The 62,640-nt window shown below is 36.2% G+C and overlaps 4 protein-coding genes and 1 non-coding gene across 9 annotated transcripts; 1 reads left to right on the forward strand and 4 right to left on the reverse strand.

Annotated features, from left to right (window-relative positions):
* Positions 1-7,181: 7,181 nt before the first annotated feature.
* LOC145568519 (protein FAR1-RELATED SEQUENCE 5-like) lies at positions 7,182-9,583 on the reverse strand. The gene is made up of 3 exons (XM_081627944.1): positions 9,102-9,583; positions 8,792-8,874; positions 7,182-7,360 (listed from the first exon to the last, which is right to left on the reverse strand). The coding sequence occupies exons 1-3, from the start codon at positions 9,581-9,583 to the stop codon at positions 7,182-7,184; spliced, it is 744 nt and encodes a 247-aa protein (XP_081484070.1).
* A 2,460-nt stretch (positions 9,584-12,043) lies between these two features.
* Positions 12,044-29,741, forward strand: LOC145596046 (arabinosyltransferase XEG113-like). Of its 4 annotated transcripts, none has more exons than XM_081652481.1 (13): positions 12,044-12,725; positions 14,099-14,386; positions 16,819-17,024; positions 17,982-18,087; positions 19,539-19,795; positions 22,516-22,651; positions 23,355-23,449; positions 23,529-23,582; positions 25,108-25,221; positions 26,164-26,262; positions 26,346-26,465; positions 28,857-28,943; positions 29,038-29,741. In XM_081652481.1, exons 1-13 carry the CDS (start codon positions 12,557-12,559, stop codon positions 29,203-29,205), a joined length of 1,899 nt encoding a protein of 632 aa, XP_081508607.1. In that variant the 5' UTR covers positions 12,044-12,556; the 3' UTR covers positions 29,206-29,741. The 4 variants fall into 4 exon arrangements, with proteins under 4 accessions (XP_081508607.1, XP_081508613.1, XP_081508618.1 ...); XM_081652487.1 differs by having other exon boundaries at positions 19,560-19,795; XM_081652492.1 differs by having other exon boundaries at positions 14,144-14,386.
* A 433-nt stretch (positions 29,742-30,174) lies between these two features.
* LOC145596074 (uncharacterized) lies at positions 30,175-32,319 on the reverse strand. Its single transcript, XM_081652508.1, has 3 exons — positions 32,166-32,319; positions 30,806-31,147; positions 30,175-30,706 (listed from the first exon to the last, which is right to left on the reverse strand). The coding sequence occupies exons 2-3, from the start codon at positions 31,131-31,133 to the stop codon at positions 30,399-30,401; spliced, it is 636 nt and encodes a 211-aa protein (XP_081508634.1). The 5' UTR covers positions 31,134-31,147; positions 32,166-32,319; the 3' UTR covers positions 30,175-30,398.
* A 4,838-nt stretch (positions 32,320-37,157) lies between these two features.
* On the reverse strand, positions 37,158-37,264 carry LOC145607612 (small nucleolar RNA R71). The gene has a single exon (XR_014105592.1). It is a non-coding gene; the product is annotated as a small nucleolar RNA R71 (small nucleolar RNA).
* Positions 37,265-46,619: 9,355 nt separating this feature from the next.
* On the reverse strand, positions 46,620-52,561 carry LOC145596085 (F-box protein SKIP31-like). Of its 2 annotated transcripts, none has more exons than XM_081652524.1 (9): positions 52,281-52,561; positions 51,530-51,763; positions 51,365-51,438; positions 49,011-49,086; positions 48,772-48,882; positions 48,035-48,148; positions 47,772-47,890; positions 47,082-47,148; positions 46,620-46,996 (listed from the first exon to the last, which is right to left on the reverse strand). In XM_081652524.1, exons 1-8 carry the CDS (start codon positions 52,356-52,358, stop codon positions 47,121-47,123), a joined length of 834 nt encoding a protein of 277 aa, XP_081508650.1. In that variant the 5' UTR covers positions 52,359-52,561; the 3' UTR covers positions 46,620-46,996; positions 47,082-47,120. The 2 variants fall into 2 exon arrangements, with proteins under 2 accessions (XP_081508650.1, XP_081508645.1); XM_081652519.1 differs by having other exon boundaries at positions 47,974-48,148; positions 52,281-52,531.
* Between the last annotated feature and the right edge of the window lie 10,079 nt (positions 52,562-62,640).

A 62,640-nucleotide genomic window follows, 5' to 3' on the forward strand; every position in this document is an offset into this window, starting at 1 on the left:
AAAGGGACCACCGGCGCAGGGGGGAGGGGTGGGATCTGGCGGTGGTGGCTGGTGGTCGGGCGTTGGTGGGTGGGGTGGGTCTTGGGTGGTTGGGGTATTTTTTTTAATTTTTTAAAGTTTTTTTTAATAATTAATTAACTAATATTACAACAACCAATTAGAGGCTGCCACGTGGCATATTAGTCATTAATGACTAACGGTGTTAACCGCCGTTAGTCAATAAGAGCATTTGGTGATATTTTTCTTAAACTCGGGAGTATAAGGTGAATTTGAAAGTTTTGATGGGTATTTGGGGAATAAAAAAAATAATTGAGGGGCATTTGGTGAAATTTCCGTAAATAAAGTGGGTTAATTTCCTTGAGATTTCATTCTTTTAAACAAGAATTGTCGAAGATTGGGTTCTTTTCCCTTTACCTTAGAATTGTTTGAATTAGGTGAATTGTTTGACATGTCCTATTTAAATCAATAAAAATAAAAACAATGAATCAATAAAAATTCAATCACCATCATATCATATAATCAATATTACCAAACAATTTAACACAAATAACAAGTTATAGTTTCATAAAGTGAACAATTTGAGAATTGAGAACCCTAGCCTAACATTGGAATACAAACAACCAACCTCAACCATTAAAAAAAAGAATTTATAGAATTAAAAAATCACACTTAAATAAAAAATTAGCTCTTAAACAATTTAATTAAAATAAGATTTAGGGTTTGGAGGGTTAATTTAAAATTATAAGCTACTTACAATGAATTGGGGAAAAATCCAAAGAAAATTGACTTTTGCAATTTGCAGTATATGGAATACCGGTTGTGCGGTGGAGGCGTCTGATACCACTTTATAACACCCTAGAAATTCCTGTCTTTTAAAATACATGTTTTGTCCTGTTTAAAACTTTAAATAGGAACATCTAAGATATTACCGCCACCATGAAAACGGCTAAGGCAACTATCAAAGACACACAACGAAAGACTGTCCTTTAAAATATTTTAAAACGACTCTACTTAAAAAGTCAACTTACGAAAGTAAAGTCAAACCAAAGTAAAACAAATTCAAACATACAACTTGGAACCATTGTAGGCCCATAACAAAACAATCCAACTTAAAAGCCTTCATGTTAGTCTCGCAATAGAAATATTATAGAATATATAAAAGCAATAACACATCATGTACTTATGGAAACTAGCATGATTCACTCTTCACTCATGCCCATCATGAATATGCCTCACCACCTGAAAAGTTTCTCTCTACTTGTTTCTACTACTCTCCATTAAAAATGGGTCATCATTGAGCCAAGGTAAAGACAAGGCCAACAAACACAGAAACACACAATCAGCAAAGCTGAGTACATAATCGTATTTAAACACACTAACATGCATTTACCTATCAACACAGAACTTACCTCACTGAACCTGTTTTTTCAAGCATACAATATTAAAAAAAACTTCTCAACTAAGTAACTAACTAATTTATTTAGTTTTGATTACGCATCGAACAGGTTTCCCCCCTAACCTGCCCCAATAAAGAGGTACTAACACGAAAACTAACCGTGCCAGTATAAAAGAACCACTCGTAAGTGGCAGAATTCCTGCGCATAATAATAAAAGGAATGTACAGCGTCATGTACTCCATTAGAAGTTATGGTAAAAAATAAAGTCGCATAACTCCCCCTATATGTTCATATTCAAGGTATATACGTTCCAAGAGTTTTGGTGCGTAATCTTTTTCACTTTACGTTTTTTACAATTTATTAAACTTAGCTTGGTGATGACTCTCAAATCATAACAACATCAAACATCATGATTATTCAAACAATTAAACACTTTAATTTAATTCTTAAATAATTAGTGATCACATAATATTTAATGTTGAACCCTTTTTAAATCTACCTCAGTGTCAAAGACACCTTAAACGCTTAATGCGCCAAAAATCATATCCCTCGGTGTTAAAAACACCTTAAGTGAGCTAAGGCACCAACATCTAGACACTTACATAGCTCCTTTCTCATGGTTAAAGCATCAATGAAAATTATATGAACTATAATGAAATTCCCTTTTCATATTCCAATCCAAATTAAACATTTAGTTTAATTAAACATGCTTTCTATCATGCCATAAATAAAAGTGTGGTTCATATTCAACATTCCAAACTATTATTTACCAACCATTAATCCATCACAAATAAATTATGCTTCATAATTCAATCACCAATAACAACCAAATCACAATTTCCATTCCAAATCTAGCATGATACTACTTGTAATCAATTAAACACATTTAGCATGCTACTACATCATAAAAATTATGCTAAGTACGCGAACGTACCTTGAATATGATCTTAATATCTCCACGACTAATAGAAATCAGTCCCTTTAATTTGAAGTCTCCTACAATTTAAAATAATAGAAGAATATTAAAATCCTCTTTACACAAATTTCCAACAATATATACTATTATTAAATCCCTCATAATTTAATTAAACTAAGCTGAAATTATATTTAAAAAATCATTGCATAACACATAAAGAACATATAAATGTACCTTTGAAGCGTGATTCAACATACAATCGAGCAAGAACAATGGGAGATAAAGAACCCTAAGCGTGATTCCTCTACTTAGTCCACGGGCACAGATTAAACCTCCAATAATAATGTTATTTAGTTGTGATTAAACGTTTCAATCAACCTTCAATGGAGAAGAGAGGAACGAATGAGCCACGAACCACCATCATCACCACCGTGAGAAACCACCTTGCTTGGGTGGTCCGTACCGTACGGAAAAAAGGGAGGAAGAGAGAGGTGTGTGAGAGAGAGGGGTTAGGGTGTTTGGTTGCTTGCTTCACAATTTACTGTGTGAGTAAATTATGACTTATGTCAACCCTAGGCATGACCTCTGTTTATATATCACATATGTAATTAAAGTCCACGTGAAGCCCAAACTCCTAACCTACTTCTAACTACACTAGCCCTACTCCTTACATGGCTTGTCATATCCTCATGAGGCCCATTAATGGGACTCTTACTTGTTCGACCCAATACCTTTGTTGTGTGACCTTATAGGATCCATTCTATAGGGCTTTGGACTATTTAATTAGCCCAAAGATCATTTGTCACATATAGCACCAGACAATGACGACCCTATAAAATCAACTAATTATCTCCATAATAGTGATCCTTCATATATCTAGTAATTGCACTTATCGAAAACATAATTCCTTCACTACAATCAACACAACTCTCACCATCTGCACGTATTCCTTACCAGCCTCCTTATGTTTTATATTTAAAGCCCCTATGTAGTTGTGAGGTCGAGTTGAATATAAACCATACCTTCTATTACGCAAGTTATCATGATACAGACACGAGGAATGCGATAGCTGTATACGGGTTATGTTGGCATTCCGAGTACCCTTACTTGGCACTACTTGAACTTGGCCCACAAACGGAGTTCAAAAAGGATGTTTATTGCTTAATTTTTTTATCTCTTGGACGTGTTCAAGAGGCCTTTCATTTTTTACATGGTGAAGTTGAAGAAAACACTTGTAAAATGCATGATACACAAGCGTTGGTACAAATGGATTACAAAATTCTTTATCACGTTTAAGTCATTAGAGGCTTGGTGGGAGGATGTTGATGACCATCTTGAGAAGATTGTCCCCCAATCAGGGAGATAGGGTATTATTATTTTGGGGCGCAAGTTCTCCAGAGAAAATGGAATAGGTCTTCTTATTGCTGAGAAGGTCAACATTACATATGAGTGCGTCAATTTATCTCATGAGAATTTGAGACATGAGTTCTAGTGGAAGATTAATGACGACAAATTCCTCGAGTTTAAAAACATGATGATTGAGGCTAACGGGTTAGATGTTATGCACAACATGGAAATCCTTCTCACAAACTTGTACTTGTTTAATCTACACCCCAAAGACTACTGGTTTCGTGTGGATTATGCGGTGAAGAAACTCCATGACCGGTACTTTTGGGATATGGATTTTAGCACTGACTCGAGCTACACCACTAGAGATATAGATGGGAGTGAAGAAATCTAATCAAACGGCTGTATTGGTTTGCCTCTTGTTGGTATCCCCATTATACCATTGTAGTACACGTTGATATCTATGCCTTTCTCATTGGTATAATAGCTTAAATTATGGTCTTTGCTTTGTTTTAAATTATATTTTGGGCTCTATTGGCTGGCTTGCAAATTTATTCAGCCATAGTTTTCTACTTTATTTCAGGGCCTGGCTTATTTATGTTTAATGAGAAGTTTGTTATTATGATGTTATCTTTTAAGTAATTTTAGCGTAGTTATGTACTAAGGTAATCTCCTTTAAGGTATTTATGTTACAATGTTTTTGTGTAGTAAGGTTGTTATGTTACGATGTTCGTATGGTGTGTGAGATTTTTTAATTTTAGAAATGCGCCACTGAATAATCTAGCTTCATTAGTATATTAGAGATGGCTTATCCCATTACATAGTTCATCCCATTAACAACTACATTAGTATATTACATAGCTTCTGAATACCAACTAGTACGACGACGTTGGTATGTACTGTTCTACACATGCAATATAGAATAACATAATAAGACGACGAACGACCTTCAATTTGCCAAACTCGCGTTTGTGATACGAAATGAACAACGTCGCCCTTGCATTGAGATGTTTGTGCTCTTCACCACCAACTAATCTCGATACCATGCTTCAGTATTATTGTCGTATTGGTTCGAAATGAACATCTTGTTCGAAATCAAACTGTCCCAAGCAGTGCCTAGTGACGCCTTCACTTCTCGGGCCGAACTATATGTGCTTCCGGTCGCTTTGATTGCGTTGTAAAAAACATTTGTAACCTCATTAACCACAATGAACGTAAAATTATACTTACTTGCTATGTCTTTTATTTTTATTGTTACAGCCACTAACATTCGTTTATGCCCAAAAAAAATCTTTTGAAGTGTTTTCGTGCTCACGTCTAAACCAATAAGCAATCGAATAAAAAACAACAACCCTCGTGTGGATGCATCCTTCGTGGGAGTTTACCACCATTAACTCAACTTGGTTCAAAACCAAGAAAATCTGATGCACATTATCAATTTTTTTTACATGTACAAAGCTAAGTGAGTTTTCATCTACTAATTGAGAGGTAGGACACAAATGTACACTTAGCTAGTTTAGTTGCTGAACCGGGAAAACTAGACATCCTTGTATGTATATGGATGATCCATAAAGTCCACCATTCTGCAGTTTCAACAAGCACATCAACAACAACTACAGACATATTTGGGCTTTGCCCACCCCATATTCGATCAACGTATATTTCAGTCACTTCACCCGTACGAATGCCGACATCCAGCATGAAATATATTCTTCCACATTTGGTGTGACATTTTTTATTCATTTTATAAAAACATAATATGTGTTTGAATCAAGTACATAATGTATATATATACATAACATATCTTAGTGGATATGTGAAGAGAATTTTTATGGATTACATTATCCATAGTACATTTTTTTTGGATTGCAGATGTACATTAATAATATGTTGCAAATTGCTACTTTTACGTGTACTCTACAATGATACCATTCGATTTCTTACAAGTATGTTAATGAAGATGCCTTTTATACAATGGTACCATTCTAGCTCTAACTGGTATGCTAATAGGAAACCATTATATCTCTTATTAGTATGCTAATAGGATACCATTCTGACCAAATTGGTATTAAATGAAATACCATCCCAAACCCAAGTTGGTATTGGGAAATTTACAGCAACTCCATATCAGAACAAATTATACTACAACACCTCACTGTTTTTATACAAATCAGTTAATTATTAAATGATTTGAATCTTGTTGCAAATGATGTACGGACGGGTTTGTCGAAAAGCTGTTGTTAAATTCATGGCCTGGTTGAGCGAAATGTAGTTGATCTTGGTACGCGTTGTTGGTGAAGTACCTAACTGCTTCACTATGCTCATTCATGTGAATTCCACCAGCTAAAATCCTTCCGTTAAACGCTGAGGGGCCACTCCCATTGCTTGCTACGTGGTTCAACATATGTATTTATTAGTACCTTAAACACTATCGTAAGGCTTTTTGTTAAAAAAAAAAATACTATGCTGCATATATTAGTACCTTCTGGTACCATTGCTAAAAATATGAGGTCATTTGTTGAGCATCCAACATATTAGAAAAAGGAAACTGCAAATATTCAGTTAGCTTTTATAATTAAGAAACACCCCTGACAGTATACATTCAACACACTTAAAACGCTACACTTACCTTGTTTTGCAAGCTGAAGGGGTGTACAGTCCCATAGTCATTATCCACATTAGTCTCAAGCCCCGTAACCTGTTTCTCCTTACCTCCTGTCTTGGCAATCTCAACCTGTTTATCCGAACCCCTTTTTTCTGCCGGGGATATGAACCGAGATCCTCTAGGTCTGCCTTTTTTATTATCCCGGGGTTTAGGGTCTTTCACACATGAATTGGGAGTGTCTTCTGGTTGTGCAATGCTACCTTTGTTACCTGTGCTAGGGGTTTTTAGAGTTGGAGGATTAGCCTATTTCACCACCTTAAGATCACAACTAGGCCTTTTATCACCGCTAGAACCTTGGCCCGAACCTTGTAGTTCATCAACTTTGATGCTCATTAACTAAATCATGTCCATCAAGACTTCAACAACTTCTTCTTCTGATGAAGCACGCATAACAACAGGTTCAAGAGCTAGCATCAAATTATCATATCTCATCACCTTTTCTGTTTTGGAGGCATCATGATAAGCAACTTTGGTAAGGGTATGTTTCCTACTAATATCCTTTCTCCACCTATCTAGAATGTACATGGAAGGGATCTCAGTAACACCATTCATGTCCAAGACCTTTATTATGTGTCTACAAACGATCCCATGACATTCAAAGTGGCGACAATCACAATACGCCTCTTTTTTCTCCGTGTTATACAAAACTCTATACTCCATCAACCTATTTTGTAGCGGTACTTAGCTTCTCTCCGTGTTATACACGATCTGAGAAGACATGCTTTTCCTCATTATATGCCACCATCTTCTTTGGCCTGACAAGGGTCACATATGCCACACGGTTGCACTGATTTTGTACTTCGATAAATTTGCATCCGTATATATATACTTTTTGAAATTTACATTCTTACTGAAATTATGATAATAAAGGCCTTACATAACGCGCCGATTTTGCATCCGCATCCTTCTCATAATTTGCACGACTTCCCATCGCCTTGCAATAATTAGGAGCAAACTCGGATAAGCGAGTGTGCTTGTTAATATACCCATCAAAAAAGTTGTTGATGCTCTCGACCCTTTGAGTTGTTTGCATTCCTACCCAAAAGACATTTTTAACGTACGTGAGAGTCCACATCTCTCTTTCCTCGAACAACCCTACTACCAAACACAAACATCATACATCCAATCAACATCTAGCATTCCTAATAGAGCATTGTCCAGCCGGTAATGGACACATCAGAGACACCAACAAATAGGGATGGAAACGGGTCGGATCTGGACCGGATCCTAATGGATCCAGATCTAGATTCGTTTTTCTGCCTAAGATCCATATCCGACCCGGATCCGTCGGGTATAAAAAATGAGGATCCATATCCAGATCCGTCGGGTCCTATGGATCCGGGTCCAAAACGGGTCCAAAATAATTCTAGCAATAAATTAAATAAGTAAAAAAAATTAAACCAAAAATGACTTTATTTTTCAATTTTCACTATGCTTAGCTATACGAGTATATTTCAATGATTAAACAATTCTATCAACAATATAATCTAATTCACATTTATCAAACATCCAACTTATAATCATAAAATATAAAACTCAAAGGAACAGTTGTACTGCACAATTTAGCATATGTAGTTCCTTGAAATAGTAATCACAAACTCATATCTAATAACAAATTCATGACTATCAAAAAGGAAGGAGCAGTCATGACAGCCATCATCGGCAAACCGGCATATCAAAACGAAGAGTCAGCATCCGAGTGAATAGTCACCACTTGGAGTGCTTAATACGGAGAGCTACAATCGCTGCTTGTTGCGGTCAATATATATCCGAGTGAAGAGTCACCACTTGGAGTGCTTGCTGGTGTCAAATCGTTCTATTCAATCGTCGCTGGGTTAGGGTTTAGGGGTAGAGAGGGTAAATTAGAGGTAGAGAAACAGTGTGCTAGATTTAGTTTGGTTTTTGAGAGATGTAATTAGTGTTAAGGGGAGTCAGTGAGTGTAGTCCGTGAGGTTTGTGGGCTTGTAGGCTAGGCCTTAGGGTATGGTTTGGATCAGAATTATTTCTTATTTTTAAGAACAAAACGGGTAAACGGATCTGGATCCGGGTCCAATATTTGGATCCAGATTTGACCCGGATCCGACGGGTCCAAAATATTAAGATCCACATCCGTAAAAACGAATATGGATCCACGGATCCGGGTCGGATACGGATCTATTGCCATCCCTACCCACAAACAACAGTGATTGACAAGGAACAAAACACACATCATCACGGATGAATTTTAATAATTTAATTAACTTCTGACAATAAAATACCAATACACAAGGATGAATTACAAAGTCAAATGCAGTGTCAACATAAGTTCAAAATCATAATGAATATGGCATGGAAGCATGTGTCCACTACAAGTTAGATTTTGTCTATAAGATAACATCTAAGAATTTCAACCAAGATTATGTCCATAAGATACCATCTAAGAACTTCAACACCATTTCAACTACACATCAGTATTAAACGAAGTACCATCCAATCTCACGTTGGTACAACCAAATATATAGTAGAACAAAACAGTATTAAACGAAGTACCATCCAAGCTCATGTTGGTACTGCCAAATATAGCAGAACAAAACAAAACCCACTAATCGAAACCAAACAGACACAATAAATCAACAAAGCATGTAAACAAAAGCAAAAATATAGAACCAAATAATCAGACCCAATAACTCAAAATACCATGGACAATAACATTAATTAAAGCAATTCAAATCACTGACCTTCCAGCCTATCATAACACTCAAATTCTTTTAGCTTGAACTTTTTCACAAATTCTCACCAATACTCAACAAAATCCTCCAAGGTAATGCTATTATAGATCATATGGTGCAACTCCTCTTTGACATCCTGATAGTTAGACAAAGCACCAAGTTTCTGCCCAAACTTCTTCATAATATGCCACATACATGACCGATGCCATGTTTGAGGCATGGGAAAAACAGCTCTAATTGCCTTCTTCATAGCCGCATCCTGATATGTCATGATCGCTGCCGGGGCCTTGCCTCTCATACATGACATCCAAATCCTGAATAACCACTCAAAGGTCTCTACATTCTCATGAGAAACCAACGCACACCCAACAAAGATAGTCTGACCATAGTGATTGACCCCTACAAAGTTCGAAAACGAAAGTTCGTACTGATTTGTTAGGTACGTGGAATCAAAACATACGACATCCCCAAAATACTTATATGCCTTCCTACTCTGAGCATCAGCCCACACATTGTCTTTCAACCTCCCCTTCTCATCAAGGAGATGCATGTGAAAAAAAATTGATTATCGACACTCATCCTATTAAAATAGTCCAACATAGCCGAGGCATCACCAATTTTTAACTTCAACCTCCTCTTTCTATTCACCAAATTGTGCATATCTTTTTTAGTGAATTCCATATTGACAACACAATTTCTTTGGCTTTATTGTTGTAATTCTGCCCTATCAGAGCACCAGATCCATGGTCATTTTCAATCTTATGCTCCAAATGCTTTGTAATATTCTCCTTCATGTACATAGCTATGCGTTTGGACAATTTAGGACTCACTACATGATTGTGCTCATTGACATCCTTCTTTATCATCCAAACACCTTCAACATTACCTTGCCCGTAAATAAAAACTGGACAATTGCATTTTTTTAGTCTTCTTCACTACTGGTACTTCCTTAACCACAACTTTTACCATTAACCCTCATTCTGTATGTTGTCTTCCCGTAGCACTCATACTTCCAAACATAAGTGTGATATGAATTTGACTTTCCCGCATTTTTGGAGGTTTACTTTCCACCACCTATACACACAACACCAAATCCTTCTTACCTCCCATAATCACGATAAAACTTATTCATTTCATTCCAAGTGCCTAACACCATTCACACTTTTAATTGAGGTAATGAAGTACCTGTCCAAATGTCTGACTCCCTCTTTGAAGCTCCAATATGACAACCCACACTACAATATTCATTCAATTCAATTAATGTCCCTAGTAATGTCACCCTACATGATAACTTTGTGAAAACCATCAGTTAGTGGCTCCTTATTCAAGTCAAAACCCTCCTACCCATCATCATTCAAAACTCTTTGTGAACTTTCATCACTGTCTGAGCTATCTGAGCTACAACCTATTGAGTCTCCCTCTATGACCTGGTACTCACAAGCATTCTGCTTATGGGAACATAACAACATCAATTAGGGAGACAAAATTCTCACAACAACAACTAACAGCAACCACAGGAGCACTAATCAAGCTAATTTCCAGTGGAATCATTCAATTAAATCCAACGAACCTTGAAAAACACAACAGGAGCAACATTCAATCGAATTCCCAGTACAATCATTCAATTACAATCAGCAAATTTAGAGAACAATTTCATAACACCACAACATGAACATAAGCAAATGTAGAAGACAAATTTCATAATACCACAACATGAGCATCAACACAATTTAGACAACAAGCATTTAATTAGATGACACAAATTCAATTGTCCAAAAATCAAACCAATTAAGAAAAAAAAAATCCACAAATTAAAAATAGATCGACAAATCCAAAACAATTGCATGTTGTTCCTCCCTTTTCCAATTTCAGCAATGACCAAGTTCTGAACAAATAATAACTAACCTCAATAATTTCACTTTCTCTATTCACACAAGCGCCATAATCCATTTTTGCAAACTACTCAGTTCTCAGCCAAACTCGTCTCTTTCAGCTGCGGTAATCAATTTCTGGGTCTTCATCAATAATTCAGCTTCACAACTCCACTCAGCTCGGCCAAACTCGTCTCTAAATTTTGGGATTACTTCGTTTTGCTTTGTCAAGCTTCGATAATCAATAATTGGGTTCTCTTCGATTAATTTTTTTGGAAAGCTTTAGGGAATAACTTACTAATTTCATTATTTTTTGGTGCAAAAATTGGGAGGGAAAAAATTGGTGAGAATTGGCTCTTTCTCTAGTCAATAATTTTGAGTTGAAAGGGGGGTTTGTTACTGACAACGAGGTTCCCCCACTCCATATCATTTTTCGATTTTTTGGAGGATTTTATTTTGGTCCCCACCACTCCATTTACTTTATTGATTTTTTTTTTTTAGGATTTTTTTTCCTTTTTTTTCCCTATATAAGTTGAGTCCAATTGGCCTCAAGTTAGTTGAGGATGAGAAATTCTCATTATTGACCGCCTGATCTGATTAAATTACCATTTATTGCCTTTTATAGATGTACCTTTCACTTTATTGTGGATATGTAATCATTTTAACCCTTGATAATAAATCAAAGTGAGAAATTAGGTGCTACTCGTAATCAAAGACATCGCTAAGTTACTACGTTTTATAATATCTACTTGCATTTTTTTTAAAAGTAGAGATCTGATCACCTCGTTGTTAAAGGATGGGTCTAAAATGAATTAATTACTCAAATTTTAATTAGTTGACAAAAAATAATAATGCTTTATGTATTACTCTACATGTTTTTAATTGAGTCTAATTTCATATTGTTATCTTAATTCCTAAAGCCATCACCGCATAAAAGATAGTTTTGATGAAGTTTTCTTAATAAAATTGATCTTTATTCAATCTCAAATCTGGCATAATTTCCCAAATTAACAAGTACCAAGACGACCATATGACATTGATTTCGTAGTCTTTGTACTTAGTTGATGAGATTGTAATTTCTTTATTACTCCACCTTGTTGAACATTGATTTCCTAGTCTTTGTAGTCAGTTGATGAGATTGTAATTTCTTTATTACTCCACCTTGTTGAACATTGATTTCCTAGTCTTTGTAGTCAGTTGATGAGATTGTTATTTCTTTATTACTCCACCTTGTTGAACATTGATTTGGTAGTTTTGGGCAGGATCTAATTTAATGTTATTCTAAATTAATCAACCAACCTAACCACACTATATTTAATTTATCACACATTTTCCCTTTTTTTTTTTTTTAATTTTTACGTTTCAACAAAACACACTCACTCTTCTTTCAAAAAAAAAAAAAAAAACTCACTCCACTAATTAATCTCAGACACCTTTTCCGACCAATCTTTCTTCGTCTTCTTCTTCACAAATCAACCAAAATTCAGCAAACCCTAATTTCCGATGATCTTCCCCAATTTCTTCACGATGATCACCACAAACTCATTTCTAATCTACTTCAAAAACTAATTGAATCAATACTAGTAATTATCTGGACAGAAACACCTATCTTTGATCATTTTGATTTGTTGATTGAAGAAGAAAGTTTAAAAATGGCGTGGGAAATTCCATGTCAAGAAGCTACTAAATCGAAGCCATTATTTGTTACTATGTATGCTACTGTGATCATCGGAATCATCTTCTCTTCATTCTATGTATTCTCTGCTATTTACTCGACTGATTCTCCTGATGCTCGAATTTCTCTCTCCTCTTCAACTTCAAGTAATTTTCTTTCTCTTGATTTTTTTTGGGTATCTTTTATCAGCTCATTGTAGTTTTTGAATTACTTTGGTGTATATTAAGATTAAGAATTTAATGCATTCCAATTTTGTTATGTTTGTGCTTTGATGAGGTTAGAGTGTAATATGTGTTAGATTAATGTATTCATATGATGTGATTATTAATATGCTGTTAATGTGTTATTCGTGATCTTTTGAATTAGAGATTGATATTAGGGAGTTTTAATTGATATGCTTTTAAGGAATGTATTTTGATTGATTTGGGATAAGTGAATTGAGTGATGAGGGGGTGCATTTTGGTATTTGAGGTGTAGGAATGCATCGATAATAAGATTTCGATGATGTGTTTGCTTTGGGTTTTGGTTGTCGTACTTGTCGAACATCCCTTTGATTGTAAAATTAGACTATGCTTTGTTTGTGGCTGCCTCGTATGAGCTTGTATCGAAGAAGACTTGTTAGAAGAAGTTTATTGGTTGGGGTTTAGTCCCTTGTATAGTTACTTTGTTTTAGAAGAGGGATTCACTTGACCTTCTGTTTACGTATAATTCATGTGTATTAAGCGTGTTTTGAGTGATGGTAATTTTTACAGTGGCGAATTTATCATCATGCAGATGTATTGTTTTGGACTATGCTTTATTGAGAGATGAACGTAAAAAAGGGTGGTAATTGGAGTAAAGGAGAGATATTCGAACTTTAGTGGTTCTATTGTCGGTCAATAATGTGGAAAAAGTTACTAGAATTTGAAATATTCCCGGTGTATGTTTTAGAAACCTAGGCTTTCATGTTGTACATTAGACAGATAATTGGATAGGCATGTTGAACTGAAACCGAATGGTGTAGTGGCACTATGTTCTAAATTTGTTTTTGTTCATGATACACAGATTGTAAAAGTGAGTGATAGAATAGATGAATGACCTTGCTTTTAGAAAGGGCCAGGTTGAGAGTAACTGTGTACATAGAAATGACACAGGTTTGCTTTAGTCAAGAGAAATAAGTAACATGCATAACTTCGTTGAATGTCTAAGGTGAAGGCTTTATTCTCTATCTTTGGGCAGGTGCGAGGTGTCAGAAATTTCAATATAAAGAAAACTGTTTTTAGGGTGAAGGAGATGGGGGTGGGTGGTAGCCGGTTGGGGAAGACCTTCTATGGAGATTTGAGCCAAAAACATTTTATTCTCATCTAATGGAGTCTATTTGTGTGACAATGGGTGGACTACCTTGGTTTGGGTGCCTTTAAAAAATCTTTTCTATCTAACCCATATTTTGTGTGCTCTATGTTTTCATGAAAAAGTAAATAATTGTATGAAAGGTGAATTAATAACTTAATTAGATATATCTGTGTTATGAATATTTCAGGAGGAGATTCTTCTCTAGAAGCACCAAACTCTTCTCTGCCGACAGGTTTAAGCACGGGTTCAGTTTTTCCAGTCAATCCTCAGAGCACATCTTTGAAGCCTATATGGGAGTCTCCTAAATCTAAGAAAATGCCACCTTTGGATTCCTTCCGGTTGACGAAAGATTTGGTGGGTGAGAGAGTGAAGGATAATGTTATTATAGTCACATTTGGAAACTATGCATTCATGGATTTTATTTTGACTTGGGTTAAACACTTGACTGATTTGGGTTTGTCAAATCTCCTAGTTGGTGAGTTCTTTCAACCTCAAGTTCTTGCTCGAACAACATGTTTCTGGATCAAAATCATTTTGAATACTTTTGTTGAAACCTGGAATTACTTATAGAGAATCTTCCAGTGTTTTTTTTTTTTTGCTATGTAATATACATCCATCCTTATTTAATAAGTGGGCTGCTACGCTGCTATTGATTTGGCCTCACTATTAAGCATTCTTAAAGGATTTCATGATTTCTTTTTGACTAATCTTAAATACCCCGGTGCTATATGTAAAGCTTTCACTGGTCAAATGTACAACGTGTTGCTTGATCCTTATAATCTTAGAGTTCTTTTTAGATACCCTTTTGACTAATCTGCTATTTATTAAAATAAGACTAAGTACTAGTAAGTGAACCATTTTCTAGTCTTTCTTGACCCAAAGCAAAAAATAAACTGATGTAATGATGATGTATTTTTAGTTCTATTGATGCAAAAAATATATGCTTAAGTGAATTTATGTTACTTTAAGTGAAGACCATTCTAAATAAATAAAATTTCACATATTTATGGAAACTCTTCTTTTCTTTTCATTTTTTTTTTTTTTTGGCTTTAATAGGATTTAAATATCTACTTCCTCCGTTTCTATTTAGTTGATGCGTTTGATTTAGGCACATATATTAAGGAGAGGAGAGAGAGAGAGAGAATGAAAAAGCAAGTGGGGTGGCTTGTAAATGCAAGGTAAAAAAGTTACCCCAAAAGGAAACGTGACAACTAAAAAAAAACTTCCTAAAAAGGAATACGTGTCAACTAAAAAGAAGCGGAGGTAGTACTAGGTACCTATATGCTGGAGCTTGTGTAGCCCTATCCCCAAACAACACATGCAAGTTTCCCACATTGATTAAAGTGTAGAGTGTTTTTCGCTTTGTAAGGCCGAGAGGCTACTCTCTTTATTTCCATATGATATTAAGGTAGAACTTCTTTCAGTTTCGTAAAGGGGACTCTCTCTTGATGGTGGGTATTCTTGTGGCTTATATCTAACAACCCTAGATGTGAACCTTCTTATACCCTCTGGTCTAGTTGAGGTCAAATTAAATGGATATTACATGTGAGGTTGTGAGTTAAAAGCATGCTTCAGCCCTATGAAACATCACATGTGAGCTCTGTGAAAAAAGGGACTTCAAATGTGAGGGTTAGTGTTGAAGATTTTATAGCTCTATCCCGAATGTCACATGTGAGTGTCTAATATTAATAAAATAAGAGATAGTTTATCACTTTACAAGGCTAAGGAGCTACTCCCTTATTGCTATTTGGTTTTATGGTGAACCTCCTTTGGCTTTGTAAAGTAGAATCTATCTCTTGATCATGGGTGCGGCCATACTTAACAACACATATGCTATAATGCTAAAACCATATCCTAAACTTGGCTTCCCATGTTTATGCTAGGTGTCTTTATCTTTAACTAAATTAATCACTTTAGGAAGTTACAAAGCATTGTAAAATATAAAATATACAATCTATCTACTAGTATTAGTCAATCACTCATTATTGAAGTATAAAAGAGTGTGCTATGATTAAAAAGAGTATGGTATGATTAATCACTTTATTGAAGTATTTTCATGCCAGGTGTCTTTTTCTTTAACTAAAACTAAATTAATCACTTTAGGAAGTTACAAAGCATTGTAATATATAAAAGATACAATCTATCTACTAGTGTTGGTCAATCACTCATTATTAAAGTATAAAAGATTATGCTATGATTAAAAACTACAATACGGAGTAGTTAATTTCATTTATCTATGTACTCCCTTCGTCCACAAATAATCTTCCATTTAAGTTTGTACACACATAATAAGAACTATAGTAGGGTGGATTTAGAATGTTAGAGAAATAAAGCTAGGAAGATTTTTTGTGTACATCTTAAATTGAATTCAGGAAGATTATTTGTGGACGGAGGGAGTACATTGCTAATTGAATTAGCTAATAAAGTCCACATATTTGTGGAATTGGAAACTTACAATTTTTTATATAATGCAAAGGTATATCAACACACACATTTTCCTATTTTAACCTGTGCATGAAACAGGTCATAAATTAAGTTTTTCATGAATCTAGTGAAGGATTCAGACATTCAATCATAAGCAGTTAGGAATATTGGAACAGGAATAACTTTTATGAATATTTAGGCTGGTTTGAATATATACTGATGTTTGGAAATGGTTTATTCATCTATGTTAACTATGTGTGTTGGCCTGTTGGGGTGGGGAGAGGGGGGGGGGGTGTGCGGATGGAACACGTCACAGAAGACATTTTTTACCTCGTCACAAATCACTGTCAGGATACTATGAAGAAGATCAATATTTTTAATTCTTGATCATAGATTCAATTAATAAACTAAAACTAAAACAGAAATAGGTACATGTATGGAGGTATATAGAGGTCTTATGTAACTTGGATATTGTTAATATAGGTGCAATGGATACTAAACTGTTGGAAGCGTTGTATTGGAAGGGTATTCCAGTTTTTGATATGGGAAGCCACATGAGCACTGTAGATGTGGGATGGGGATCACCAACTTTTCATAAAATGGGAAGAGAAAAGGTTATTTTAATCGATTCTATTCTACCGTTTGGCTATGAATTACTTATGTGTGACACGGACATGGTTTGGTTGAAGGTACTCTTCTTCACTTATTCTAATGTCCTTTTTTATGTTTGGGTTGAATTGTTTTTGTATATTTTTGCCCCATTCATTAGATTGATGCTCTAGATTCATATGTGGGCTACAGTACTAAAATTAATTGTTCTGCACTTCAGCTACTGGAAAAGAAGAATTAAGGTTTATTTTATTCAGAGTTGTATGTGAACCATTTTTAGGATTTGATCGGTTGTGTCTAAGTAATAGATGTTGATATCGTTCAATAGACAGAGTACGAGTGCCTTGCTTCCCCCCTTCTCCCTCCTCCCATTACCACCACTAGTCCACTACAACGATGGGGCTTGGATTGTCTTGCTTTTGCAATAGTCAAAGAAGTCAAACTTTTGATAAGGATGTGTTGTTGTCTATAGTTTTCAAGGATAGCTTATTATCTCTAAGTTATGGACTATACTATTTTTTGAACATGGTCTACAACAAGAGCCAATTCAAGTGGCATGGTAAGATTCAACTTAATATGCTAAACTTGACCTTGACTTCTACTTGGTAGTTATTTATTTATTTATATGACACAACTCAAATGTGACCATCATGAAACATTATAAATTCAAGCTCCCCAAACTATTTTCTAGGTTGCTTCATTAAACGCATAATTTTAGATTTTGGTGACAAACCATTAAATTATTACATGGTGTTTGTTGTGATCATGCTCCTAATTGGGTTCTTCGTTTTTATTCCAGCATTTTTCATCAGTTCACGTGAATGTAAAGACGTGAATATCTACAATTAACCATTTTATTTCTTGTTAGAATGTATAGAATTAAATTTTATGAATATTATTTGAGACTGCAATGTCACATTTATGCTTATTACTTTGCTTGTTTATCAACAAATCTATGATGTTTTATCGGTTGGGTTTGCCATTCTTTATAATATGTATTATCTTCCCCTTGGTAACATTCAATGTTTATGTAACAGAACCCCCTTCCATATTTTGCTCGTTTTCCTGAAGCAGATGTTTTGACTTCAACTGATCAAGTTGTGCCAACAGTGGTTGATGATAGGTTGGATGCTTGGCAGCAAGGTGAGCTTGTTAGTATCTGTTTTAGTGTCAACTGAATAATGTCTTACTTTCTCCATTTCAATAATATTGCAATACTATTTGCTGTGCGCACTTTTTAGAAGTACTAAGTTTGACCACATATTCTTATTCATTTACTAAAAGCAAATATTATTAATTAAATTGTTGTTATATAGCATGTTTTCATGATATCAACCTTTTATATTCTTTACTACTTAATAGATAACTAACATCTATGATCAAGGATGTGTATTGGCAAGTGTGCTAGTCAAGGTGTTGCAATTTTTGCGAAACAGAGCAAGCAATAATTATCATGCCCAAAATATTCTAAATTCTTAATAGCAAAAATCAGGTACATTTTGCAGTTTCTAATTACAATAATATATCCACTAATCTCATATGTATATATGTGGCAGCAGGAACAGCTTTTCTTGAATTCTGGACCTTGTATTTCTTTTTCTCAATAATTCCAATGTGTTTTCCTATTTACCTCTGAGCTTTATCATTTTCTGGCACCTCTGTTACTAAGAATCATCAGTTGGATCAACCAGCCTCCTATCAACCTAAATTCCTTGGCTGTTGTATGTTTTTTTAAGTTATGATGGTACTACTGTGATCTAAGCTGTCCTCTAAAGGACTAAAACAAAAAATCTTGGCACCTTATACTGGGATGATCATATAATATGTAACTGCAAATACATGTGCTTTAATTATGATTCACAAGGTATTTTGGACTCTTTGGTCCTTAACTCGTATGCAATTCTCATAACTTGTTTTAGTTTTAGTTGTGTGAGCACTTATTTTTAACTTTTTGGCCTATGTTTGAACTTATTGAGGTGAAAAGTACCAAGCCTTTTTATTTTTTTTATTTTCTTAAAGTCCTCTAACAGTGCCATTTCTTGTCTTAGAGAGGTGTATTATGATTTCTATACTTAAGGTATAATTCACAATATGAGCTCTTGAAGCGGCATGCAATTAACTCTATAGTCTATAGACTACCCAGCTGGCTCCTAGCCTAATAAAGTAATAACCCATGTACTTATGCTGGTATATGTGAATAGATAAATAAGATGAAAAGTGAATGAAGATATAGTTGAAGGTGAAATGGGACTTTTGTTTGGGGACGAAGGAAGTATTTTTCTGTTAAGTCCTAGTGATCTTGTAAAGGCAGGTTCTGATTCAATTGATTGCAAAAGTCAACCTGATCTAAGGGTGCTTTAACTATAAACATAACTATGCTAGTATGCATCTTGCCTTAATAAATGACCTCTTAGTTAAATGGGTTTTTACGGTTTTTAATGACCAATGAGCCAGTTCCTCAATGTTAGTGGGTTACCCAGTTGCCCTATTTCTAAAAATGACAATACATGTACCATTGTTTACAACTACAGATTCATATAGATACATTCTTTGTCTGATATGTATGGTACTCATCGTTTATATATGTCAAACAGTTAGTGGTGCATACAATATAGGGATCTTTCACTGGAGACCGACAGAATCTTCAAAGAAGTTGGCTAAACATTGGAAAGAGTTGCTTCTTGCTGATGAAAAGATATGGGATCAGAATGGGTTTAATGATATTGTACGAAGGCAGCTTGGGCCCTCTGTTGATGATGAAAGTGGTTTAGTTTATGCTTATGATGGGAATCTTAAGCTCGGGCTCCTTCCTGCCAGTATATTCTGTAGTGGACATACTTATTTTATTCAGGTACGCTTTTTTTTTTTCTTCAGTTTTTTGTTTGCAGATTGTGACATTGCCCATTCGTAATATAGAGACAGGTAATTCAGGTAAATTAAGAGATGATCCTTGAAGGAAGAGTTTAATAGCTTCTTAGATACAAGTTGGGTGATTTTAATAATGAATGAGTGTGGGAGTGGTTGGGATCATGCCTTACATTCCTATCTGTGTGAATAACCTACGTGGATTTGGAATTTTAACAGGACTAACAATAGAGGTTCGTGCACAGTGTTAAGGGTTCATAGAACGTATAAAACCTGTAGTTGCTGAACAATATTTTACGTATATGGGCTCCTTTGACTACCAACACAAGTTCATCAATAGACCTTCTATGAGCAAGCTATTGGTAAGCTTGGTGACCTGGTGCCAGTGTAGTTGCAGAAGGCATTCACATCTTGTAACACCTTTCAACCCATAACTTGCTACTAAAAAGCAACTGGATGTACTAAGATAGACCTACATGCTATTAGCCACAAATGCAGGAGGGCTGAGATTGTTCTCATAAATTTGTCAGAAAGCCTGGACCAACAAATGTTTTGTGGCTAATACGATAGTTATCAAAATTTTGTTATTTGTTTTCATTGCATAAGGAAGCACCATACATATTAATGCTAGAAACACTATCTGTTTCGAGTCTTTCACCCTTTCCACAAAAGGAAGAAATGACCTACATGCCCCTGCTGGCCATAAAAGAGACTGCTTTTTAAGGAGACTCCCTCGATACTGCTGAGATTCCTTACAAAAGCTTATTCTTTCGTGGTCAGTTTTTTCTCTGGCGTGAAAGGTTTCAATTGAGCAGGGGATCAAGATTGTAATGCTTTCATTCTTTCAGCTTCTGCTAGGTGAATAAATGGGGTCATTAACTTTTATAAAATCACTCCTCGCTTTTGTTCAAGTAAGCAATTTGATGGAGATTTGTACTCCAGAAGACCAGGTAAAACTTATTATTGAGTGCAGAGTGCCTCATGGACATGGTACACAAATGCATACTTGAACCAGGAGTTATGAATTTGCTACTTTGCTGTCACTCTAAAAACAAAAGATGTCAAGTCTTGATTTTCTTTCTGGATCGTCTGTCGCTTTGATGCAGAACTAGCCTATTGATGAAGTACTTGAAAGTTCTCCCATGTGCCTTACCCTTTTTAATCTTTACTCTTTTGTTAGGAGAATAGTTTGAAATTAGATCTCAATTAGTAATTTAGCATATATAGAAGAATGAGTTTGGTTAGAATGTTGAAGGACACCATTTTTTATCCATTTTCAGTTTCTATTGGAATTATCACAATTTTAGGAACCTTGACACGAAGGAATAAGAGGGTACTTGAAAGTATGTGATGGGCCCTTTTGCTTGGGGTATGCTTCTGTTATAGGAAGAATTTTTTAGAAAAAGATTAAGATAGAAGTATCTTTATGAATTGAGGAAAAACTCGTGGACTAGATAGACTTACTCTGTGAAGACATGGGGAAGATTGCCTGAACAGGCTTCATATGTTAATGTGTTTGGTGTAGAATTAACTATTAAAAAGGAACAATCAAAAGGGATAAGTATATACTTACAATGAGAGTCTGGTTATTTCTTTTGGATTTATATGTTAGATATGATGCATCAATGATGATTTATTAATGGGTGATGCATGAGGTTTAAGGGCTTATTGAAGGACATTGGACCCTGATTATTATAGAGGCATAATATTTGTACCTTTGGGCGGTGTTATGATGATTATTTTGGTGGCTTTAATACTTTAGACGAGAGGCTTTTGGGTTTGGAGGTCTATGGTGATTGGTGGATTGATGATTAGGGTGTATGTTTATAAGGGAGGGAGTAAAATCACAAAAAATCCCTACTTGCTACACAAGTCTTCTATTATATTCCTAAAACTAATCTCATGGATAAATGTAAACTATATAAATTAAATTTTAGGAGTCCCTCGGAGAATGAGCCTTCCCACTAATAAAACTATTTGAGTTTGGGTTATGGAATGATAAGAGCAACTCATTAATGTAGCCCTTGAGACCTATAAATTAATAGTACTCTAATAAAAAAATAAATTAATTTATACTCTAAGAAATACTAATTTTTGTTGGATGCCTCTTGTTAGACTTTAATTGTACGTTATTTGATCCTTTGGTGTAGGCTTGTGATATAGCATCATTGGGTACTATGCGGGGATGAGGGGACGGGACATTTTGAAAGTCAACACTGTACCCTTTTTAAAGATATAACTCAACAGTTGCTTCTTGCTTGCTTCAGGTGCACTGAGTAGTACACTTTTATGAACCTTGTACCTAAGTAGCTCTCCTGAAGGTCAAAGATTACATGGAGATTTGGTTTCATTTAGCGTTTATAAAATCTTTACCAGGATCTATTCCAATACATAGAATGCTGGCTAGGAGTATGTATCTGGAGCATATTTATTGAATGTAGATAGAAGTAGATGTAGAAGTAATTTTTTTACTTGCTAATGAGTATTTAGTAATAAGTTGTTTGGTGATTTTGGAAGAGATTACTGAAGTGGGCTGTTATTGACGCCGGACTCCAAGATGGAATATGATAGGCTCTTAACCCTTTGGATAAGATTGCTTCTGATTTGCGGACTATTAACCTTGGTCCACGACTTCGAATTAAACTTCTGAGCTGAATCATGTAAGGATAATTTTGAGTGATTTATATTGTGATGTCTGATTGACAGGCCATGTATCAACAATTTAAACTGGAGCCTTATGCAGTGCACACCACATTCCAATATGCTGGTACTGAAGGAAAGCGTCATCGATTACGAGAAGCCATGGTATTTTATGATCCACCGGAGTACTATAACTCTCCAGGTACTTGACTTTCCATTATGTGTGCTTCATTTCATTTAGCAAAACCACTTCATGTACCTCCTCTTTTTCTTCTCATATATGGTTAGCAATAATCCTGTATTATTTAAGGTAGCAAAACTGTATGCATTTCTCGCCTGCTTATATGTGTTCCCTCCAATTTATAGTGATTGACCTTATTACGTTTTATGTTTACTTTCCTTGTGGCCCTTTGATCTGTGGACCTTTAAATGGCAGTGAAGTGCATTAATTCAAATTACAATTGAATTATATGAAATATCCCGTCAAAAAAAATATACAAAAATGAAACTTCTCAAAAAATTAACAAGCTTTCTTTAGGATCTATACCCCTATAGGTTTCCTGCATTCTTAGTTAAAACTCTAAGGTTGTAACATACTCTATTGGAGTAATCGGTTTCTCCGATAGAATTCCTGTATTGCTCTTCGTGATTGTAAATTGAATAATATAGAATCTAGAAATGTTTGAAGAATAATAACATGAATGATTAGTGACTTTTTAATCAACTAAAAGAGATGGTAATTCCTCTGTCATGGGGAAATAAATAAATTACACTAAAGAAAAATTAACAATACTTGGGATTTAGCAATTTTTCATGTTCATTTATCAGGCTTTGCATAAGTTCTATGCTTTTTATTTGAATTTTGGAACATAGATGATCTGCCACCTCTGTTGAATCCAATGCAGGAGGTTTCTTGTCATTTAAGCCGACCATTCCGAGAAGCTTATTATTAGATGGAGAGCATAATGTTGAGTCACACTTTGCTCTTGTTAATTATCAGGTATGATATAAATTGCTGATGTCTGTAGTCGCTATTATATATGACATCTACTCAATGATATTTATATGCTTCCTCTCAGATGAAGCAGATACGAACTGCACTTGCTATTGCATCATTGCTAAATCGGACCCTGGTGAGAACAAAGCATTTGACTGTTTGTGAATGTAATTCTTTTGTGGTTGTTAAATGTTAATATGCATCTCTATTCAAAATAAATCTTTGATTCCGTTCCTTTATAGTTTATAAACTGTTACAATTGCCCCACCCACGACCCTGAAACACCAAATCCCAACCATGCCCACCCCAACCATCACCACCCCCAAAACACCAAAGCCCTGCCACCCCCATCCCCGAAACACCCTACCATTCTGAAACGCTTCATTTCAGCCCTCCCATACACCGAGACGCCCGGCCCAAACCTTCCCTAACCCTTGAAAAACGCCACCCCAAAATGCCCCACAGTCACTAACAAAAGTGCATATTGGGTGTTTAAATTGGAGCAACAATGGAAGTTGTTGGTGTCAAATTACTGGATTAGAGGTAGAAATTATGATTGTATGTGGTCGAATCGCTGACTGCGAGTGATTTGGAGGTCGAATTGTTGCCGCTTGGTGGCGGATTGGAGTGTAAGGACTGCGAGGTGGCTGAATTGCGCTGGCATAGTTGCTGATGTGTTGTGGTGATTGTTGGTTGCTTCTGCGTTGTTGAGTGACGGACTGACGGTAGCCGGTGAAAAAGAGCTGGATGATGGTGTTGTGACTTGTGACTGTTGGTGAGTGAGCAAGGAGCAACGAGGGAAAAGGGATTGCATCATTGCGTGGTGTGTAGGGGCTGAATTGGATCTATTGTTGGTGGTGTCTGGTGATTATTGGAAGAAGGGGGAACAAGTGGTTAGGGAAGGGGGGCTGGTGCGTGGCCAAGGAAATTTCTTTTTTAAAAAAAAATCCTTAATTTACCCAAAGAATAGGTTACCGGTCATAAGGGATCATTAGAAGAGAATGCCCGCCAAAGGTGGGATTATTAGCAGTGAACCGGCCAAAGGTGGGATTATTTGAATTAATTTTTCCTATATATTAGGAGTATATAAAGTAAAAGGGAAGTTAAGGGACAGAAATGCATAAATAAATACTTTTTTGCCGAGGAATTTTCACTCAAGTAATTGCCAGCCATTTGACTTATCAGTCCCTTTTCACCTGCTTACCTTCCTTTCTCTTTGTGTACCCTCTTGGCCTCTTCCCCGGAAGAATTGAATTTTACTCAAAAAGTACCTCAAGTTCTACATATTCTTTTGCAAAGCCTTCTGTTTTATTGATGACCACTATACCTCTTAATCTCTAATTACTGATATTAACTGTGAACAAGAACAATCCCCATCTTTTGAGGGTAGAATGGTGTTCAAATTGCATATTGTGCATTCCTAGAGTACATAAAGTTGTCTAAACTCTAATAATTAAGAAGGTTTGCAGCATATTGTTGCCTAGTTTAGTAATTCCTCTAGTCTTACATGGAGTTACATCTTTAAGATCTGAAAAAGTTGAATATAAGAATTTGCAAATCCTCTTGTATGCATGTAAGACATCATTTGAAATTGGAAAAGCAAGATTTGGGATTGCCTTGTGAATGTATGTGTTGATATCTTATTTACTTGTGATTTATAGGTCATGCCTCCAATATGGTGCAGGTTGGATAGGCTTTGGTTTGGTCATCCTGGTATCCTGGAGGGTACCATGACAAGGCAACCTTTTATATGCCCTCTGGATCATGTTTTTGAGGTAAACCATAGGGTGAAAATTCATTCAGCTTTTTCTCATCTGCTTCAATGATTGTGCTCTCTGAGGCTTTAAAGTTTTGTTATTGAACCTTAGAGTTCATATTATAGTAAAAGGATTCTGGAAAATAAATATTGGTATATTTGAAAGGGAGTTCCTTTACTTTTATCTTCAACAGAAAACCTGTAAATGCTTGTTCAGCTATTTGCAATTCTCTTTTACATTACATCTGAGAATCGCTTACTCACTAGTGGTAGTTGAAGTTTTTTATAAGAAAGTAGATGGAGGGTTCAATAGACATTAAGGTTTTTTTTAATTTTTAATTATAAAAAGAGATTGAACAATGACGACCAATAGAAGAGAGAATAAATTTCCATTCTTTTTCTCTTGCCTTCTCTCCAGTGGAAAGAGACTAAGAAGGTTGTGAATCTGACAATCAATATTGCAGAAAGACTTGCATCAGTATATACTGTTTCAATGTGAATTAGTTCTGTCTCTCTAGGTCTTTAATTGTAAAGGTTATTTTGTTAGCTGCAAGATGATCTGTTAAATTGCATGGCAATTTCAGATATTACATACAGAACTTGAAACTTAGTGCACTTACCATCAGAATTAGTTAGGTTTCTGATTCTTGTGAAGGTTAGAAAAAAGTCAAGTAGGGTGTTTCTTTTTGAGGTTAAAATTTTCCCACTTCACAGAACTTCTCTTGAACTGTAATATTAAAAGGTTCTTCTGGGAGACTTTGTAAACCCATTCTTCTCTTTTTGTGTTCCATTTTTTATACAGGTGAAACTTGAACTGTAAATGATGTTGTATCGGCTGTGTATGTTACAGCCTTTAAAACTTAATTGTTGAAACTGGTTGCAGATATATTGCATGTGTTTTTTTGTATGTTATACGAAGTATTTGACAATTGACATTGTTATTTGAATAATTTATTTGCAGGTGAACGTGATGCTGCAAGACTTGTCACAGCAAGAATTTGGTCCACATATTGATATCAGGGAATACTCCTTCCTTGACAATCCAGCACTGTCACTAGAAGTACGTCAGCACAGGACATGAGTGATTTATCATACAGGTATTGCATTTGTGAAAGGATCATTTACCGGGAATATTTTGTGCAGGTGAAAAAATCGTGGCTTGATGTGCATCTCTGTCAAGTGGGATCAAAAGACTGCCATGTTACCAAAAATGTTAGTGCTGCCGGACTGCTCAGATTTCCCAAACATGGCAGCGAAGAAATGGTACTCATTTATGATAGTTCGGTTTTTTTTATAAACCATCTTTAATATGTCTGAAGTAATTATGGCCTTGTCAATGTGCCTTTACGTATTTCATATTACAGTATTTAGTCACTGTAAATGTTCATATCAGCTGCACCTTTTTCTGATAACTTAAAGACATCATTTCAAACAGCAACCCGTCTGGTGAATTTATTTTCTAAAAGTTTCTCCACCTCCAGTAGTAATAGCCCAACACAAGAAGCCCTATAAATGAAGGGCTATATGGTATTGTATTAGAAGAAGAAAACGACAAGAACAGATGAGTGGTGTTTCTACACCTAAGAAGCTGAAAAAGGGCCAAACAAGGGTAAATAGAGACTTAGTTTCTGTTTCTCAAAAAGCGCAAATGAGCTACCTGCCCCCCTAGAAGCAGAAGCTCCAATTTGGAGCTTCTCAATACTGTTTCTCGCGGAGCTATTTTGCTCATTTAATTAGATATTTTCGCTGACAATAATGCCCTCATGAAAGTAGAAAATGACACCTTTTAATTAAAAAGACAAACCCAATATAATTAGCTCTGCCTTCTCTCTTCAAACCATCAGACATCTCCCCCCTTCTTTCACCTCTGCAAGTCTGCATCACACCTCTAATGTCTCAATTAAAATTGAGGTACATGTAGTCATTGTCCCTTCAATTTTTGTTTGTCCCACTCGAATTTTTAGATCCAAAGGCTAAAGCTCTGTGTAAATGGCAGTGTTGACGTAAATAAATACGCTGCTCTTGGATGTGGGTTGTCGGAAAATATGGTGGGCTAACAGGGAGGAGATATTTGCATATATGAAATTGTTTAATTGAAATCTACTTTATTCTTTACTCAATAATAATAAATAAATCCCTTTAAAAAATAAATAAACATATTTTAAAAAATATTAATAAAGACATAAAACTCTTGCAAATTATAGGCCAAACATAAAAAATTGTTTCTGTTTCTTAGAAATACTTTTACAACTCTATAGCCAAACACTTCTTTTTTTGTAAAGTGTTTCTTTAGAAACAGCTTCTAGAAAACTACTTTTAGGAAACATAAGTTTTTTTTTCTAAAAGCTTGGCCAAACAGACCCTAAAAAGCAGTAGCAGAAGCTAGTGTGTACGTGAAATCAGTGTGGGTATTGTGGTGCTTTAAAAAACCTATAATCGTCTGATTTTAATTTTTATCAGATGTTACTCTTCATCGTCAAATTGTGTTGCATACCTTAATTGGCCACGATGTAGACAGACAGACAGACAGAAAATTCCACCCTCGACAAAGACAATCAAATTGTGATGCATGGTCATCTAATTTGTGCCTCCTTCCCCACTAGCCTTGTTTACAGCCATAGTGGTCCTTCTCCTAACATCTCTCTGTCCCGAACCATTTCTAAAATGCCATTCTGTCAATGTTGTAACCTCAGAGAACTAGTTTTATCTTAGCTACCCTGTTTTGTATTATTCTTAAGTTGGAATTTATCCCTTGATAATATGCATAACATACTCTTTCTTCCAGTTGTCTTGAGACCTTCTGTTTATATATCTTGATTGCTATTTCCAATTTCATGCATAGCCTCAAATAAGAGGACTTTTTTTCACAATTCATCCTTAATGTAATAGAGGCGTAACTAATGGTTGTTCACTAACATATACCTCCTCTGGCTACCTGTCATTAGCTAAGGCTTGTTACATACAAAGCAAGAAGCATAAAAAATAATGATTGTTGTTAGTTTGCAAAATAAATAATGAGATTGAGTGTTAACGTGCTTGAAAGTTTTGATTGTCTGTCTTCTTGGTGCTTTTTATGTTCGGTATCTTCTTGTTTTTAGTGTTCTCAAAGTACAGGAAGGATATTCACAAATGGTGTTAATTTGCATGATGAATTATGAGAGTTAAGGTGCCAACATGCTTAAAAATTGAGGTGATCTGTCTGCTTGGTGCTTTTTTTATTTGATATCTTTTTGTGAATATAATCAAAGTACAGGAAGGTTATTCTAAAAGTATTGTTCCATTATTCTTGATTAGTGGCACTACTGTTGTGTGCCTTATGTCCACCACACTACATTAGAGCTAGGCAGTGTTTGAGGCAAATGTTGAAGAAAATAGGGAAATTGCAGATAATGCGTATTGTTCATTTTAAGCCTCAGTCTTGTGGCCTTATCACTCCCAATACATGCACTCCTCCCCCAAGGCACAATCTTACTCAAGAAAAAAAAAAAAAAGAGGGGAGGGGGGGGGGGGGGGGGGGGGTTAAAGGACTTTTTAAGTAGTTGTTTGCTTGCTTGTTTAGTTCACTGGTGCGTGTGCTGTTTTTAGTAGCATTTTGTTTATACTATAGCTCTTCGGCAATGTAATTGATCAGCTTATGTTTAACCTGTTTGATAGTTCAAGACAGTGTTCTCCTCATTCAAGAATATCAAGGTTATAAACTTCTTATCAATCCAAAATGCCTTCCTTGGGTTTGCTGACAAGGCAAGTTTTCGTCCCAAAATATTTTATAGGTCTGTATGCTTGCTACAACTTACATTAGTTCCTATAATGCTGACTTGTTAATATGCTCATTTAGGAGAGAGAACGGAAGTTCAAGAATCGAGTTAAGCGATATGTTGGCATATGGTGTTGTGTGATGAATAACACTCCAGGCCATATATATTATGACATGTATTGGGATGAAAAGCCTGGGTGGAAACCATTACCACCACAAAGGCCAGAGGATGATCACCCTCCTGTATAACTGCCTCGACCGTACATTCCTCTTCCAATATGTAAACTTTAAAGGCATTACACCAAGAAGCACATCTTGTAATCAGCTGACATAAATCTAGGTCTTCTACAGTGCAAGGCCCACTGGTAAATGGCAGTGCTTCCAAGCTCCAGCTGGGAGACATTTTGATTATTGCTGCAAGCAATTGGCAGTGCTACCAATCTCCAACTGAGAGATTTTCAACTATTGCTGCAGGGCTAATGGCTTTGCTGCAATTCAGGCATATGTGCTGCCCTGTTCTAGGGTATGGCAAAGAAATTATTTTACTATTCTGGATGTGATATTACTGTTATAGGAAATTTTGTTGAATCAATGATCTTGGTAAAGATCGTGACCTGTAAAAATGTTTGTATCTGGGCATGTCTGTTATTCCATTTATACGGTTTTGTATGAAGTTGTATCCTTCATTTACGTGTAAGCAACTCACACAAACTTGATGAACAAATTTACAGGTGAATAAATTGGTGTTTGGGGCAGAAAACTGCATCCCACGATATTTTTGGAAATACAGACAAATTTTGTACTTCAGACGTTTTTGGTTTGGTCTAAGCAACATAAGCTAATCAAAAGATCATTTTTGGATTCAATTTTTTTTTTTTTTTTTTTAAGTAGAAGTATGCATACAATGTGATCATAGTTGAAATGAACAGAAATAAATTTCGTATAATTTGATAAACTAAAATAGACATATCAACAACAAAACTCAATTAGATTAAACCATTCAATAATAGACATATCAACAACAAAAATCAGTTTGGTCTAAGCAACAAACTGATTTTTTTTTCTTTTTTCTGCAGCAATTCTTCTAAACAAGAGACCTTCACACTAGAACATTTCTTTTGCTATACTTCACATTTCCTGCTTATCTGTGACTGCCGTGCCATGTGACTCTCAGAAAATACGAGTAGAAAACAGCAAACAGGAAAGACAAGCCACACATACGCCATTTATGTATATATCTATATTGCAATGGTCAAGAGGATGCCACACAACTGAGTCAGGCCACAAAAGAAAAAAAAAATACAAGACAAGAAATATAACACTACATCCAAAATTATCCTTGGGCACAAGAGGTACATAAGCCACAGCTATAAGTAAAGCTAAGCTGTGCTAATCAACCATTAGAGTTATTAGGTTTGTATGCTGAGAAGGGCACAGCTGAATTACTTCCACTTCTTGAATTTCTTCCCACCACCGAACATTCCACCATGACCCTTCCCATGTTTGCCAAACTTCCCATGCTTAAACTTCCCATGCTTCCCATGCTTAAACTTCCCTCCGTGATGACCATAGGCACCACCGAAGTGACCACCACCAAAAGGAGCGCCACTGTGGCCTCCGTGGGAACCACCAAAAAGACCACCACCATGAGAACCATGAGAGCCTTGTGTCAATTTATGAGCTCCATAAGCAGCTGCAGCGGCTGCAGCACCTCCAGCTAGCATTCCACCCATGGCTCCCATGCCTCCACCTGAACAAAAAAAAACCAGACCAACATATTAAATAAATAAGAATGCGAAAAACACAATCAATAGGTATAACTCAAGCACCGCAATTTAAGCATATATACCTCCATGATGTGAGCTATGACCCCCAGATTGATGTGAACCGTGACCCCCTGGATAACCAGCAGGAGGATACCCTTGAGGTGGGTAGCCACCTTGTTGGGGATAGCCTTGTGGTGGGTAGCCGCCACCATGTTGAGGGTAGCCTTGCGGTGGGTAGCCACCTTGAGGCGGGTAGCCTCCTTGAGGTGGGTAGCCGCCTTGTTGCGGAGGGTATTGCCCTGGAGGATATCCAGACCCTCCATGACCACCATGCCCACCAGCCAGACCCTGAGCAAGATTTGAGAACAGTCCTCTGTCAGATTCGTCGTGGTTGTCTTTTCCACCCCCCATGTTGCTTCAATACACTACAGTATAGAACACAAAATCAAAAACTAACAACTAATCAAGCAATAGATCCCATTCACAAATCACAATGAAACATGTCGAGAATAGACTATTGAATCGGTTAAATGAAGTATATTATCTTTGCATGAAACACTAATCTAGTCTACTAGGGAAAAGAAAAGTAAGGTTTCAACTGTTAAACTAAATTTTAGCAACTCAACCGATGCACATAATATATAGATGTTTATATAGACAATCAGACATTTAGAGATACAAGCAAGCATAAAACATGCACAATAAGAGACTAACAATAGATGCCAACTAAAATAGTTGATCATAGTTTTAAGGCCATTATAGGTGGTATCCAAGACTTGGAATCGAATCCCATCTATATCATTGATCATTGTGGCTCCAATTACACCAATAATATAAAACTAAAATTAAGTCAAATTGCACATTCTTTCGATTCAATAAGCAAAATCGACCATGAAGGAGTCAATGTGTTTCTAACCCACCAATTAAATGAGAATTTATAACAAAAATTCTACCCAAAAAAATTCATCAATTTTCCCATCTACATTCAAGAGCAATCACCCACATCAAAAAATAAAACAAAAAATCAAAGAGATATTGCATGCATGAAAGTAATCAACAAATAATCCCTAAAATTAGGGAAAATGATGCAGCAATTTATATGAAGAATTAAGTTGACATTTCATATGATCAAACAAATAGATAATGATCATATACAAAATTAACATCAAAGATCAATCTCATAAGTCAAACACAGGATTTCATTAAAAATAAATAACAATAAATATCATAAAAATAAGGAAGAAAGAAATCTGGGTTCCCTAAAATATATCAAAATACATGATCTCAGCATTGAAAATCTGTAAAAGAGCTTTGAATCTTTGATCAAAGTCAAAAACTCGCAAATATATTTAAAAAAATATGCACAAAATAATAAATGAAACAAACCCACTATAAAAAATAAAAAATTGCAGATAACAAGATTTGAGGATAGAGAAATCGTACCTGAGATACCGGAGATTGATCAGAAGAGAAAAAAATTGAGTAAAGGAGAAAACAGAGGAAGGAAGAAGAAATAGGAACGGAGAATGGATATTTATAAAAGATTATCACCCTTTCTTCATTTCTTTGGGAATTCGATTCCACGCGGTAATTCAACGCGCACTTCACACGGGCCACGCCACGTTATTGTTCTTTGTCGTCAATTTTTATTATACACGTGGGTGTATTATACTTATATCTAAATCTAAATTATATGGTATTCAATAGTGAAATTCCTCACTTTGTTCCGTTTCCTGCTTTTCAAAATAAATGTCCGATTTTGATGCGCATTTGCTGAAGATTATATTAGAAAATTATACATTGAGACAATTCTAATTAATATTGTACCCACCTGATTAGATTTTAATCTTATTCACAATATAAAGCAAATTAAAAAACCAAAGTGATGTATATGCAGTGTAAAAGTCAAAGTGAAGCATGAATACACTAGTATTTTAACGAGTTAGTTCGGTTTTTTTTTTAAATCGAGTGAGTAACCTTTACAATCAAATAATTTAGAAGATTATCTCTTTTTTTTTTTTTTTTTTTTTTTTTTTTTGTGTTTGAAAGCCACAAGGGCGGGTGAGAATCAATATGATCCCAGGATCTCTCGGATTCGAGAGGAAAGCTTTAACAATATATATATATACTAGTTTTATGCCCCGGCTATGCCCGAGTAGTTTATGGACTTTTAAGATAAAATTATACTACCTCCGTTAAATGTTATGTGTAACTTTGAAATATTTTATATCTCTCAAATAATACCCCAAAGTTGTACATAACATTTAACGGAGGTGGTACTATAATTCAATTTGATTGAAAATAGAATTCTAAATTAACTTTTTTTGCTACAAAGTCAATCTATATTTATCCAACGTGGTACGATACTTGGCGAAAAATTAAAACGCTAAATGATGTTGTCTTGTGGCCTAATTATAAATTTATTATTTGGTATTTTATCGAAAATATAACTCTAAACTAATAATCTTTTTCTAAAATTCTATCCTAATTTGATTGAAAATAGAATTCATTCCTTTTTTATTTATTTATTTATTTATTTATTTTTATCTTATGAAATCTATCCAAGGTGGCGCGACACTTAACCGTTTTTTTTTTTTTTTTTTTATCATATGAAGTTTATTTAAATCTATCGAAGATGGCGCAACACTTGGCAAAAATTTAGAATGCCAAGTGTCGCTATTTCGTGACCTGGCTAAAAGTTTAGCTTTATATATTAGTTATATATATATATATATATATATATATATATATATATATATATATATATATATATATATATATATATATATATATATATATATATATATATATATATATATATATATATTGTTTTTTCTTTTTTTGACAAAGGATACAAACAAGAAATTACATATTAATACTAAAGCAAATAGAGTTAACCGCTGCTTCTCCAGCAATTAGATGAGCTCTGTGGACGCGCTGGCGATCCGCCTTGTGAATAGTGCAAACCCGAAACCTAGAGGCAAGTTGTAAAATCCTCCAAATGAGCCATATATAAGCGATATAACCTTGCCCCTCCCCTCGAAGCAGGGAGACCAGAAGATAGGAATCAGTAAAAACCACGAGAGACGTAAATCCTTGATCAAACGCCCACTGTAGCCCATACATGCATGCCAACGCCTCCGCATGTAAAGTCGAGGAACAAACCCCGAAGTGACTACCTCCAATGATCCGATCATCCAGTGGGTCATCATTATCCAAGCACCATCCCATTCCTGCACGTCGAGAATCTTTGGACCAAGCGCCATCTATCTGAAGAGAAAGTAGAGCACTCCCATGCGGAGTCAGGCCAAGCTGAGCCATGTAAAACCCAGGCGGAGACGAGGCACCACTATCTGCGTCCGCAATAGCCGGGATACTAGTAGGGGCGTCTGAATTGACAAAAATTGAATGATTATTCATTGCCTCCTGAAACAGAGACTCAAAAGGTCGAGACGCTGAAAGATCCCTAAAAATCCTGGAATTACGACATAACCACAAGCACCAAAGCGTACCAACAAAGGTACCTAAGCGAGTACTAGAAAGACCATCTGATGTATCCATTTTATATAGTATTTTACCCCCGTCCCTAGGTCATAGTTAGTAGTGTTTTTGGCTCTTTAGAGCCACTTTTATTACTAATTGGTGTTTTCTAGTGTTTTCGTAGATTTGGTTGACTTTTGCAGGGATTTATGCTTTTGGAGTATTTTCCCGAGATATTTAGGAGCAATCACGAGCACTGGAGAAGCACGACCAGATTTTATAGCCCAGGGCCGGTTGGAGCCATCGAACCGGTGATTAAGGGCTCGGTAGAGGTGATACCGGGGCGTTTGGACCGAGTATTCAAGACCCAAAGAGGAAACCTAGATTGGCCCGAAGAATTGGAGCCCAATCGAAGTCCAAATATTGGCCCAAATGATCCGCCCGGCCAAAAAGGCTGGCGCCCGGAGGCGCGCCCGGCCGGGCGGGAGAAGCGCCCGGTGACGCGCCCGGCCGGGCGCGAGTTAGCTATTAAAGATAAAAAGGCGCGCCCGATCGGGCGGTGCCAGTTTGATGTATCCATTTTATATAGTATTTTACCCCCGTCCCTTGGTCATAGTTAGTAGTGTTTTTGGCTCTTTAGAGCCACTTTTATTATTAATTGGTGTTTTCTAGTGTTTTCGTAGATTTGGTTGACTTTTGCAGGGATTTATGCTTTTGGAGTATTTTCCCGAGATATTTAGGAGCAATCACGAGCACTGGAGAAGCACGACCAGATTTTATAGCCCAGGGCCGGTTGGAGCCATCGAACCGGTGATTAAGGGCTCGGTAGAGGTGATACCGGGGCGTTTGGACCGAGTATTCAAGACCCAAAGAGGAAACCTAGATTGGCCCGAAGAATTGGAGCCCAATCGAAGTCCAAATATTGGCCCAAATGATCCGCCCGGCCAAAAAGGCTGGCGCCCGGAGGCGCGCCCGGCCGGGCGGGAGAAGCGCCCGGTGACGCGCCCGGCCGGGCGCGAGTTAGCTATTAAAGATAAAAAGGCGCGCCCGATCGGGCGGTGCCTCGCCCGATCGGGCGCGTGTTTATTTAGGAGACGATTAACGTCGTTTTAATTTGTTTCAGTTTAGGATTTTTGTACGGAGTATAAATACTCCTCCGTAATACGATTTTTGGGGATCTTCTTCTTCTTCTCTTAATCCTTTCTTTTAGACTTTCTCTCTCTACTTAGTTTTCTCTCTCTTAATCTCTCTCTAAACTTTTGTTCTTATTCCTTTGATTAATTCCAGATTTACTTTGGTGACGATTTCTTTTCCCTTAATCTTAGTTATTTATTTTATTCCTTTGATCATGATTTATTTTATTGCTTTGTTTAGTTTATATTTAATAATGTGTGAGTAGTTTAATTTCTAGGGTTCATGGGGATCTAATAAATGATATGAAGGGGTAAATTATTGTTGTTGATTATTAATGCTAGATTAATTTCCTATTGATTGATTTAATGCTCTGTGACTAGATTAGGCCTATCTTTTATGCATGAGTTTGACAATATTGATTCAAGAATCGAGAGATGAGAATTAATGTTTAGGTCTAGTTTCAATAGGCAAGTTAATTTATAAATGGTTAAGTCAAGATTCGAGAGATGAGATTTAATACCGATAAGTTAATTGTGTGATTGTAATAAGTAGCGAGAGCCCTTTACAATCTGATTAATTGATGTATTGATGATTGACTATTATTGATTGTTGGTATTGCACGATGATTTCTTATTGGATTGTTTTAATGTTTTACAATTGCGGCTTGTAAAAGTATAGCGATATTAAATTGATGAATCGAGCAGATGTTAATTTGATATTAAAGGCTATTTTCAATAAGAACTTAGATCTAGTAAATTGCGAGAGCCTGTTAGGTCTATGTTGGTTAATAAATTGCGAGAGCCTGTTAATCATGTTATTTGTGCAATGTCAATGATTGATTACCCTATTTTGCCCCAGAATATTATTTATTGGTGAACCTATACCCTAGATCCTTTTATATATTATTTTCTCCCTTTTCTTACTCTTTTTAGTTTAGTTTCATATTCAACTTTTAATATTGGTCACTTAAATAATTTAGATTATAATATTTAATTAGGAGTAAAAAGACTTGTTTCCCTGTGGAGATCGACCCTACTTCCTTATCTACTTTAGTTAGTGAATTAGGTAATTATTTTTGATTAGGGGATACGACTTTACCCTGTCAAAATTTGGCGCCGTTGCCGGGGAAACGGTTATATTTTTATTTCTAATTGTTTTTATAGTTTAGATTATTTTCTCTTTTGCCTCAAGGGACATTAGTTCTTTGAGGTAGTACTAATATCTGTTTTTTTTTTTAGTTCTTTGTTTATGCCCAGGTGTTCCAGATCAGGTTACATTCCATTCGATCCTGAGATCGAACGCTCGTTTCATAGACAAAAGAATCTTTACAGGCAGATCTTAGCAGATTCCGGGAGTAGTGATATTCTTGGAAATCCATTACCTTCCTCTAGTGATTCGGAGCATTCTTCTGATTCAGAACTAGAGATGGGTACACCACCACCTCCACCACCTCGTAAGCTTAGCGATTATTCGCAACCATCGCTGACAGATTTTCCGCATCTTTCTCCTACGCCCGATCTCGAGGGAGTCCAGTTCGAGATCAAGCCCCAATTCATTACGATGATAGAAAGGAAGCAATTCAGTGGAGCAAAGGGTGAAGATCCTAATCTTCACATTGCAGATTTCTGTCAATACTGCAATACTATTAGGCAGAATGGGGTAACGCAGGATCAAATCAGGGAGATTCTTTTTCCTTTTTCTTTATGTGGAAAAGCTAAATTATGGTTTAATGGTTTGAATAGAGCTGCACTTGGTATTACTAACTGGGAGACTCTTGCGTTGAATTTTTATAACAAGTATTACCCTGCAGAGAAAACAGCTCTATTGAGAAGCGCAATTCAAAATTTCGCCCAAGAGCCAGATGAGTCACTATATGAAGCTTGGGAGAGATTCAAAGACCTGCAGAGAGAGTGCCCTCATCATAACTTAGCACAGTGGCAGTTGATACAAGCTTTCTACAATGGGATCGGAAATTCTTCTAGAGCAATTTTGGATTCTGCAGCTAATGGGAGGTTTATGAACCTCAATGTTGATGATGCAGGTCAGGTTATTGAAGATATGGCGATCCATAATTCCCAATATGGGAATCCTAGAGGTTTTGCAAACAAGGGAAAACACCACGTCGATTCTGTATCCTTTTTGCAATCTCAATTAACCTCTATTTGTCAGAAATTGGATAACCTTACTACTGCTAATTCTAAAATAACTAATGTTTCTGCAATTGATAATAATGCTAATGATGCTTTCTGTGATAATTGTGGAATTGTAGGTCATTGGGAACATGAGTGTAGGAGTTCTATGGAGCAGGTCAATGCTTTTCAGTCCATCAAGCAAAATAACCCATACTCCAACACCTATAATAATCCCGGGTATCGGAACCATCCTTACCTTTCCTATAGGAGCAGTAATGTGCAAAATCCCACACCTCCACCTCCACAACAACCAGCACCACCACCTCAGCAGAAATATTACCATCCCAATGCTGGCCAGAAAAACCAACCGCAAACTCCTCCACCACCTTCTGACCCAGCTTTATCAGATATTAGAGCGATGTTAACTAGTATGCAAAAGCATATGGAGAGTAGAGACTCACAAATTGACTCGATTGTGGCCCACAATAAAGTCATAGATACTCAAATTGCACAGTTAGCCGCTGCTCTTCAGGTTCGCCCACAAGGAGCCCTACCATCGCAACCAGTACAACCCACAGATCAGGCGTTTGCAATTACCCTCAGGAGTGGTTCACACTATGATGGGCCTCCTATGCCCAAAGAAGATGAACCTGTTTCAACAGAAATTGCTAATCCTGATTCCTTTATACCAAGGGATATTAATCCTAGCCCTGCAGGGCTAAAGGGTAGTACTAATATTTCTGATGTTATATTGCAGGGTAAAACTCCAGGGAAGGTTGTAACTCAAGACAGGAGTAATGATGTGCAACAACCAATTATCAAACTACCATTCCCAAATCGAAATTTGAAAACCAAGGTGGATAAGCAGTTTGGTAAGTTCCTTGACATGGTGAAGGATTTGCAGGTAACAGTTCCCTTTACAGAATTAATCACGCAAATACCTTCATATGCAAAATTCATGAAAGAAATATTGACTAGGAAAAGGTCTATTAGTGAGGTAGAGACTGTCGCTTTTACTGCTGAATGCAGTGCCGTACTACAAAATAAATCTCCACCCAAACTAAAAGATCCCGGTAGTTTTTCTATCCCTTGTCATATTGGCAATTTAATGATTGATAATGCATTGTGTGATTTGGGCGCTAGTGTTAGTGTCATGCCATTATCTGTGTGTTTAAAGCTAAAAATGGGTAAATTAAAGTCTACTAATATTACTCTGCAAATGGCTGATCGTTCTTCTAAATACCCCATAGGCATTCTCGAAGACGTCCCTGTTAGAGTAGGTAAATTTTATATACCTGTGGATTTTGTTGTTCTTGATATGGCTGAGGATTTGCATACCCCAATTATCTTGGGTAGACCCTTCCTTAATACTGCTGGAGCAATTATAGATGTGAAATGTGGTAAATTGACACTATCAGTAGGGGATGATAAAATTGTTTTTAATTTGAATAATACCCCTAAAAGCCCCATGCTAGAGGAGAAGTGTTATAAAATTGATGTGGTTGGTAATTGTTCTAATAAGCCCCAAGCTTTTGTTAAAGATCCCTTGGAGGCGGTATCGTGTGTTGCATCTTCTACAGGTACAACTAACCAATGGAAAGAGGAAGTGGACGCAATAGAGAAAGCCTTATACTGTGAAGGTCTTGGTTTTGAAGATGAGAAGGTGGAAATGAGTACACAAGTTGCGGAAACTGAGCCTATAGTGAGAGTTCCACCAGATCGTGTTGTAATAGCTCAACAAAGTGATAAATCGAGGCAACCAATGGTCAAAAAGGGTTCTCAATCGAACAAGAGCAAAGAACCACCAGTTCAAGCCAATGAGGATCCACCCAATAAGGTGAATTGGCGCCTTACAGGGCGTGTTAGGAAGCCGAGTCGTGGTTTAAAAATTACGCAACCAGGTGAAGAACCACCCGACCAGGCGATAGGCCAAGGGGCTTAACTTCCTGACATGTGGTAAGAGGGTCGTGCGGGACCTAAATAAACCAGCGCTTTGCGGGAGGCAACCCGTATTTTTCTTGTTTTTTTTTAGTCTTCTTTCTATTTCCTGCGAGAGGAGAGAGGAGAGAGTTTAATGAGTTTATTGAGTTGTACAGGTTAGAAGGAAAAGAGTTAGTCAAATTTGAAAAAAAGAGAAGGAGTCTCTCGTACCAAACATTGCCTCGGGCCCGACCGGGCGAAGGACCGCCCGACCGGGCGCGAGAGTTGACGAGTACGGATATTTCGACCGCCCGACCGGGCGGTATGGCGCCCGACCGGGCGCGAGAATGAAGAGAATTTAGAGGGTTTATACCGCCCTACCGGGCGGTGTGGCGCCCTACCGGGCGGAGTGGCGCCCGACCGGGCGCGAGAGCGGATCAGCAAAACTGCTCCACTTTGACAGGCCATAACTTTTGCGTTTCTTATCCGTTTTTGGCGTGTGACCTATCGTTGGAAAGCTCTTCAAGTCTACTTTCCAATTCAATTGGAATCATTGAATTATCAATTATACATCAAAAGTTATGATCAGAATAGTGCGCCTGATTCAATTTTTATCTTTTTTCCACTAACACTTTGTTTCTTTCTTGCCCAACTTTGTTCCAATAAGATGCATTGCAATATTGAGGCTTTGGTGACATTGATGTGGTGATGATGAAGAGTAATCACCTTGAATACTTGCTTCCCCTTAAGACAATGAGGACATTGTCTGATTTAGCTTGGGGGGAGGTTCTCGTGTTCATATGGTATATCTTTCACTCTCTCTCTTGGTATGCTTAGTGTAGTTTTACTGCTTTCCTAGTGTAGTTTTATTGCTTTCCTATAAGAAAAATACAAAAAAAAATTGAAAACATAAAAAAATCCAAAAATACGTTCCAATGAATTGTAAATCATGCTTCTCTATGCCCCCATACTTGAGAAAATTTGTTTTGATTCTTGGTTATTGATGATAAGCATTGTGGACTTGTTGGTCATGATTTGAAGTTTAATTGCTTGGATGCCTAAACATGCGTCAATTTTGTCCAACTACTTGTGAATATAGTGCTTGACTAGTTGATTTGGTTAGGAATGTGTGTTTAGTTCCTGGTATGTCAATGAATTTGAGTATTGATTTGCAACTATGAGTAGTGTTTCATGACTCAATATTATGCACATGTGGAGGACGAAGGCATTTGTTCTTTTAGGTAGCCTTCAGATTTATTTAGATACATTTGTTCCCTTCTTGCTACCCATGTTGTTGCTTGTGCCCTTTTATTGTTTTTAGCCACATTACAAGCCATGTTTGCCCCGTTGGTTACTAGTCCCAAGCTTGGCTTGGGGGAGCTATTAGTGAGTGAGGTGAGGGAGTTTGTAGTGTGCACATTATTTGCACAGTTTGGGTGGGTTTGAGAAGTTATTTGTTCTTGATCATATTTTTGTTTTGATGAGTTTTATTGTGTATATATTTGAAAAAATAAAAGTGTGATGGAAAAAGAAAAAAAAAGAGAAGTTCAAGAAAAAAAAAAGTGAAAAAAAAAAGAAAGTGAACTTCTAGAAAAAAAATGAAAAGAAAAAGCAAAAGAAAAAAAAAGTGTTTAATGTACAAATTGTCTAAGTGAAGGTTTATCAAAAGAAAAGAAAGAAAGAAGTTGAGTTTCAGTGTAAATAATTGAGTTTTGAGTTCAAAATTTGTTTATTCACTCTAGTTCCATATTATCGTATTTTTATGAGTGAAATTGTGAGTGTTGGGATTGTTTATGTTGTTTGGAGTAGTATTTGGTGGATTTGTGTTGGAGTTAGTTTTGTTGGAGATGTGTATGATCATTATATTTGGTCATGGGTTTATTAGGATATGGCTCCCTTTTAGCAAGGCTTTTCTCTCACATATTCCCAAATTTATCCTACCCTTTACCCTAGCCTTACATTACAAGCTTTAAAAGACCTTTTGACCTTGTGCATAGAGTTGTGTGGATGTGAAAGTGTTGTTTATCAATGCGAGTTATGACTTGACATATTCCGAGTCGACTATTAGGTTGAGTGCTTATCTTTTTAAACACACGAGTGTGTGAGTTTGGGAGGGCATTGTTCACATAAAAGGGTGGTTGGAGAGCGATCGAGTACATCTTTTACTCGCCACATAAATGAGAGTCGAGTGTGTGAGCACTAGTCTTGAATTCTATATGCTCTTGTGGTTTGCTTTGTTTGACAATTGTTAGGGAAGAAAGGTAATTGGATGGATTTGATTGGTTGACTCTGAAGCGTGTTTATTTGATTTACCTTGGATCGCTTGTGCTTGATTTTTACTTATTGGGGTGAAGCATATTTATTGATTCATTGATGAGATCTTTGCTTAGGGACAAGCAAAGGTTTGGCTTGGGGGAGTTTGATGTATCCATTTTATATAGTATTTTACCCCCGTCCCTTGGTCATAGTTAGTAGTGTTTTTGGCTCTTTAGAGCCACTTTTATTACTAATTGGTGTTTTCTAGTGTTTTCGTAGATTTGGTTGACTTTTGCAGGGATTTATGCTTTTGGAGTATTTTCCCGAGATATTTAGGAGCAATCACGAGCACTGGAGAAGCACGACCAGATTTTATAGCCCAGGGCCGGTTGGAGCCATCGAACCGGTGATTAAGGGCTCGGTAGAGGTGATACCGGGGCGTTTGGACCGAGTATTCAAGACCCAAAGAGGAAACCTAGATTGGCCCGAAGAATTGGAGCCCAATCGAAGTCCAAATATTGGCCCAAATGATCCGCCCGGCCAAAAAGGCTGGCGCCCGGAGGCGCGCCCGGCCGGGCGGGAGAAGCGCCCGGTGACGCGCCCGGCCGGGCGCGAGTTAGCTATTAAAGATAAAAAGGCGCGCCCGATCGGGCGGTGCCTCGCCCGATCGGGCGCGTGTTTATTTAGGAGACGATTAACGTCGTTTTAATTTGTTTCAGTTTAGGATTTTTGTACGGAGTATAAATACTCCTCCGTAATACGATTTTTGGGGATCTTCTTCTTCTTCTCTTAATCCTTTCTTTTAGACTTTCTCTCTCTACTTAGTTTTCTCTCTCTTAATCTCTCTCTAAACTTTTGTTCTTATTCCTTTGATTAATTCCAGATTTACTTTGGTGACGATTTCTTTTCCCTTAATCTTAGTTATTTATTTTATTCCTTTGATCATGATTTATTTTATTGCTTTGTTTAGTTTATATTTAATAATGTGTGAGTAGTTTAATTTCTAGGGTTCATGGGGATCTAATAAATGATATGAAGGGGTAAATTATTGTTGTTGATTATTAATGCTAGATTAATTTCCTATTGATTGATTTAATGCTCTGTGACTAGATTAGGCCTATCTTTTATGCATGAGTTTGACAATATTGATTCAAGAATCGAGAGATGAGAATTAATGTTTAGGTCTAGTTTCAATAGGCAAGTTAATTTATAAATGGTTAAGTCAAGATTCGAGAGATGAGATTTAATACCGATAAGTTAATTGTGTGATTGTAATAAGTAGCGAGAGCCCTTTACAATCTGATTAATTGATGTATTGATGATTGACTATTATTGATTGTTGGTATTGCACGATGATTTCTTATTGGATTGTTTTAATGTTTTACAATTGCGGCTTGTAAAAGTATAGCGATATTAAATTGATGAATCGAGCAGATGTTAATTTGATATTAAAGGCTATTTTCAATAAGAACTTAGATCTAGTAAATTGCGAGAGCCTGTTAGGTCTATGTTGGTTAATAAATTGCGAGAGCCTGTTAATCATGTTATTTGTGCAATGTCAATGATTGATTACCCTATTTTGCCCCAGAATATTATTTATTGGTGAACCTATACCCTAGATCCTTTTATATATTATTTTCTCCCTTTTCTTACTCTTTTTAGTTTAGTTTCATATTCAACTTTTAATATTGGTCACTTAAATAATTTAGATTATAATATTTAATTAGGAGTAAAAAGACTTGTTTCCCTGTGGAGATCGACCCTACTTCCCTATCTACTTTAGTTAGTGAATTAGGTAATTATTTTTGATTAGGGGATACGACTTTACCCTGTCACCATCCTGACTGACAAAAAGTCGGATATAATCTTGGATCCAATCTGAGAGAGAAAGGTCTCCATTAAATTCTGAGCGAATGCCGAGGCATCCACCCCTCCAAACCGAACGTGCATTAAAGCACTTTCTGAAAAGGTGTTGTAAATCCTCCGGTTCCGAACGACAGAGGTCACAACACACGTCTAGAATCGGAACTCCTCGATGATTGAGTTCCGCCTTAACCGCAAGAGCGCGGTGTAGCAGTTTCCATAAAAACAACTTCCATTTACGCTGCACCGGAAGAGACCAAAGAACCTTCCAGAAAGAATTAGAGGCGGACGGTATAGAAGGAAGGGGAAATTGTTGTTGAAGCATAGCATACCCAGTTTTAACCAAGTACTTTCCAGAAGGGGTACCCGACCAATAACGGAAATCGACCTGAATCGTATCAGGGGCCTCCATAGCCAGGATTGTAGAAGCATCCGCAGGAACAAACCAATCAACAACTTTGGTAGAATCCCAACCCATGGTGTGAAGATTGATGAAAAAACTGACAGTGGGAGGGCCCGAATTTGGCAAAAGAATTCCTGGTTTGAATTCAGGAATGCAACCATTAACCCACTTGGCTGACCCAGCTAGAGTGGATTTGCCATTACCAGTTTTCCAGTTACAGCCGGAATTCAACAGAGTGTCCGCTTTGAGAAAACCCCGAAGGCCGTAGGAGTGGCGACCAGAATAACGCGGCCCTGTATTAGGGGCACTGGAGAGAAAGGTCGTTCGAGCACTAAAAACTTTAGAAACAAGCAACTGGGGGTTAGTAACGAATCTCCAAACTTGTTTCATGAGCAAAGTCTTGTTTAAGGAAGACAAGCAGCGAATGCCCAACCCACCGAGGCCACGAGGAAGGTGCATGGTATCCTTATTTACCCAGTGCATGCCTTTAGTATCAGAATGCGCCCAGAAGAAGCGCAACAGTAAGGAGTCAATTTTCCCAGTCACAGAGACGGATAACTCATAACAAGCGAGAACATGGGAAGTCATAGCAATAAGGATTGAGTTAATAAAAATTAACTTCTGTGATTGTGAGAGGCGTATGGCATTTAAACAATTAATTCGTCCCGTAATTTTGTCGATGAGAAACTGAAAGTGATCTTTCTTTCTTCCAACGAAGTCAATTGGAGCTCCTAGATGATGATCGAACACCTGAATATGCTTCATTTGGAAAAGCGATTTGAAGCCTTGCTGAGCAACCATACTGATATTAGGGCTAAACTTAATCAAGGATTTAGACAAGTTTAGTTGTTCACCTGATATCTTAGTAAACCGCTGAATAATCTGCATGATATAGTACAGGCTGTAGACGAAGCCCGAAAAAAGATGAGAGCATCTTCCGCAAAGAATAAATGCGAAATAGTAGGGCTCCTTCTAGACAACTTAATTCCTTGAAAAAACTTTAAATCTTGTCCCAAATGCAGCATACGAGAGAATATATCCATGCAGAATATATATATTTTGGAGGAAGGAAAGCTTTAACATTTAGATTATCTAAATATGTAAATAATATAGATTGCAAATAGGATTAACATTTAGGCTATTATTTTCCTAAAATATACTTGTATCAAGTTGGGCTTAGCATATATATATATATATATATATATATATATATATATATATATATATATATATATATATATATATATATATATATATATATATATATATATATATATATATATATATATATATATATATATATATATATATATTTTTTTTTCTTTTTTTTTTTTTTTTTTTTTTTTTTTTTTTTTTTTTTTGAACAAGTGCACATTTTTTTTTCCTTCTTTTTATTCTTGCTCCTTTATTAATGTTGAGATAATATCTTTGGTGAATATCTTTTCAGCAAAAATATCATCTTGGCAGGGTATATTGCGCTTTGGTATTGTTCCATAATGAAAGGGCTATTCGGAATTTCGAACCTTTGGGTGTCTTGCTTTTGCTCACAATCAAAGAGCTATGGGATATCATCACCCAAAAAAAAAAAAAGAAAAAGAGCTACGGGATATAAATTTGATAGTTGAAGTAAAAAGTGTACATTTGTGGGTTGGAAAATATTTGAACTTGAGAGCCTTAGAATTTGTTATATATATCCGAGTGTATTGTACATTCAACTAATCCAAAATTAATTTTACTTTTCATTTAATGAGTAAATAAAAAAATATTTTTCCTCAAAAAAAAAATATTTCAAAATGAGAACAAATACTTATGGGTATACGATACACCCGGGTATATATATAACAAGCTCTCCTAAAAAGTAATTGTGATAAATTGTTGCGACTTGCTAGTGATATACTTTTGGATAATTAAGAATATTCATAGACAAGAATAACTACCAATTTTATAAACTGACTTTATATAATTGTTGAATGAGACAAACACAAAGTACTCCGTACTACTACGTATATAGATTACAAGTCCGAAGCATTGGAGGAGAAAGTCAAAGAAAGAGAAAATTAATGGCACAAGAGGTTTTGGACACAAGCTGTAATAACTTCTGATTTTATAATTGATTAAAATGACAGATTCAATGCCTTTGTTCTTAAGATTTTGTTGAATTATTTCACAAGTAAATACTTGAATCAAGATCTTGATCATCGGTAAAGTCTGGACAAAGCTTAGGGAATTGGACTTTGGGTCTGTTCTCTTTAGCTTATTTTTAGTTCAGTTCAGCTCCAATCAGTTCAGTTCAGTTCCTAATTTCCTTCTCTCATAAAATATTCATTTCACTCATTTCAGTTTTATTCAGTTCAGTTCAGTTCATTTTGAGCTCTAATCAGTTCAGTTCAGCTCGGTAAATCAGATCAAACCCTTAAATAAAAGACAAATTCGTCTCAAAAAATTAATTTTATAAGGACATCGACAATTAATCAATCATATTAATATCGTAAGTATCACTTGATTTGCGTTCATGTCCAGGCTGCTAGGCAGATCAGCAAATAGCTAGGCCAAAAGGTCACTCAATACTCATCTAACATAAGAGATCTATACTTACTTTGGACAAACTTACAAGGTAACAAAGCAGGATAATAAATTGGAAAAGAAAGAAAAGAAACTCACTATCGTTGCAGCTTTTGAAGCCAACAGCAAGCTAGTTGGGACTTGAGCAATCAAAGGTACTGATAATATTCATCCACATCAAGGTATTATTATTACAAGCTTTGAAGTTTTTTAAGAAAATACATCTCAAATCTAAAGAGGGGATCCTACAATAATACATACATTGATAAAGTAATAGCACCTTGTAACATACAGTTTTAATGATACAAGTATAACCTAACATCATCTCTACAACAGGGCTTCTGAACAACCACTTCGAAGCGTCTTCCACCATCAAGGTAGAAAGCATAATCTCTCAGGTCTTTACATAATGTAGAAGATAATATAAAAGGTAAGAGTAGGGCATGGCTTAAATCAGCAAAACCTCAAGGCAGCTTCAAGTTCCTTCTCGTCATCACAGTTATATCCCAACAAATAAGCTCGTGCTGAGAAAAAGAAACGGCATAAGATTTGAAAAGAAGCTTGCAAGAATGTAACAAGTAAAATTATAGTAAAGGTAAACATTCATACCAAAACGACCAGCTCCCATGAAAGGTTCAGCTTCATCAGCTACAACATCTTGCTGTTGCTCCTCGTCCTGTATTTTTTATAACACATCTTTGATATCAGAATACAACAGTAATGGACAAAGATATATATATAGACAATGCAAGTCACATTCTGCTTATTCTACAACTAGGTATTTGTCCAAGTCCATCAACAAAACTACAAAATAACACAGCAGGAAGAAAAAAGGGATCTGCAACAAAGTACATAAATGGGAAAAAAATGTTGTAGGGTATGTTAAATACAACTCATACAAGATTGCATGTCGAACAAGGTACGTAAATGGGGAAAAAAAAAAATTTGTTGCAGGGGATGCTAGATACAAGACTGCATGTAAAATTATAGCAATTAATCACTCAACCTCATTTCCAGACTCGGCTGGACACAATTGGATAAGGGAGGGGAAGTGAGGTAATATATGGGCTTATCTAGAATAACATATACTTCATATTTCTTCTTCTTTTTTTTTTTTCTTTTTTTTTTTTTTTTTTTTTTTTTTTGGGGGGGGGGGGGGGGGGGGGGGTGTTGCACACTTGCACAAGAAAATATAATGAAAATGTCAATTTTTTTTTTTTGTTATTCTGAGGTGAGTGGGGTGAAGAGACTCAACCACTACAGACATAAACATAAGAAATACAAAGTATATTTACGTACCCCATCTCCTTCCACTTCAGATGGTGAAAGAAGTCTGTCAAAGCAGCGTCCAGATATAGTACAAACCAAAAGCTCATTTGCAGGATCAGCAATAGCTTCCTTGCATGTATCGTCACAGACTGCAATCAAAAAACATAAATTACAAAACTGCAATAAGCTTCTCATATATATGATGCCTTGCAAAGCCAAACAGGAAGATTACCATGAACATTTCCAGTCTTTTCACATATGAAAACATTCCCAATTTGAAAGAAAGAACAAACCTCCCCAGAGCAAGTATGGTCTGTGACCACCTTATCACCGAGGCCTCTACTGTTCTTCCACATGGATACTTGATCAGCAACCGTTTTGTCAAGAATAATAAGATCGTCATTTACCTTACATTAAAAAAATATATTAGACTGATGCAGAACAGGCGCATAAAGGACTAGGTTTTCCTTGCTCCAAAAGTAAACAATACACATGAAACAAATAGATATTAATTTTCACACCATGAATCCCAAACATGATGAGAAGCACAGAAATTGACAGATTTGGAAGTTCAAATATGGGAGCACAAAATCTAAACATTATTAGACTTCCAGAATGATTTGTTTTCATGCCCCCTAATGGAAACAGGACTGTCTCAGACTTAGTGGAGCAAATTAACAATGATAATATATGGCTTACATGTTTGTTTATAAACTTCTAAGGCAGTCAAATATTTGCAATCAGAGATATTTGTTGCTTGAGGTCTGATCCAGTGATCCTCAAGTATCCCACACTTGGCATAGCAAATTAGAAATCACACTATGATTTATAAAAATATATACAAGTTTTTTTTTAGTTGAAATTGCTTAAGATCTTATGAGGCAAGAAAAGAGGTTCCGAGGTGATATAAGGCCTTTTTAATTCATTAAAATTGTATATTCTGGTATGGGAACTTCATTGAATATCCAGTTCTGCATAAACATGTGTTCAAGAGATAAAATAGAATGTTTACACCTTATCCAGACATTACCTGAGAAAGAAGTGGAGCTTGACTTCTCTTAGCTGCATACATTTGAAGATAATATTCTTTAAACTCGGGTTGGCAATTTGTCACAGATTGAACCATATCCTCCTCATCACGCTGCAAGAGCAAAAATGGTTAGAGGTGGAAGAGAAACCTTCAAACTTCACCCATCTAGGTAGGTATAAACAGAAAATTCTCTGATTTACTTTAAAATGACACTATATAATGCCGCAATTAAATTTTACCTGTATATACAGCTTCTTCCAAGCACAGTCCCGTAAATTTCTTGTTGGTGGCAGCAACCCCCAACGCAAGCAATACCTGCAGGCATTGTATAATGTTGGCTATAAATAATCTGGCAACTTCATATGACAAGAAGCTTTCAAGGACAGTTAAACTTAAATGATAAAAAGTGAAAACAAAATCGGCATTGAGATTTGAATTCATGAGCAAAAACAGCTTTTCTTAAGTGTCACTTCTCCTTCCACATCCAAATTATATCTTCCTTGTCCTCTCATAATGACAAAAAAAACTTTCCCATAAGGATGATCTTGGTTGCGTGAGACAAGAATGAAGAGCCTGTCTCTCATGATAATCAACAAAGATCCTCTTTCCTCCTCACTCACCTCTATCTAGTGCTACACGCTCTCACAAACCAACTTTCTTCATGTCAACCTTAACTCCCCTTATCATAAGTCATCTTTCTATCTAGTGCTACAAGATCTTAAAAATGTCACTTTTGGAAGGTTAAGAGAAGTGCCAAATTTATAAAAAAAGCTCAAGGCACACTAACGTGAGAGGGGTTCTACTGTGCCTAGGCAAACACCTCTTTGAAGTTTATAAACATTTAAAGTTAACCAAAGTGCTGCAGCATGGGTGCTTCTGGTGCTCTACATGCGCCTCAGTGCGCCTCTTTGAATGGGCCTTACCTAGAACATAATAAGCCATCTACCCTAATCGCCTAAACTCCTAGGGGCATGTTAGGTGTGCTTTTAATATATTGCAGCTACACCTACTCCACACTAGACCTGCACAAATGGACGGGCCCCCACTAAAGCCCTGATCCAGCCCTAAATTAAACAGGGCCGGGCCGGACCAATATGTAATATGGGCGGGCTTTTTAAGGGTTATGAAATTATGGGCTTTTAAAGGGTTGGACTTGGTTTTCGAAGGGCTGGAAAAGGGTTACACTTTGAGGGCTTTTTATCCTCTATTCTAACTCTTTCTCATTCTAATTTTCTGATTCTCTCTCCTAACTCTATTTTTCTAACTCTCTGTATTTTATACTTTGTAATATGTATCATTTTCTCTTCACTCAAGTATAAACCCTAAAAAAATCCCCAAATTTCTCCCAAATTATAAACCCTAAAAAAATCCCAAAATTTCTCCCAAATTAATAGTCTCTCTCCTCCGTTCTCTTGCTTGCTCCGCTGTGCTTCACTGTAGACCGTCCACAAATTTGGTAACTCCACAAATTTTAGCTTTTTTGTTGAGTGTTTATGGAATCTATAATGGTTCCATCGAATTTATGATGATCGTCAACGAATATAATGTTAAATTGCAATTTCAGAAGAAAAAAAAAATGTGAAATTGGGATCTAATCGTGAATGCAGGTGAAGTTTGAAAGCTTTGAGGAATTTTAATAAGTTTTCTAAATATCAAGGTTTTTATTATAGATTGATATATATGATACATAAGTAACATAGATTAATATACGTAGTATATGATACATAACTACATAAACATAATGTCATAATGAAGACCCTAGTTTGTAATAAATGTAATATCCTTTTCCTATTATACTCGGCCCTTTGAAGACCCAATTTAGCTTTGATGACAAAGTTTAAATGGATCGGGCTGGGCTGAGTCTAATGACTCCTAACCCTGGCCCGGCCCATTTCAGATTAACATTGACCCTAGTCCAGCCTGGCCCATATAATTAAGGCTCGGTCCAGCCCTGATCCGGCCCGTTGAACAGGTTTACTCCACACCCATTAAAAATATATATATAGCAAGGGGAAACAGTAGACAAGCAGATGCGAACAGGAAAAAGGGGACAAAGAAGACCACATCCCATCGCCAGAGAAGAATACCAGCAGGTTTGTGGGTTAGCATCTCATCAAAAACCGCGTATGAAGTTTGTGGCAGGTGATATTGACCCGTGTTAATGGGTAAGGTTGAATAAACATCAACTCCAATAAATATTTACAAAAAGAGCAAAAGCTGTGAAATTCAGCCTTCACTTTAAAAACAACTCAATAATGTAACAAAAAAATTTAAAGAGGTTACAAAAAGGATAAACAAAACATCAAAAGGATCATAGACAGATGCACCTAGCAACATGATAACAAATAAACCAGAATGAAGCTTATGACAATGTCCTTCATATAAAGAGGCAAGTGCATAATTAATGACAATACAAGCAACAAGGGTTTTAATGTAAAGGCTTGATATTTACAATCATTCAGTCAAATTTAAGTAGCAATAACATGATACACAATGTATACCCACAAAACAATACCAGAAAACAAATCAACCAGAAGCAAAGGCCAGAACTTCAATGAATAGGAAAGAAGCAAACAAAATTTAAAATACTCACAAACGACGCCACAAGGATTCTTCTGATGCTGCATGATTCAAAAACTTGCACACTCGTGAACATGAAATAAGATCCTGCAAGTTGCATAAAAAAGGTAAGTACAAGATATCCTACTTTATAACTAAGAAGAAACATTATTTCAATTAGAAAGTTAGATTCAAATACTTCAGAAGACAGGAACTTGAGAACATGCTGAAATAACTCAGGAGGTATCTTGCTTAATATTCCAGTTTCGATCCTCAAGCCGCCAATTATACCGGCACCAGTGCTACAACTCGAACTCTCAGCCTTCGACCCACTATCTCCATCGATATCACAAGCATCATTTTCAGTCTCGCTGATAATGTCCTCTGTACGAGGCCTCTTCATTGGTCTCTCCGTGTCATTTGTGTCTTCATCCTGTACATCAACACACCCACAATCCAATTCAATCTCATATATAGCATAAATTTCCACATATACATATATGCTTTGGCTTCTCTACCAAACTTAACAAGTAAATTTGTCAGAAGATTCAACCTTCACATCTGAACATTTTCACAATGAAACGTAAAATATATCATGCAACAAAAATATTCACAATCACAATGATTTAATAAAAGCTCTCATACAAATCTTAACTTAGCAAATGACAATTGACAAGTTCCCAGATAAAGAGAGTAGCCAAAAAAAAAAAAAAAAAAAAAAAAAAAAAAAAAAAAAAAAAAAAAAAAAAAAAAAAACCCAAATTATGTAACTTTAATATACGATAATCATTAACTTCCAAGATTAAATAATGATAAATTGAAATGTAACGATTAAATTAAAATTAGGGTTCATCAGAATAAATTCAGGGGATAAATTTAGGAAAATCAGAACAATTTCAGAAATTTCTACAAATTGAAATCAAAAAACATAAGAGGGGAGAAAACAAAACCTGATCAGAAACTTCGGAGAGAACCTCAGATTCGAGAAATTGAGCAAGATTTTCCTCTTCCTCATCCAAATTCGACATCTTTCTTCAATTTCGAAATTGAAATTGGGATTTCCAAAAACACGAGAAGAAATAAATTAGGGTTTCAGCGGAAAAAAAAAAATTCCGACTGCAAACTCCGGCGACCGGAGAAACTTCGCCGGCGGTGGAAAAGCGTATATATATGTAACGGAGAAATTCCATTTGATGGTGTGTTTCAATGATGCGAGATATTCGCGTCGGTTGAGTCATTGGGCTGGCAGCCCACTGGACCAATTATTTGGGTTATTTGTGTAGCTTTGTACCAGACTATAATGGTTGTATATTTTTTTTTTTTTTTTTTTTTTTTTTTTGGAATAATGGTTGTAATTAGAGGTGAGCAAAAATTTGGGTACCCGGAATTGGAACTAGAATCGGTTTGGAATCCGCGGGTTGGTATTCAGAATTGGACTCGGTGGTTTCAAGTCTGGGTAATAAATTTAGAAACCAGTTTTAATTCCAATTTTCAATTTGTTTGGACCCGGAACTAGTTGAATGCATCTAGTTAATAGTACATAACATTAATAAAAATAACTTCACGCATATATAAATACAAGTTTTGAAAGTTAAAATTGAAAATGGATCAAAATAGGTATTATAATTTGTATTCAATTTTAACTATTTCATTATTTACGTAAGTGAGTACCCAGAATTAGAATTGGTACCCGGTTGTTCCAATCCCAATTTCTAAAGTTTAAGAGTGGTTGAAGTGAATCAAGTTCTCAAAAAAAAAAAAAAAAAAAAAAAAAAAAAAAAAAAAGGTGGTTCAAATTCCAATCCCGAATTTTAGGACCTGATACTAACTAAATTCGGGTCCAATTCCTAAAATGTTGACCGAATACCTAGTTTGCTCACCCCTAGTTGTGATTTTGTAAACATTCACTTGATGGACAAATTCACCATCACATTTCTTCCAAAAAAATAAAAAAAAAATTCACCATCACATAATGTAGCATCATGAATTTGACTAGTCACTAGCACAAACTTCTACATCTTTTCACCAAAAAAAAAAAAAAAAAAAAAAAACCTTCTACATGAAGTGTACAACTTGACCCAAAACCCGAAGTTCTATCCAATTATCTGTTGACTCAAACTTAACTCAAAACTTAAAATGACTTGACACAACCTAAAGTCGACCCAAACCTAACTGGATTACATGTTAGCCCGAACTTGACTTAACTTGAAAAGAACCCAACCTGTACCCAACTCGAACAAGCCTATTGACATGTCTACAAATGAAATTAGTCTCTTTATTATAGATTAATCTTGCAAATAATTATTCATAATAATAAAAGTAATTATGTTACCCTTTACAAAAATAATATTAGAGCATGTTCCCTTTAACTTAATTTCAGTCTAGCTCATAAATGTGAACATACCCTTAATTTGACATTTTGATTCCAATTTAACGAACCAAACAACCTTTAGAATAAAAATTAAAGGAAAATTTGGATTTTGGTGCCTCGAAAATGGGGCTAATTGAATTTTGGTACCCATCTAAAATTTTATTTTAAATTGGTACCTCCAAAAACTCAAAACTATAACTTTCAGTACCTCCGTCTACATTCTGTGACCTTTTCCGTTAGTGGATCCCATTTACTAAACTTCCCTCCCTTTTTCCTTTCTCTCTCTTCGATTCTAATTAAACTCCCTCTTTTTACCCTCTCTCTCTCTTTCCCCTGTTCCTCCATAATCAAAGCTCTCAACCATATGCAATTACTCCATTGTCCAAATTTAACCACAATTTCTTTATCTCTCCCCTGTCAATTGTAAGGCTGTAATTTTTTTTTTTTACTGTACCATCTTCAATTGACTAAATCGTTAGTTCTTTTGACTGGAACCACACATCAGCAACTGAGAAAGGTTGGAGCTTGGACTCGTCATCTCCGTTGACAGAAGTAGGAGATTCTTCTGACAATGGCCAGGTATGATTCCTTCAACTTTTTGAAGTGGTCCATTAATGGTTTGTTGTGAATTTTTGATGAAATGTGTGGGCATTTTTGGAAAATAATTAAGTAAACCCTAGATTAATGTGTATGGATTAAATTATCAATTTAATTGAAATTGATTTATAATTCCTTGTTAATTTGTTATAGAAGCATGTGGTAAGGTATTTGTGTTGTTGCAGTTACTGTATTGTGTGTTTTAGTGTCATGAATTGGTCTTGGTTGTGACATAATGCTTGTTACAGTTGTTGATATTGTTGTTAGTGGTATTGATTACATGATTTATTACTTAATTTGTAGATTACACAAATAGATCAACTTGATAACACTATTGACAATAAGATAAGACTTTTTGGGGGGTTTTGTGTTTAAGAAAAGAAAAAGAAATTAAAGGGGAGTGAGTATCAAGTATATGAGGCTGGTTTTGTGTATTGGAGGTTAGGTGTGCCTCTGTCCTTTATAACAGTGGGGTACTTGAGATGGTTATGTGCTAAAGGCTTTAGGGAAAAGGGGTGGGCAGTCCCTTACATTTATGTGTTATGGTACAAAGAGAAGGGACAAACATGGATAAATGGGAAAAGGAGATTAGAGGATGATGAGGCTTTAAAGGGGTTTCTTGAGGCTAAACACAAAGATGGGTACTTGGAGTTGTTCTGTACTGTTTCTGAACAAAACCCTGACCAACCAGATCCAATTCAGACTGAAAGCCTAAGTCAAAATCCAACGCTAAACCCACCCAAACCCATTGACAGTCTTTCCAAAGTCAGCCCACCTCAATGTACAGAAAAAAAAAAAAAAAAAAAAATTAACCAAACCCCAAGTTAAAGCAAAAGCCCTGGTAAACACACTCCCAAACAGCCTTGTACTTCTTTAGTACTTAGGAGGAGCCCAAGGTGGCAACTGTCCAACCCAGAAAAAGAAACTGGTATTATAGTCAGTGAGCCATTAGTTAGGAGGAGTCCTAGGTTTACTTCAGGAAGTGATAAGAGGGTGGGAATTGATAAAGGTAAAGGGAAGGTCATTGAAGAGGTTGGGTTGGGAAACATGAGAGTCAAATTAGAGGGTAAAGGAAAGGGTAAGTGTCAAAAGAAGTTGTTCATAGATTATGAGGAGAGTGATTCTGATTCTTCTAGTGAGGATTTGAGTGACATAGATATAAATTGGAATCTAGGAGAGGAGGAAGAGGGTGATCCTGAAGATGAGGGGTTGGATCAGGGTACTGCTAAGATTCTAGGTAAAGTGGAAAGGAGTTTGGCAACAGTGCAGCCTGGTGGTGTTTCAGGTCAGGGCAAAAAGCAGAAGTTGGATCAGCTTGTTAAAGATCTAAGGCAGCTAGAGGTAGAACTTAAGGAAGAAGACAGTGATGATGAGGAGTTCAGAAGTGAGCATGGTTCTGATGAGGAGGTAGATGATAGTCCTTGGTTTAGAGAGGATACATATTTCAATAAACATGTTGTGTTGGTGAAGAATCAGAAGTTCAGCAACATTTTGGTGCTTAGGAAAGCCCTAAGAACTCATGCCATTGAAAATAGATATGAGTTCTATTTCCTGCACAAAAACAAAGAGAAGTTAACCACTTTTTGTAGAAAGAGATGTGGTTGTGAATGAGATTCAAAGAGGAGTAAGCTGCCTATTTGTCAGTGCAGTGAGGAAGTTAGGAGGTGCAAATATAAGGTAATTGCAAGACCTTTGTTCAAGAGTAGTGCTTGGCAAATACAAGATCTTAGGTTGGAACATAATTGTATGAGGAGCAACATGAATGCAAATGTTATTGCAGAGTACCTAGCTGATGAGAAATATGTTGAAGAGTGGAGAAGCAACCCTAGTTGGAAGATAAACAGTTTTAGGGATAAGGTTTTAAGTGACTTGGGCATTAAAATTGGATACTACAAGGCATGGTTAGCTAGGGCAAGGGAAAAATTCATGATTTATGGGTCTGCTTCTGAACATTATTCCAGAGCAGGGCCGGCTATTGGGCTGTGCAAACAGCCCAACAGCACAGGGCCTCACATTGATTGGGGCCCCAAAACTTGAAATCTAAATAACGTATTAATTTTATTTGTTGTGCTGCAATCTTTAAAGAACAACTTGGCTGAGTTGGTAATGCACATGATTGTAATCCTTTGAATTGATTTTGGGTTCGACTCCCTTCTCCCCATATTTTTTTTTTAATTTTTTCCTTTATACCTTTTCAGCCTTTCCGAAGTTTTCTTCTTTTATACCCTTTGATAAGTTTTTTTTTTTTTTTTTACTTTTAATTTGTTTTATGCAGTATTTTCCTTTTGCAACATTTGATAATTATCAATTTTTTTTAACTGTATTATTTTAGTTTGTAGTAGATATAAAATTTATTAATTACTTCGTATATAAAACTAAATATAAATTTTTTAACTATTTTTTATTTATATGATTAAAAATTCATAGCATTTTTTTTATTATAGGGGCACGACTTCATACATTTGGCACAGAGCCCCCTAAAAGTTTAAGACGGCCCTGTTCCAGAGTATGGAATTATGGGAAGGCAGTGCAAAAATATAGCCCAGGGACTGTAGTGAATGTGGTGGTTGATCAGTTGGATAGGCCAGAGCCACCTTTGTTCTTGAGGATGTATGTGTGCCTTTCTCCATTGATAAGGGGTTTCTTGAAAGGATGTAGACCACTAATAGGGGTGGATGGATGCCATTTGAAGGGCTCTTACCCTGGTCAGATCTTGGTGGCTGTGGGAAAGGATGGGAATAATAGTATCTATCCCTTTGCATGGGCTACTGTGGAGGTTGAGAACAAAAAAACCTGGTGCCGGTTCTTAGAATGTTTGAAGCAAAGCCTAGATGATTTAGCAATGGGAGGTGGCTTCACTTATATGTCAGATAGGCAGAAGGTTAGTTCAGCATCATTCTAGTTTTATTTTGTGCTAGTTGTTCTGATTTGTATGTGTTTCATTTGTCACTAACAATTATTTGTTTATTTTGTGTGTTAAGGGACTGCTTGAAGCATTTGAGGAGGTGGTCCCTTTTGCTGAGAAGAGGTTTTGTGTGAGTGTAGGGAATAATTTCAAGCCTTTAGAATCCCACTAACTTGAACCCCACTGTGATCATACACTAAAGTACGGTGGCGTCCAAAAGGGAAGAAGATAGAGCAAAAGAGTCGCCAACAAGTATTTAAGGAACTTGTAAACCATCACGAGGTGAAGGTTACACCCCTTAACGATCCAAGAGATCGTCAACTCCATAAGGTCATGAACCAAATAAGGGTTCGGGGATGATGGTACAAATCCAACCTAAAAGAGATTGAACCTGCCCTAATAATAGGCCTCTACTTTATTCTGCTCGTATTCATGTGCGCTTTCTGACTAACATACAATCAATAGGATTAACCCTAAACCTGTTTAATCTATGTTGGTTGAATTTAATGCACAAACAAATCTATTATTGGCGATCACTTGAATTATAATCACAATTAACCCTAACAAGATTATTAATTATCTTATCAAGCGTGATTGCAAATACCAATTCCCTTTAACATGCAATAAAGGTGATCAAGCAATAAATAAAATAATATGCATATCAAGCAACATAATAAATAATCAACATCATTAATAATAATAATAATATCAATCATAATTAATAATAATCATAATAACAATAATAATATTTACAATCATGTTAAAGCATAATAAAAATAGCAAGATCCTAGGCATGATACTAACAAGATTAATAACAAACCCTAGCATGTCACTAAGCAATAAAAATCAAAGCTTTAGCCCTAACATGATACTAACATGAATTAATATTAGGAAGAATATAAAAGGCATCATATCAATCATATTTAATATTAAAGATACCCTAGACATGATACTAGGAATCAAAATAACAATATAAACATGATATCTACATCATAAATCAATTAAAACCAATAAAGTACTTACTTGGACGCCTCGTACTTCTTTCTAATTACAAAATACACACGTTAGTAACTTCAAGGAAAATAATAATCAAAATAGAGATTTTGGACCAAACCCTCAGAAATTAAAACCTTTCACGTCTAGGGCGAAGGCAACTTCGAATATGGCTAGGTGCTTCTAGATCTTGTGAATGCGGAATTTTGTGTTAAAAAGAAAAGTTTAGAAAAGAATACTAAAGAATCAATATTGTTGAGAATTGATGAAAGAAAGATGATGAATGAATGAATAAAGAGAGTTGATGAATCGATAGATGTAGATTAAAGTTGATGAATAAAGAGAGTTGATGATTGAAAACGGAGTTTTTAATACGATATTTATAGAGAAAATCATCCAAAAAAGATAATTTAACAAAACAGAGTCTGAAGATCGAAAAACAGCATTGGCGCCAGCCCTGGCTAGTTGGCGCCAGCACCAGTGGCTAGCGCCAGGCGCCAATGGCTAGCGCCTGGCGCCAATCCTGGTTCCAGGCGCCAAGGCCTGGGGTTGGACGCCAAACTGATTTTCAACGCGTTTTCAAAAATCTGATAAATTTCCTGTACTGGAAGATAAAATAATATAATTCCATCGAAAATGCTATTTGATCTTAATTAAAACTCTGAAGAGTCCTAATTGAATTAGGAATGAAAAGAACCTTCTAGAATGTTCTAGAAGACTAAAACCATTCCTAATTGCATTAGGAATGATAAATCATATTAGGCCCTCCCCTAGATCATTGGGCCGTACATAAAGCTCAAACCGGACCCAGTTTAGTAAATTGGCCATAATTTCCTCAATATTCATCGGAATTGGGCTTATAATATATCGTTGGAAAGGTCTTTGCAAGCCCCATCCAACTACACCACTATTGGACCCATATCATGGACCAACCAAACTGGATCAGCTGTTTTCTTAAAAATAAAGTTTTCAAAAACAGGGAGAAGAGAAAAGAAATAAAACTTTCCGCAACACTAGACCTTTCCACACTTTCGTTTCATTCGATTATGATTCGACGTGAAAGACACTCATCACCGGGTTTGGTTTTGGGGAGACACAAATGGGTGTCTACAGTGAGGCATATATGGGCCAATTTCAAACTGTAGTTCACAGGGTCCACATTCAAAGAGTTGTTTTGGAATGCTGCTAGAGCCACAACTTGGGTATGAACTGCACTTTAGTTTTTTTTTTTTTTTTTTTTTTTTTTTTTTTTTTTTTTGGAAAATAAGGAATTTAATAATATGAACTGCACTTATCGTACTCTTACTAACTGTGGTTATGTATTAAGTAGTTACTTTATGGTTTAGCTCCAATTTGTAGTTGTCCTTGTTTATTATCCTGTGACAGTATACATGCATATGTGTAAGTATAGTCATTGTATTCTCCTCAGTTTATGTGCTCAATTTGTATAGTGTTTATGTGCTCAGTTAGCATATAGTACTCAGTTTGTATAGTAATCAGTTTATTTAGTACTCGGTTAGCATATTAATGAAATTTAGCAGATTAATGAATTTAAGCATATAAATGCATTTCATTTTATGTTTGTGTAAGCTTGTTGTCAGTGTATAAATGAATAAATGACATATGCTAGTTTTATGTTCTGTCAGTGTAAGCTTGTTGTCCATGTTCTGTCAGTGAACTTATTTGTATTTGTATTCCAATATTGTAGGCTGATTTTGAAATTGCAATGGAATCCATAAGGTTCCTTAGTGAGGATGCATATGAGTATCTAGACAACATCCCTGCCCAACATTGGTCTAGGCATGCCTTTTCCACTAATTGCAAATCTAATATGCTTCTTAACAATATGTGTGAAACCTTCAATGCTTGTATTAGAGAAGCTAGGGATAAACCAATCCTAACCCAAATGGAATGGTTAAGGAGATATGCAATGAAAAGGCACAATGACAAGTGGAAGGGTGTGAAAAATATGGAAGGAAAAGTGATGCCTTATGTAAGTAAGTTGTTTGAGAGAATGGAGAGGGTGGCTAGGCACTGCATAGTGCAGGTTTCAAGGGATGATACTTATGAGGTCAATCTAAATGCATACCAAGTGACAGTTGATCTTCAATATAGAACATGCACATGCTACCACTGGCAATTAACTGGTCTCCCTTGTGTGCATGGGTTTGCTTGTATATTAGATAAGAGAAGTGACCCAGAAGAGTATGTGGATCACTATTACACAAGGGAGAGATATTTAGAGGCATATGATTTGCCTGTACAACCTATGCCAGGTCCCAAGCACTGGGAAAAGATTCAGCTAAGGGAGCCACTGCCACCACCTGTGAGAGTGATGCCTGGAAGACCTAAGTCCAAAAAGAGAAAGAAGGAAAGGGGTAAGGGTGTAGCTGAGGCAGAGGGTACTTTACAAAAAAAAAGGCAAAAGAGGTGCCAAAAATGTGCTCAATTTGGATACTATGCCAAAACTTTTTCCAATGTGCCTGCAGAAGTGAAACAGTCTTCATCCCATCCTAACACAAAGGGCAAGGCTATTGTAAACACAGCATGGGTGGTAAAACAGAGGAGAATCAAAGCAGCCAGAGCTTTAAACAAGGTCAATTATGAATTTTTCCCTTTTTCATGTCAGTAAGCTATTTGGTTCTGTTTTTAATTGTTGTACATCACTTTATATGTGCAGACTACTCCTGGGGGTATAGCAGGTCCTAATAGCATTGCAAATAAAAAGTTCCCACAAGAGAAGGCCAAGAACAAAGTTGCAGCTGCTGCAGCAAAAACATCCTCAAAAGCAGCAACCTCTCAAGGAGCAGAAGCAGCATCCAAAGGGGGACCAGAACCATCTGAAGGAACAGGAAGAGCATCTCAGGGAGCAGAAGCATCTTCAGAAGGACCTAATACAAGGTCAAGGAAGTATGCAGGAGCAGAACCATACCTCTGCAGCCAAGCATCAACAACTACTACAGCAAAAAATACCACAGCAACCAGGCAAAGCAAGAAAAAAATATAGTGTTTGTTTATGAACTTTGTTGAACATGTTCCTTTGACAATTACCAATATGTATTCAGTTTGTTGAACTTATTTATTTAGTAGTCACTTTTTGTACTAAGTCACCTTTACTTGAACATATATATGTATATATATCATGTGAATCTAATTTAGTAAACATATGAAGCATATATTTCAAGGGCCATATTTTGTAGTTTGAACATATGATTAGTCCTAGTACTTACTTTTTCTGCAAAGTCACCTTTTGATGAACATTTATGTACATAAATAACATGTCAATGTAATTCAGTTCACAAAGTAGTCAAGGTTTTCAAATGCAATATTGTTTGAAATTGATAATTTCATTGATTGAGACCAAGTTCACTTGAAAACAAAAACAACTAACATTAAATACATTACATAACCATACTTGAACAAAATGTCATGGATTCCCTCAAACTCCCCTAAATCAGTTCAGTTTAATTACTACACTAATTCCTAAAATCATAACAACTACACTAATTGCAACTAATATAACCAAGTAAAATCTATCACAAGTGCCATTGTTGTCTGTCATCTTCTTCCTGTCACCAGACAAGGCCTTGCATTTAGTCTTCAATGTGTCAACTTCATTAAGCAAACACCTCCTTTGCCCAACCAAATCATCAACCTCCCTTTGCAAAGAATTCATCTCAGATTTCATCAACTTCTTGTCAAGCAGCAGCTGGTTGATCACATCCCTTTGCCAATCAGTTTGTTCTGAGTCAACCCATTCAAAACATTTGCATCCCCTTGTCTCAGTGTTTGGATCCCAAAATTTGCAAGTCTTGAACTTGCGCCCTGGATTGTCCCTAGTCCAAGATGTAAGCCTTGAAAGTGGCAATCCACAGTTACACTTCTTCAGTTTAGAGGGAGATTCAATATTCCAGGACATTTTAACTCCTGCAAGTAGCAAAAAAAAAAAAAGGGGGGGGGGGGCATTAGACATACCTGTTACCCACCCCAAGCTCACACAAACCTTGTCAAACCGGTGGTTGAGCACCATTATAAGGATAGCCAGGGGGTGGCCAATTCCCATTTTGTTTCTGCCTAAACTCCCACATACAGTCTGCCAAGAACCTAGGATCATCAGTGGTGCCAACATGAATGGTGTAGATGTCCTTATTAGGTAGCCTCCTAATCATTTTGAAGACATCACCATCATCTTCTAAATCCCTATATTTCCCTTTATATATATACTGAAATTTGGGAAACAAGATATCTATAGATCCTTCTACTGGATCATCCATTTCACGCAAACGGTCTTCCCACTCTAAGCATTTATCCATCAAGTTGTCTTTACCTATTTCTACTTCAATGTCAATGACTACCCTTAAGTACTTAAATCTGAATACCACCCTATTCTCAGCCATTCTGCAATAAAATTGAAACAAACATGCAAGAAAAAGCCCAATTTCAA

Source organism: Chenopodium album, chromosome 2 (genome assembly GCF_948465745.1).
Source record: "Chenopodium album chromosome 2, dcCheAlbu1.1, whole genome shotgun sequence".
Classification (NCBI taxonomy): Eukaryota; Viridiplantae; Streptophyta; class Magnoliopsida; order Caryophyllales; family Amaranthaceae; genus Chenopodium; species Chenopodium album.

Coding starts and splice junctions, on each gene's coding strand:
- LOC145568519 (XM_081627944.1), bottom strand. CDS start 9,583: ATGCATCTCCTTGATGAGAAGGGGAGGTTGAAAGACAATGTGTGGGCT. Junction 8,875..9,101: donor GAGGATTTTGTTGAGTATTG/GTGAGAATTTGT, acceptor TATATTTGGCAG/TACCAACATGAGCTTGGATG. Junction 7,361..8,791: donor TACCAACGTGAGATTGGATG/GTACTTCGTTTA, acceptor TCTTTTGGGTAG/GAATGCAAACAACTCAAAGG.
- LOC145596046 (XM_081652481.1), top strand. CDS start 12,557: ATGGCGTGGGAAATTCCATGTCAAGAAGCTACTAAATCGAAGCCATTA. Junction 17,025..17,981: donor CGGACATGGTTTGGTTGAAG/GTACTCTTCTTC, acceptor TTTATGTAACAG/AACCCCCTTCCATATTTTGC. Junction 22,652..23,354: donor GGAGTACTATAACTCTCCAG/GTACTTGACTTT, acceptor AATCCAATGCAG/GAGGTTTCTTGTCATTTAAG.
- LOC145596074 (XM_081652508.1), bottom strand. CDS start 31,133: ATGGGGGGTGGAAAAGACAACCACGACGAATCTGACAGAGGACTGTTC. Junction 30,707..30,805: donor TCATAGCTCACATCATGGAG/GTATATATGCTT, acceptor TTTTTTGTTCAG/GTGGAGGCATGGGAGCCATG.
- LOC145596085 (XM_081652519.1), bottom strand. CDS start 52,358: ATGTCGAATTTGGATGAGGAAGAGGAAAATCTTGCTCAATTTCTCGAA. Junction 47,891..47,973: donor AAAGACTGGAAATGTTCATG/GTAATCTTCCTG, acceptor TTTTGATTGCAG/TCTGTGACGATACATGCAAG. Junction 46,997..47,081: donor CATGGGAGCTGGTCGTTTTG/GTATGAATGTTT, acceptor TCTTTTTCTCAG/CACGAGCTTATTTGTTGGGA.